The 72,089-nt window shown below is 43.5% G+C and overlaps 1 protein-coding gene across 2 annotated transcripts; it reads right to left on the minus strand.

The window, feature by feature from the left end:
- Positions 1–294: 294 nt before the first annotated feature.
- On the minus strand, positions 295–56,800 carry S1PR4 (sphingosine-1-phosphate receptor 4). Of its 2 annotated transcripts, XM_069739404.1 has the most exons (4): positions 56,731–56,800; positions 21,460–21,544; positions 4,588–4,797; positions 295–2,804 (listed from the first exon to the last, which is right to left on the minus strand). In XM_069739404.1, the coding sequence occupies exons 3-4, from the start codon at positions 4,779–4,781 to the stop codon at positions 1,886–1,888; spliced, it is 1,113 nt and encodes a 370-aa protein (XP_069595505.1). In that variant the 5' UTR covers positions 4,782–4,797; positions 21,460–21,544; positions 56,731–56,800; the 3' UTR covers positions 295–1,885. The 2 variants fall into 2 exon arrangements, with proteins under 2 accessions (XP_069595505.1, XP_069595512.1); XM_069739411.1 differs by lacking the exons at positions 21,460–21,544; positions 56,731–56,800 and having other exon boundaries at positions 4,588–5,300.
- Positions 56,801–72,089: the final 15,289 nt, after the last annotated feature.

Raw genomic sequence — 72,089 nt, forward strand, 5'->3', positions numbered from 1 at the left:
GGAGGAATCTAAGGCCTCAGTAGGAGAAAAGTTACTTTGTTAAGACTGCAAAGCTGTGAGATATGCTCTTCTGTGACCCCATCAATTTTTTTTTGTGGGGATGTAGGGGCCCAATTAGAACCCTTGATTTCTATGTACTCCCCTGGGTATTGTGTCTAGTTTCATATAGCTGTCCTTTAACACTTTCTGCTTTTTACTTGCAAACCTATTGTATATTTTGCCTAGAATCTTGGGTTAATTTTGTTCAACTGGGTCACACACTGTATAATTTTTTTTTTATTGATCAAACACAGAAACTTTAAAAGCAGATTTATTTAGTAGAATTTCATACCTTAAAACATATGCATAGATAAAAACACTTTTACATATAGATTACATATATATATACGTCTGAACAATACATACCAACTCTAAAGAAATAAATCACTACAAGGTGATCTTTCACTTAGGCTCTCTTCTTTTAAGCATGTCAATATGAGTAAACTCTATAATAAAGGTAATTTACACAAAGCAAATGTACAAATGGACTTCCCCACAAGATGGCCCTGTCAGCACTTATCTGCACTGTGTTGGGTGTGCAGGCCATCTGAAAGAAACCACTAGACTCATGATCCTCCATCCCACCAGTGCACCTAGCCTGACAACTGTAAGTCCAAATTCTTGATAACCATTCTCCATAGGTATGCTGAAACCTAAATACAAAAGGACAGAGTATCGCTTACGCACTTAGATGTGCCACTGTGGTGTAGGAAACTCTTGAATGCCTTTACTATGAGCTATTGTTTAGGATTGGTATCTGGAACTGAATCATTGGCAGTTAGGCATCTTCCTTTTAACATTCAGCTAGAAAACGTTTGCATTCCATGCTTTTTCCACACACAAAAATCTGACATCTGGAATGAAAGCATTTAAACACCCGAATGTCATATTGTAAGTTTCAGATTAATATTAGGAATAGTGATGACGAGTGAATATACTCGTTACTCGAGATTTCCCGAGCACGCTCGGGTGTCCTCCGAGTATTTTTTAGTGCTCGGAGATTTAGTTTTTCTTGCCACAGCTGAATGATTTACATCTATTAGCCAGCTTAAGTACATGTGGGGGTTGCCTGGTTGCTAGGGAATCCCCACATGTAATCAAGCTGGCTAGTAGCTGTAAATCATTCAGCTGAGGTGAGGAAAACTAAATCTCTGAGCACTAAAAAATACTCGGAGGTCACCCAAGCGTGCTCGAGAAATCTCGAGTAACGAGTATATTCGCTGATCACTAATTAGGAAGTGATATTGCAATTGTTTCTATAGGATGGTTTTGTTTCTGTGACTTAACATTATAGTTCACATATCTGCTACGCTAAAACTGGTTGTAGGGATGGGTAATTCTTCGGACTGCTCTTGGTGGTCCTCTTTTCTCTGTAACCCTAAGTTCTTGATCATGTTGTCTATCCACGTATATTGCACATTGGAACCTCCATAGGATATTGACCATATATACATACATGTCATGTGACATATCCTATAGAATCTGTATTCCCTTAGAAAAAAATAGGAATATGATCTACCAGAGTTGGTCGCTCATTGTATTTTATTTTCTGGCCCATGCAGCGCTGTCCAGTGGGCGCACAACTCATTCCCTCCAGAACGCTTATCAAGGCTGCAATGTAATACTGCGTATCAATGCCTATACTATGTTAATCTGGCAACATATTTTAGGTCACTTTAGCTAATGAAATTAAATATTGATGTAACAGAAGAAAATACAAAGAATACAGCTATCTTTCCTTTCCGTCTTAGCTGGTTTGCTAAAAATGTTGACCAATATAAGAGAAACGCAATTTGCATAGTAAATTCCATGGACCGTAATTCACCTAAATGAGCCCAAAGGCTTATTACTGACTGGGCACACTAGAAATGCTGGTTACAGGACTCCTAAAACTGGCTCGTGAAAGGCGCACACTGCTTTTCCTTCTGAGGGAACTTTCATTTGACGAGCCAGATGTAACATCTCCGCCTTGCTGGCGACATGCTGGAACATTGATTCCTGTCATAGCGCAAGCACAGCAAAGGAATGCCACCATTGCTTTACGTACTTCGGAGCTCCTGAGAGAGTAAATTAATGGGTTTAAAGCTGAGTTCAAAACAGCTAAGGCAAGCACCCATTCCAGACCTACTGGAGATTGACAAGAAGGAGGAGTGCATGAAGCGTCCACCAGGAGATAGACAAAAAGGGGAGTCCAGCAGATGACAAATGAGCCAAGGATGATGAGAACGGTTTGAAGTAAATGTATGGCACGTCGACTTTGGCTCGTGACTATAGTGCCTCTGGCATTGCAGCACACTAAGTAATAAATGGTGCAGTAAAAACCAATAATCCCAATCAGGCTAATGGACAGAAGTCCCAGGCTAAATAAAATGTATTGTCTTGAATAAAGGGGAAGAAGAGTGGAGCAGGATTCAATGTGGCATAGGCAGTTCCACCCAAACAAAGGCAAGGACCCAACAGTAGCAGCCAGCACCCAACATAAAATGATCAGCCCCTGTGCACGCACCACTTTTCTAGTGCGGCTCTCTGATACTAGAGCCACCATTGTACAATAGCGCTCCACTGCGGTTATGAATAGACTGAAAGTAGAGGCAGCGAGTGTGGTAAATAGAAGGCCCTCTCTTAGAAACCATTGATGTGGGGTCAATCGGAAAGTCATTTCACCTGAAAGCCATATATTTAGCAGGTATGAAATGCCAGCCAGGAGGTCACTAACTGCAATATTTGCCAAACAGCAGTGAACCCAACGTCTCAAGCGAAGGAACCTAAAAAGAACAAACAAAAAGCATAGTTAAGTTGAATACCAATATGTTTAGTGAAGGTGAAATGAGTGACTGGCCACAGCTTCCCCCAATGTTAGGAGATGGGCGGTGAGAGAAACAGACTGCATTTTAACAATGTGTTGCCTTCAAGGACAAACTCTTTAAAGGGAATCTGTCAATAGTAATGATGAGCGAGTGTGCTCGTTACTAGAGTTTTCCGAGCATGCTCAGGTGTTCTCTGAGTATCTTGGACGTGCTCGTAGATTATGTTTGTGTCCCTGCAGCTGCATGATTTGCGGCTGTTAGTTAACCTGAACACATGCAAGGATTGCCTGTTTGTTAGGGAATCCCCACATGTATTCAGGCTGTCTAGCAGTCGTAAATAATGCAGCTGCGGAGACACAAACATAATCTATGATCATGCCCAGATACTCGGAGAACACCCTAGCATGCTCGGAAAACTCTAGTAACGAGCATACTCGCTCATCACTAGTCATTTGCTATATAATCTGAGAGCAGCATGACGTAAAGTCGGAGACCCTTATTCCAGTGATGTGTCACTTACAAGGCTGCTTCCTGTAGTTTTAATAAAAATCACTTTTGTCTGCTGCAAATCTACCAGTCTTCTGAATACTGATTTCCGTATAAACGTACCGCCACCACTGATTGGCATCTTTCTGTGTGCACTGTGCATAGATAGAAAGCTGCCAATCAGTGGTGGGGCCAGGGGCGGACTAACATAGAACTGAAGACCTACATTTCACGAGACACCTAGTCCTCTAGTGATAATCTCATGTTGATAAAACACTGATTTTACTGAAACTACAAGCATCCCAGTAAGTGACACATTGCTGCAATCAGGGTCTCTTTTTCTCTGTCCTATCATGCTGTTCTTACATTGCATAGCATAAAGCTGTCAACAGATTTCTTCTAAAACAAAAAAGAGAGAAATAATAATAATGGTCTGCACTTCAGATAATAGGTAGTGATGAGTGAGTCTGCTCGTTACTCGAGTTTTCCGAGCATGTTCACGTGTTCTCTGAGTATCTTGGGCATGCTCGTAGATTACGTTTATGTCTCTGCAGCTGCATGATTTGCGACTGCTGGACAGCCTGAATATATGTGGGGATTGCCCGTTAGGAAATTCCCACATGTATTCAGGTTGTTTAGCAGCCGCAAATCAAGCAGCTGCGGTGACTCAAACATAATCTACGAGCATGCCCAAGATACTCAGAGACTATCCGAGCATGCTCAGAAACCCTGAGTAACGAGTACACTCACTCATCACTAGTATTAGACTTTCAAAGTGCGACCTGTATGCATCATTCTTGATTTCTTCTATCTCCCAGATCATATCCTCCAAATTACTACACATTGTCTAATAATTTCCATGTCTCTGCTATTAAAGGAACCTGTCAGAAACGTCATCATTCACATGACTGTGTGTCCCATTAATAAAATTAAAAAAAGATCCTTTTATGATCCCAAAGCACTTCTCCAGCAGCATGTTTTGAAGTTTTGTATGTGTCTGGAAGGGCACTGGGATGTGATGATGCACTTATAGTTACTGAGTCTCCCACTACATTGCTTGCCATAGATCAAAGCCAATGATCTGTCAGTCAACCAACGGAGGGTGGTACTAGGCAGGGAATACACTGTGAAGCTGAGGCGCTGTAAGTGCATCGTCACGCCCCAGTGTTTTGTAGGTGCAGAGGTTTTTGACATGTTCCTTTAGAATTTAGGTTCTAATAATAAGCCTTTTCCCTGCTGCTTCATTGTTTCTCACCTCAGCAGCGCCACCAGCACGGTCAAGTTCTCCAATATGATGAATACACTGATTACACTGCTGATTATCTTCAAATGTATGACATTTTCACTTGCTCGACCAATTAGACGCCCAGTCATGTTATAATGTAAGAAGATAATATTAACATTTTGTCTGTCCACCAACTCTAGACACTTGTTAGATGACAGGTTCATGATGGCATATAAATGTCTGAAAAATAAAATATTGATGGAATTAGGAAAGGCTTATTTCGACTGTCTCTGCTCCAAGCAGCAGATTGTTATTCGACTGTTGATTTACTTTCTGTCTTATGTACTTTTAACAGTGAGAATAAATAACGGAAGATAATTTTTAGAACAACTCTTCCCGCTCTCTCACTAGTGCTTGACAACCAATATAATGTCCGAAAGGCTGGGACGAGAGGTGGGCAAGGGTAGGTGCTTGAATATTTTGCCACCTCGCACCAAAGGAAGGGGGTGCCATGTTAATTAACCATTGAAAAGGAGAAGAAAAAAGAATTTCCTATGGAGATATCCAATGAGCACTTCATTCATCTGATTGATGGCAGTGCTCTTCAACCAGAGACCAGTGTGTGAGGCTGATATAATTCACTGCTTCTCAACCTCTTTTAGTCCAGGCACTGCCGCAGTGCATTCTCTGCATACATCACCTTCTCCTCAGAAGCTTTCCTGCTCTTCAGTTCTCCTTGTACAGCCACTACTGTTTTCTTCTTCTGCTCCTGGTGGCTTAAGTGCCTACAACACTGCGTCACCACCAGGGCCGGCGTCAGCACCCGGCGCACCCGGGCAAGTGCCGGGGCCCTGACAAGACAGGGGGGCCCACTCACGCAGTCATACATCCATCTGGCCGCTTTAACCCTTTCTACCCTTTCAATTTACCCTGCCTGGCACAAGCATCTTCTCAGTCAGTGCAGGGCCAGGCACATAGGGGTTAAGGACACAGCCAGCGTGACATTGTGGGCGGAGAGTTCTCCTGCTCTGCTCCCCTGGCTGTGTGCAGTGCTGAACTAATCAGGCACAGGCAGATTCCGGACTGGAGGAGCTGCTACCTGCACCTGAGTGAATGCCATGCTATATCGCTGTATATTCTGACAGTCTGGGTGACCTGGGGGGGCGGCCATGGGCTGGGCGGCTGCAGCTGACATATATATATATATATATATATATATATATATATATATATATACACTACAGCAGCCGCCCAGCCCAGGCCCCCAGCACAGCCTGTATAGATACAGTGTATATAATATATACAGGACAGGTGCTGGGGGCCTGGGCTGGGCGGCTGTTGAAGTATATACACCGCACAGTACCTCTCCCCTGTATATATACACTGCACAGTACCTCTCCCCTGTATATATACACCGCACAGTACCTCTCCCCTGTATATACACTGCACAGTACCTCTCCCTTGTATATATACACCGCACAGTACCACTCCTCCTGTCCTGTATATATACACCGCACAGTACCTCTCCCCTGTATATATACACCGCACAGTACCTCTCCCCTGTATATATACACCGCACAGTACCTCTCCCCTGTATATATACACCGCACAGTACCTCTCCCCTGTATATATACACCGCACAGTACCTCTCCCCTGTATATATACACCGCACAGTACCTCTCCCCTGTATATATACACTGCACAGTACCACTCCCCTCTATATATACTCCGCACAGTACCTCTCCCCTGTATATATACACCGCACAGTACCACTCCTCCTGTCCTGTATATATACACTGCAGAATTTACAATAGCTATCACTCATGTAAGAAGTGAATTATGGCATTGCACTATACCTATATTTCTCTGCTGTATCTGGGCATCATGAATCGTGGTATGTGTTAAAGAGGGGGGGGGGGTGCACTGAGACCCTTTCGCCCGGGGCCCTCAAAAACCTGGAGCCGGCCCTGGTCACCACCTTCTCTCTCCCACATACATTCTGCAATATCTGTTATCTCTGTTTTTCAATTGAAAAGCAAGTAGGGATAAAACGCTAGGTCGTAATGGAGAAGAGCAGAGGAATGAGGTAGCGCAGAAAGTACAGGGGAATGTCTACATTTTTATGTACAACTCAAATGTAGCAGAGTTAAATTTGTCAAACTCAGCCCTGCTGCACTGACAAACATTGCTCTGCTACATCTCCAAAGTCTTCCTTGACACATCTGAGATTTTAATCATTAAAGGGAACCTGTCACCCCCAAAATCGACGGTGCGCTAAGCCCACCGGCATCAGGGGCTTATCTACAGCATTCTGTAATGCTGTAGATAAGCCCCCGATGTATCCTGAAAGATGAGAAAAAGAGGTTAGATTATACTCACCTGGGCGGGCGTTCTGATCCGATGGGCGTCGCGAACTGGTCCGGGGCCTCCAATCTTCATAGAATGACGTCCTCTTCTTGTCTTCGCGCTGTGGCTCCGGCGCAGGCGTACTTTGTCTGCCTGTTGAGGGCAGAGCAAAGTACTGCAGTGCGCAGGCGAAGGGAAAGGTCAGAGATGCCCAGCACCTGCGCACTGCAGTACTTTGCTCTGCCCTCAACAGGGCAGACAAAGTGTGCCTGCACCGGAGCCGCAGCGTGAAGACAAGAAGAGGACGTCATCTGATGAAGATAGGAGGCGCCGGACCCGGACTGCGACACCTATCGGACCAGACTGGGATCGGGACCGCCCCTGGGTGAGTATAATTTAACCTCTTTTTCTCATCTTTTAGGATACATTGGGGGCTTATCTACAGCATTACAGAATGCTGTAGATAACCCCTGATGCTGGTGGGCTTAGCTCACCTTCGATTTTGGGGGTGACAGGTTTCCTTTAACCTCTTCAATCCCCAAGCCTGTTTTCACATTCATGACCAGGTAAAATTTTACAGGTCTGACCAGTGTCACTTTATGAGGCAATAACTCTGGAACACTTCAACTGATTCCATTGATTCTGAGATTGTTTTTTCGTGACATCTTGTACTTCATGACAGTGGAAAAATTTGTCCAATATCACTTGCGCTTATTTGTCAAAAAATCAGAAATTTGGCTAAATTATGAAAATTTTGCAGTCTTCAAAATTGAATTTTTATGCCCTTAAATCAGAGAGCTATGTCACACAAAATAGTTAATAAATAACATTTACCACATGTCTACTTTACATAAGCACAATTTAAAAACATTTTTTATAGGAAGTTAGAAGAGTAAAAGATGACCAGTGATTTCTCATTTTTGTAATAAAATTTACAAAACCATTTTTTAGGGACCACACACATATGAAGTGACTTTGAGGAGCCTATATGACAGAAAATACCCAAAGTGACACCATTCTAAAAACTGCACCCCTCAAGGTGCTCAAAACCACATTCAAGAAGTTTATTAACCCTACAAGTGCTTCAGAGGAACGGAAGAAATGTGGAAGGAAAAAATGTACATTTAAATTTTTTTCACAAAAATTTTAGTTTAGATCCCAATTTTTTATTTTAACAAGGGTATCAGAAGAAAATGGACCAAAACAATTGTTGTACAATATCTCCTGAGTACGCTGATACCCCATACATGGGGTAAAACTACGTTGGAGAGCCCCTAATGTGCCTAAACAGTCGAAACCCCCCACATATGGCCCCATTTTCAAAACTAGACTCCCCAATAAATTTATATAAATGTGTGGAGAACATCTTAAACCCCCAGATGATTCACAGAAATTTAGAATGTTGAGCTGTGAAATTAAAAACAAAAAATCACAATTTATCCACAAAGCTGTTCTTTTAGCCCCAATATTTTTTTTTACTTTCACAAGGGTAACATGAGAAAATGGACCCCAAAAATTGTTGTGCAATTTCTACTGAATATGCTGATACAGCATATTTGGGGAAAAACTACTGTTTGGGTAAATGGCAGGGCTCGGAAGGGAAGGAGTGACGTTTTGGAACGTAGACTTTGACGGAATGGTCTGAGGGCATCATGTCGCATTTGGAGAGCTCCTGATGTGCCTAAGCAGTAGAAACTCCCCACAAGTGACCCCATTTTGGAAACTAGACACTCCAAGGAATTTATCTAGATGTGTGGTAAGCACCTTGAACCCCCAGGTGCTTCACAGAAAATTATAACGTTGAGCTGTGAAAATAAAAAATCACATTTTTACCACAAAAATGTTCTTTTAGCCCCAAATGTTTTATTTTCACAAGGATAGTAGGAGAAAATGATCACAAATAATATTGTGCAATTGCTCCTGAATACGCTGATGCCCCATATGTGGGGGTATACTACTGATTGGACGCATGGCAGGGCTTGGAAAAGGGCATAGCAGGGCTGGAATTGAAAGCCATGTTGCATTTTGAGAGCCCAATGTGCTTAAACACTGGAAACCACCTAAAAGTAACCGGATTTTGGAAACAAGACCCCTCACGGAATTTATCTAGATGTGTGGTAAGCACCTTAAACCCTCAGGTGCTTCAAAGAAATTTAGAACATTGAGCGGTGAAAATAAAAATCTAATTTTTTCCACAAAAATGTTTTTAGCCCAATTTTTTTTATTTTCACAAGGGTAACAAAAGAACATGGACCCCAAAAATGGTTGTGCAATTTCTCCTTAGTACGTAGATACCCTATACGTGGGGGAAAACTACTGTTTTAGCACACGGTAGGTCTTGGAAGGGAAGGAGTGACATTTTGGATTGCAGGCTTTGATGGAATGGTCTGCCGACTTCATGTCACATTTTTAGAGCCCTGATGTGCCTAAACAGTGGAAACCCCATTTTGGAAATGAAACACCCCAAGGAACATATCTAGATGTGTGATGAGCACCTTTAACCCCCAGGTCCTTCACAGAAACAACGTTGAGCTGTGAAAATATAAAAATCCTTTTTTTTTCCACAAAACTGTTTTTTTTTTTAGCCCCAATTTTTTTTTATTTTCACAAGGGTAACAGGAGAAAATGGACCCCAAAAATATTGTGCAATTGATCCTGAGTATGCCTATACCCTATGTGTGGGTAAAAACTACTGTTTGGGAGCATGGCAAGGATCAGAAGGAAGGAGCATCATTTGACTTTTTGAATGTCAAATTGGATGGAAACAAGAGCGGACACCAAAGGAATTTATCTAGATGTGCGATGAGCACCTTGACCCCAATGGGGCTTCACAGAAATTTGTAACATTAAGCCGTGAAAATAAAAAAATCACGGTTTTTCCACAAAATGTTTTTTTAGCCTACATTTTTTTAGTTTCACAAGGGTATCAGGAGAAACTGTCCTCTAAAGTTTTTTTTGTGCAGTTTCTTCTGAGTACGCTGATACTCCATATGGGGGGACACTACTGTTTGGGTTCATGGTAGGGCTCGGAACGGAAGGAGTGAATTTTATAATGTAGTGGCATATGTAAGTTGTGTAGAGTGCATTAGGTTGGCATAAGTGAGTAGTGTAGAGTACATCAGGTTGGCACACATGAGTTGTGTAGTGTACATTAGGTTGGCATATGCAAGTTAAGCAGAATGCACCAGGTTGGCATACGTCCATTCTGTAGTGTGCATGAGATTGACATATGTGAGTTGTATAGTGTGCCTCAAGTTGGCATACATGAGTTGTGTAGCATGCATAAGTTTGGCATACAGGGGTTGGACCAAATAATGGAAACACCTAACGTTTTGGCATCATAATCTTCGAACATGTTATGGTAATGTTTTGTAGTTGATTATTTGTGTTATGTGATACAGTATGTGTATGTAAATTAACTGTTTGTTTTGCAGAATTGTAAGAACATTGATGTGAACCTGATACCAATGGCAGACCTCTTGGATTTTCAAAGACGCAAAATTGTTGGTGCTCGTATGGCAGGCGCTAGTGTAACAGAAAGTGCCCGAATGCTTGGCGTGTCAAGAGGTACTGGCTCCAAAGCAATGACTGCGTTTGAAAGAGAAGGAAAAACGTCCACAGCAAAGCACAGGTCCGGCAGAAAGTTGACTGAGAGAGTCTGTCGGACTCTAAAGCGAATTGTGAGAGAGGATCGCAAGAAAACGGCTCTGAAAATCACTGCTGAGCTCAATGAACACCTACAGAACCCAGTTTCCACGAAAACTGTTTGTCGGGAGCTGCACAAATCTGGATTCCATGGAAGAGCTGCAATTAGAAAACCGCTGCTCTCAATGACAAATGTTTCCAAGCGTTTAGAGTGGTGTAGAAACCTCCAGAATTGGTCCCTCGAGCAGTGGAAACATGTGATATTCTCAGACGAATCCTCGTTTACCCTATTTCTGACCTCCGGCCGAGTGTACGTTTGGAGACAGCCGAAAGAACCATTCCATCCAGACTGCTTTCTCCCAACCGTAAAACATGGCGGAGGTTCTGTGATGATCTAGGGTGCTATTTCGTGGAGATCCGCTGGGCCAATGCTATCCCTTCATGGAAGAATTAACAGCCAAGACTATTTAGGCATTTTGGGTGACCAAGTGCATCCAATGATTCAAGCACTGTTCCCGGAGGGGAACGCCATCTTTCAGGATGATAAGGCACCAATTCATACAGCTAGAATCGTTAAAGCATGGCACGAGAAACATTCTAATGAAGTTGAGCATCTCATCTGGCCCCCCCAATATCCCAGGACTTAAACATTATTGAGCATTTATGGTCGATTTAAGAGATTCAAGTTAGACGTCGATTTCCGCCACCATCGTCGCTCAAAGAACTGGAGGGTGTTTTAATTGCAGAATGGGCTAAAATTCCTTTGGAAACAATTCACACCTTGTATGAATCCATACCTTGGAGAATTGAGGCTGTAATCACCGCAAAAGGTGGACCTACACCATATTAAACTATCTTTTGTTGATGTTTCCAGGTGTTTCCATTATTTGGTCCAACCCTTGTCTGTGAATTGTGTAAGTCAGAAATGAATTTAGTAGATGATTGGTACAGTTTGAAGAATTCTTTTACACACAGGCCAGTTATGTCGGGGCAGGTGTTGCATTGATAAGTTGTGTCCTTGCGAATCCCCCTCCTGTAACACACTCAGCACCTCTTTTGTGACCTTCCTTTCTTTGGGGTTTGAGGGATCTCACTAGGGAAAATGTTGGCCTGGTACAATACCAGCACCTTCAGTTTCAGAAATACTGGGGCCCGCTCCACCTTGACTTTCAAAGCTCAGGGCCTTAATTACTACCTCCAGGAACTGAAGGTACATACTGGTCTGGCCTATACATCATGATAGCACGTAAGCATTGTACATTGTACATGACAGGGGGACATTCAGGGGGCCTAATCTGGGTGTCCTTCCCTTCATAAACTCTAAACCTGTGGCCAGGGGCGGCTCTAGGTTTTTGTGGGCTCTGGTTCAGGGCCGGCGTCAGCACCCGGCGCACCCGGGCAAGTGCCGGGGCCCTGACAAGACAGGGGGGCCCACTCACGCAGTCATACATCCATCTGGCCGCTTTAACCCTCTCTACCCTTTCAATTTGCCCTGCCTGGCACAAGCATCTTCTCAGTCAGTGCAGGGCCAGGCACATAGGGGTTAAGGACACAGCCAGCCTGACATTGTGGGCGGAGAGTTCTCCTGCTCTGCTCTCCTGGCTGTGTGCAGTGCTGAACTAATCAGGCACAGGCAGATTCCAGACTGGAGGAGCTGCTACAGACACCTGAGTGAGTGCCATGCTATATCGCTGTATATTCTGACAGTCTGGGTGACCTGGGGGGGCGGCCATGGGCTGGGCGGCTGCAGCTGACATATATATATATATATATATATATATATATATATATATACACTACAGCAGCCGCCCAGCCCAGGCCCCCAGCACAGCCTGTATAGATACAGTGTATATAATATATACAGGACAGGTGCTGGGGGCCTGGGCTGGGCGGCTGTTGAAGTATATACACCGCACAGTACCTCTCCCCTGTATATATACACTGGTACCTCTCCCCTGTATATATACACCGCACAGTACCTCTCCCCTGTATATACACTGCACAGTACCTCTCCCCTGTATATATACACCGCACAGTACCACTCCTCCTGTCCTGTATATATACACCGCACAGTACCTCTCCCCTGTATATATACACCGCACAGTATCTCTCCCCTGTATATATACACCGCACAGTACCTCTCCCCTGTATATATACACCGCACAGTACCTCTCCCCTGTATATATACACTGCACAGTACCTCTCCCCTGTATATATACACCGCACAGTACCTCTCCCCTGTATATATACACCGCACAGTACCTCTCCCCTGTATATATACACCGCACAGTACCTCTCCCCTGTATATATACACCGCACAGTACCTCTCCCCTGTATATATACACTGCACAGTACCACTCCCCTCTATATATACTCCGCACAGTACCTCTCCCCTGTATATATACACCGCACAGTACCACTCCTCCTGTCCTGTATATATACACCGCACAGTACCACTCCTCCTGTCCTGTATATATACACTGCAGAATTTACAATAGCTATCACTCATGTAAGAAGTGAATTATGGCATTGGACTATACCTATATTTCTCTGCTGTATCTGGGCATCATGAATCGTGGTATGTGTTAAAGGGGGGGGAGGGGGGCACTGAGACTCTTTCGCCCGGGGCCCTCAAAAACCTGGAGCCGGCCCTGCTCTGGTTGAAAGAGTTTCAGTGTACCCCTTTAACACATACCACAATTCAGAATGCACAGATATGGCAGAGAAATATAGGTATAGTACAATGCCAAAGATTCCACTGATTTCTTACATTACACGAATAGCTCAGAAACCAGACAGTATAGTCTTCCATACAGTATTATGGGCACCACACAGTGCTCCATACAGAATAATGAGCCCCATATATTGCTCCATACAGAATAATGGACCCCATATAATGCTCCATACAGTATAATGAGCCACATATATTGCTCCATACTGTATAATGGGCCCCATATAATGCTTCATAAAGAATAATGAGCTGCATATTATGCTCCACACATAATGGATCCCATATAATGTTCCATACAGTATATGATGGGTCCCATATCATACTCTAGTATATGATGGGCCCCATATAATGCTCCATACAGTATAGGATGGGCCCCATAGAGTATAATGAGCCCCATATATTGCTCCATACAGAATAATGGACCCCATATAATGCTCCATACAGTATAATGAGCCACATATGTTGCTCCATACTGTATAATGGGCCCCATATAATGCTTCATAAAGAATAATGAGCTGCATATATTGCTCCACACATAATGGATCCCATATAATGTTCCATACAGTATATAATGGCTCCCATATCATACTCTAGTATATGATGGGCCCCATATATTGCTCGATTTATAATGGACCCCAGATAATGCTACATGCAGTATAATGAGTCTCATATATTGCTCCATACTGTATAATGGGCCCCATATAATGCTCCCTACTGTATAATGGAACCTATATAATGCTTAATAAAGAATAACAAGCTGCATATATTGCCCCACACATAATGGATCCCATATAATGTTCCATACAGTATATGATGGGTCCCATATCATACTCTAGTATATGATGGGCCCCATATAATGCTCCATACAGTATAGGATGGGCCCCATAGAGTATAATGAGCCCCATATATTGCTCCATACAGTATGACTGTCATACAATGTTCCATACAGTGTATGATGGGCCCCATATATTGCTCCATACAGAATGGGCCCCATATAATGCTCCATATATAATGGGCCCCATATATGATGCTCCTGTGTATAATTGACCACATATATGATGCTCCAGTGTATAATGGGCCCCATATATGATGCTCCAGTGGATAATGGCCCCCATATGATGTTTCAGTGTATAATGGGCCCCATATATGATGTTTCAGTGTATGATGGGCCCCATATATGATGCTTCAGTGTATGGTGGGCCCCATGTATGATGCTCCAGTGTATGATGGTCCCCATATATTGCTCCAAACATTAAAAATCTCTCGTCGCCTGCAGCTGCTCTCTTCCGGATTCCTCAGCATTGCCGTCTTCCGGTCTCTGCACTGTGACTGCTCCGGCAGAGGGCGCGCAGACATGAAGTCATCACCAGGAGATGAAGAAGATGCCACAGTGGTGGAGCTGGAAGAGGTAAGTATCGCAAGTGCCAAGGCCCTGAGCAAGCGGGGGGCCCACTTGTGGGCACAGGCACCAGGCCCCCATAGCATGCCTGTGTCTCTGGCGGCGAGCGGGCCTACCCGCCTGCTCAGGTCCCCGACACTTGCCTGAGTGCGCCGGTTGCTGACGCCGGATCTGACTGTGGGTGTACTCTGAGGTACTCTCGCACACCTTGGAGAGTTTAATTCCGTACCTGGACCTCTTATTGGGCAGGTAGTGCCAGAATTTGAGGCTCCTCTTGAAATGTATTAGGGACTCTACCACGCAGATGACCTTTTGGGAAATGTACCCTTCAGCAAGCTTCTTGCTGAAGTGATCAATGGCCTGCAGAACTTTGAAAAGTCAGTCAAAGTTGGGGTAATTTCAGGGAGGACATAGTGCATTATCACTGTAATGCAAAAATTTGTGGATGGCCTCAAATCATTTATGGGTCATAGCCATGCGAAAGAGTGGAGGGTTGTATAAAACTTCAACACTCCATTATTGCTGAAGGTCTCTCTTCTTCACTAACCCCATGTGAAGGACAAGACCCCAAAACATCATAATTTCTAGCGCTTCTTCAGGGGTCACGTTAGAAAATGATGAAGGGTAGTTTTTGGCCAAAAATTGCTGGGCGTAAAAATTTGTCTTAGCCGCCATGAGGTTTACAAAATTCTCTGAGAAAAAGATTTAGCAAAAGTCTGATTCTGTGAGGCTGGTGGTGTCATATTGGATTCCTGATAGCGCCGTAAAGTCAAGAATCTGTGGCTCATAATCTTCAGGTGGAGAAGTCCATAAGGGGTCAGTAACAGTGGTTCCAAATTTATTTTCTGAGGCATCTGCGTGGAGGTTCAGTATCACTTGAGGAAGAGGAGGATGAAAAATAAAGGAAAATGGCATTCTCTCCCTCACCATAAGGGTATGTTTCCACCTGGCGTATTTGCTGCGGATAGCCGCAGCGTCCAATCCGCAGCATCCAGATGTTACAACATAGTGAAGGGGATTTTATGAAATCCCATCTCCACTATGTGTACAAAGACGCAGGTGGCAAACCTGCATATACGCACATGAGGCACGTCTTTATGGACCGCAGCATGTCTATTTATCTTGCAGAGACGCACAGTCTCCGCAAGATAAATAGCACCGTTCTATGTATAGGACGCGGTGATTCATTGAAGACATGCGGGATCACCTTGCGTATAAAAGCCGGCGGCGCTTTGGACGGGGCGGGTGTCCGCTGCGTCTAAAACGCTGCCATTCCGGACCGTGGAAACATAGCCCAAGAGTTGGAGGTAAGGAAAGCGCATGCCTCCTTCGCTGAATACCATGATTGCGATGAGTGGGAAATTTTTCATGTATGCAGTGTTTGTGTGTGTACCAAATTTTTATTCATGTGCATGTGTGTGTGTGAGTGTTTGGTGTAAAACATAACTATCAGATGCCAGTCTCCCAATGTACAGAACATCATAAGTGACAACCTGGTAAATTTAGTTTTATTTATACTGTGCTTTGTGCATTTGGAATAGTTTTTTCACTATCTTAGGTGTTTTTTTCTGTTTATGCAAACAGCTTCTTGTTAGATTTGTCTAGTTGCCCTTTGTCAGCACATCAGCTCCTGTGTCAGACACTAGACTAGAATACGGGTGAGTGCTATGTGAGAAAACATCGCATAGCACTCGGACCAGTGTTATTCTAGGGGGCAGCTCACCTCAGCATTTATTTTCTCTGGCGTATTAAGCGTGCGCATAAAATCGCAGCATGCTGAGATTATACCCATATATATCGTCTGAGACTCGCCAATGCAAGTCTATGGGTGCGAGAAAAAATTGCACAGCACTAGGACCATGCAAGTGCTGTCTGATTTTTATACACCGGTGTCCTTTAAAAAGCCGGCAATTTATGTGCCGCATACAGTAAAATCACACTGACAGGTTAGAATAGAATAGATAGAATAGATACAGTTAGGTCCATATATATTTGGACAGAGACAACATTTTTCGAATTTTGGTTATAGACATTACCACAATGAATTTTAAACAAAACAATTCAGATGCAGTTGAAGTTCAGACTTTCAGCTTTCATTTGAGGGTATCCACATTAAAATTGGATGAAGGGTTTAGGAGTTTCAGCTCCTTAACATGTGCCACCCTGTTTTTAAAGGGACCAAAAGTAATTGGACAATTGACTCCAAGGCTATTTCATGTACAGGTGTGGGCAATCCCCTCGTTATGTCATTTTCAATTAAGCAGATAAATGGCTTAGAGTTGATTTGAGGTGTGGTGCTTGCATTTGGAAGGTTTTGCTGTGAAGTAAACATGCGGTCAAAGGAGCTCTCCATGCAGGTGAAACAAGCCATCCTTAAGCTGCAAAAACAGAAAAACATCATCTGAGAAATTACTACAATATTAGGAGTGGCAAAATCTACAGTTTGGTACATCCTGAGAAAGAAAGAAAGCATTGGTGAACTCATCAATGCAAAAAGACCTGGGCGCCCACAGAAGACAACAGTGGTGGATGATTGCAGAATAATCTCCGTGGTGAAGAGAAACCCCTTCACATCAGCCAACCAAGTGAACAACACTCCCAGGAGGTCGGCGTATCAATATCCAAATCTACCATAAAGAGAAGACTGCATGAAAGTAAACACAGAGGGTTCACTGCACGGTGCAAGCCACTCATAAGCATCAAGAATAAAAGGGTTAGACTGGACTTTGATAAAAAAACATCTAAAAAAGCCAGCACAGTTCTGGAAGAACATTCTTTGTACAGATGAAACCAAGATCAACCTCTACCAGAATGATCGAAAGAGAAAAGTATGGTGAAGGCGTGGTACAGCTCATGAGCCAAAGCATACCACATCATCTGTAAAACACGGCGGAGGCAGTGTGATGGCTTGGGCATGCATGGCTGCCAGTGGCACTGGGTCACTGGTGTTTATTGATGATGTGACACAGGACAGAAGCAGCCGAATGAATTCTAAGGTATTCAGAGCCATACTGTGTCCTCAGATCCAGCCAAATGCAGCAAACTGATTGGTCGTCGTTTCATACTACAGATGGACAATGACCCAAAACATAAAGCCAAAGCAACCCAGGAGTTTATTAAAGCAAAGAAGTGGAATATTCTTGAATGGCCAAGTCAGTCACCTGATCTCAACCCAATTGAGCATGCATTTCACTTGTTAAAGACTAAACTTCAGACAGAAAGGCCCACAAACAAACAGCAACTGAAAACCAGCGCAGTGAAGGCCTGGCAGAGCATCAAAAAGGAGGAAACACAGCGTCTGGTGATGTCCATGAGTTCAAGACTTCAGGCAGTCATTGCCAACAAAGGGTTTTCAACCAAGTACTAAAAATGAACATTTTATTTAAAATTATTGAATCTGTCCAATTACTTTTGGTCCCTTTAAAAACAGGGTGGCACATGTTAAGGAGCTGAAACTCCTAAACCCTTCATCCAATTTTAATGTGGATACCCTCAAATGAAAGCTGAAAGTCTGAACTTCGACTGCATCTGAACTGTTTTGTTTAAAATTCATTGTGGTAATGTCTATAACCAAAATTCGAAAAATGTTGTCTCTGTCCAAATACATATGGACCTAACTGTATATACACATAGAATACATAGATATAGATGCCAGTGACATATATATGTATATATATATATATATTACATAAATAGATAGAATAAAAGCCGGCAATTCAGCAGCTGCGTAGTGAAAAGTCACAGCAAGAGCCAGCAGAATAGAAGAGATGGATTACAACTGTAATTGACATTATAGGTAGACCATAACTATGAGAGTCAAAATAACATAGTAACATAGTAACATAGTTAGTAAGGCCGAAAAAAGACATTTGTCCATCCAGTTCAGCCTATATTCCATCATAATAAATACCCAGATCTACGTCCTTCTACAGAACCTAATAATTGTATGATACAATATTGTTCTGCTCCAGGAAGACATCCAGGCCTCTCTTGAACCCCTCGACTGAGTTCGCCATCACCACCTCCTCAGGCAAGCAATTCCAGATTCTCACTGCCCTAACAGTAAAGAATCCTCTTCTATGTTGGTGGAAAAACCTTCTCTCCTCCAGACGCAAAGAATGCCCCCTTGTGCCCGTCACCTTCCTTGGTATAAACAGATCCTCAGCGAGATATTTGTATTGTCCCCTTATATACTTATACATGGTTATTAGATCGCCCCTCAGTCGTCTTTTTTCTAGACTAAATAATCCTAATTTCGCTAATCTATCTGGGTATTGTAGTTCTCCCATCCCCTTTATTAATTTTGTTGCCCTCCTTTGTACTCTCTCTAGTTCCATTATATCCTTCCTGAGCACCGGTGCCCAAAAATGGACACAGTACTCCATGTGCGGTCTAACTAGGGATTTGTACAGAGGCAGTATAATGCTCTCATCATGTGTATCCAGACCTCTTTTAATGCACCCCATGATCCTGTTTGCCTTGGCAGCTGCTGCCTGGCACTGGCTGCTCCAGGTAAGTTTATCATTAACTAGGATCCCCAAGTCCTTCTCCCTGTCAGATTTACCCAGTGGTTTCCCGTTCAGTGTGTAATGGTGATATTGATTCCCTCTTCCCATGTGTATAACCTTACATTTATCATTGTTAAACCTCATCTGCCACCTTTCAGCCCAAGTTTCCAACTTATCCAGATCCATCTGTAGCAGAATACTATCTTCTCTTGTATTAACTGCTTTACATAGTTTTGTATCATCTGCAAATATCGATATTTTACTGTGTAAACCTTCTACCAGATCATTAATGAATATGTTGAAGAGAACAGGTCCCAATACTGACCCCTGCGGTACCCCACTGGTCACAGCGACCCAGTTAGAGACTATACCATTTATAACCACCCTCTGCTTTCTATCACTAAGCCAGTTACTAACCCATTTACACACATTTTCCCCCAGACCAAGCATTCTCATTTTGTGTACCAACCTCTTGTGCGGCACGGTATCAAACGCTTTGGAAAAATCGAGATATACCACGTCCAATGACTCACCGTGGTCCAGTCTATAGCTTACCTCTTCATAAAAACTGATTAGATTGGTTTGACAGGAGCGATTTCTCATAAACCCATGCTGATATGGAGTTAAACAGTTATTCTCATTGAGATAATCCAGAATAACATCCCTCAGAAACCCTTCAAATATTTTACCAACAATAGAGGTTAGACTTACTGGCCTATAATTTCCAGGTTCACTTTTAGAGCCCTTTTTGAATATTGGCACCACATTTGCTATGCGCCAGTCCTGCGGAACAGACCCTGTCGCTATAGAGTCACTAAAAATAAGAAATAATGGTTTATCTATTACATTACTTAGTTCTCTTAGTACTCGTGGGTGTATGCCATCCGGACCCGGAGATTTATCTATTTTAATCTTATTTAGCCGGTTTCGCACCTCTTCTTGGGTTAGATTGGTGACCCTTAATATAGGGTTTTCATTGTTTCTAGGGATTTCACCTAGCATTTCATTTTCCACCGTGAATACCGTGGAGAAGAAGGTGTTTAATATGTTAGCTTTTTCCTCGTCATCTACAACCATTCTTTCCTCACTATTTTTTAAGGGGCCTACATTTTCAGTTTTTATTCTTTTACTATTGATATAGTTGAAGAACAGTTTGGGATTAGTTTTACTCTCCTTAGCAATGTGCTTCTCTGTTTCCTTTTTGGCAGCTTTAATTAGTTTTTTAGATAAAGTATTTTTCTCCCTATAGTTTTTTAGAGCTTCAATGGTGCCATCCTGCTTTAGTAGTGCAAATGCTTTCTTTTTACTGTTAATTGCCTGTCTTACTTCTTTGTTTAGCCACATTGGGTTTTTCCTATTTCTAGTCCTTTTATTCCCACAAGGTATAAACCGCTTACACTGCCTATTTAGGATGTTCTTAAACATTTCCCATTTATTATCTGTATTCTCATTTCTGAGGATATTGTCCCAGTCTACCAGATTAAGGGCATCTCTAAGCTGTTCAAACTTTGCCTTCCTAAAGTTCAATGTTTTTGTGACTCCCTGACAAGTCCCCCTAGTGAAAGACAGGTGAAACTGCACAATATTGTGGTCGCTATTTCCTAAATGCCCAACCACCTGCAGATTTGTTATTCTGTCAGGTCTATTAGATAGTATTAGGTCTAAAAGTGCTGCTCCTCTGGTTGGATTCTGCACCAATTGTGAAAGATAATTTTTCTTGGTTATTAGCAGAAACCTGTTGCCTTTATGGGTTTCACAGGTTTCTGTTTCCCAGTTAATATCCGGGTAGTTAAAGTCCCCCATAACCAGGACCTCATTATGGGTTGCAGCTTCATCTATCTGCTTTAGAAGTAGACTTTCCATGCTTTCTGTTATATTTGGGGGTTTGTAACAGACCCCAATGAGAATTTTGTTACCATTTTTCCCTCCATGAATTTCAACCCATATGGACTCGACATCCTCATTCCCTTCGCTAATATCCTCCCTTAAAGTGGACTTTAGACAAGACTTTACATAGAGACAAACCCCTCCTCCTCTCCGATTTTTACGATCCTTTCTAAACAGACTGTAACCCTGTAAGTTAACTGCCCAGTCATAGCTTTCATCTAACCATGTCTCGGTTATTCCCACTATGTCAAAGTTACCTGTAGATATTTCTGCTTCTAGTTCTTCCATCTTGTTTGTCAGGCTTCTGGCGTTTGCGAGCATGCAGTTTAGAGGATTTTGTTTTGTTCCAATCTCCTCACTGTGGATTGTTTTAGAAATGTTCTTACCTCCCTTCTGAGTATGTTTTCCTGGGTCGTCTTTGTTCGAGTCTAATGTTTTTCTTCCCGTCCCCTCTTCTTCTAGTTTAACGCCCTAATAAGAAAATAAGAAAACAAATCCAGAAAATCACCTTGTCTGATTAGGAAAGATTTATTTTGGAATCCGCAGATAAACTTGAATATTTTTCGTTCAGCGTGTGCAAGCATTCCTGATGCTGGTAACTCTAACGCAAAGTGAATTTTAAGCTCAGAAAATCTAGATGATAAATCTGCTGCATATTCACCTATACTTTTAAGATTCACTGACCAATGTTATTCAGTAGGAAAGTTTTTTTTTTACGTGGAACGAAATGTCCCTGTGAAAAAAATTGTAGCAAGCACTTTTCTCTTCCGTATATTGGATGAGACTCCCCTCTAAAAGTCGTTGCGTGCGCAGAAAAGAAGAATCAGATTCCATACAGATAAACCATTTTCCATTCAATTTTTATGGATACCTTACCAAAGTTAACATAGGAAACTGTATCTGATCATGTACATTTTAATATATTGATGTATAAACATGGATCCACATGGATGTTACATGGATGTAAAATATGAAAACACAGATGACATATGGATGGCACACGGATGATAATACAGATGAAAATTGTCCAAATTTTCTAGACGAAAATTGGACGATTTTAATATACTCCCCTGACCTTGGCCTGACATGAAAAGCCTGAACACCTAGCCCAAATCGTGTGTTTCTCACTAATGCACTATTCATCATGAGATACAGCTCTGGTGCAGCTTATGTATTTAGACAAGTGATGTTTATCTGACTGCAAAAAGAGAAATTGCGGATGCATTTTCATGTGTATTAACCTTTCACGTTTTTTAATAAATGATTCTTATAGCATGACATAAATGACATCAGAGAACTCATCACTACCAAAAATGAGTAGATCCTGATTCCTGTTTTCAGCGGAGAGGAACTCTAAATGCACAATTACTTCATTGTGTACATCAATTGAAGTTATGGACACCTGCAAATAATAGCTCAATTAATTAACTATCTTTAATTGAGAGAATTGGTTAGTCGTCACTATTCTTTTCAATGTAAATGAAGGTAAGGAGGGCGGTGTGCAGGTGTATGGACTCATTAACAGAGGTGCAACATTTAAAGGGATTATCCGGGCTTTTTTTTAATTGCATGTGTGTACCTACTGTCATGGACAAAAATTTTGAGAATGAGACAAATATTAATTTTTCCAAAGTCTACTGCTTCATTTTTTCTAATGGCAATTTGCATATACTCCTGAATGTCAGAGTGATCAGCTTAACAGCAATTACTGTACTTGCAAAGTCAATATTTGCCCAGAAAATGAACTTTAACCTCCAAAACACATTTCAACATCATTGCAGTCCTGCCTTAAAAGGAGCAGCTAGCATCGTTTTAGTGATTGATCCATTAACACAGGTGTGGGTGTTGATGAGGACAGGGCTGGCGATCAATCAGTCATGATTAAGTAAGAATGACATCACTGGACACTTTAAAAGGAGGCTGGTGCTTGGTATCATTGTTTCTCTTCAGTTAACCATGGTTATCTCTAAAGAAACACGTGCAGCCATCATTGCACTGCACAAAAATGGCCTAAGAGGGAAGAGTATTGCAGCTACAAAGATTGCACCTCAGTCAACAATCTATCGCATCATCAAGAACTTCAAGGAGAGAGCTTCCATTGTTGTCAAAAAGGCTCCAAGGCACCCAAGAAAGACCAGCAAGCGCCAGGACCGTATCTTAAAACTCTTTCAGCTGCGGGATCGGACTACCAGTAGTGCCGAGCTTGCTCAGGAATGGCAGCAAGCTGGTGTGAGTGCTTCTGCACGCACTGTGAGGCGGAGACTCTTTGAGCAAGGCCTGGTTTCAAGGAGGGCAGCAAAGAAGCCACTTCTCTCCAGAAAAAACATCAGGGGCCAACTCATATTCTGCAAAAGGTACAGGGAGTGGACTGCTGAGGACTGGGGCAAAGTCATTTTCTCTGATGAATCCCCTTTTCGATTGTTTGGGACATCTGGAAAACAGCTTATTCGGAGAAGAAGAGGTGAGCGCTACCACCAGTCTTGTCTCATGCCAACTGTAAAGCATCCTGAATCCATTCATGTGTGGGGTTGCTTCTCAGCCAAGGGAATCGGCTCACTCACAGTCTTGCCTAAAAACACAGCCATGAATAAAGAATGGTACCAGAATGTCCTCCAAGAGCAACTTCTCCCAACCGTCCAAGAGCAGTTTGGCGCCCAACAGTGCCTTTTCCAGCATGATGGAGCACTTTGCCATAAAGCAAAGGTGATAACTAAATGGCTCATGGAACAAAACATAGAGATTTTGGGTCCATGGCCTGGAAACTCCCCAGATCTTAATCCCATTGAGAACTTGTGGTCAATCATCAAGAGACGGGTGGACAAACAAAAACCAACATATTCTGGCAAAATGCAAGCATTGATTATGCAAGAATGGACTTCTATCAGTCAGGATTTGGTCCAGAAGTTGATTGAGAGCATGCCAGGGAGAATTGCAGACGTCTTGAAGAAGAAGGGTCAACACTGCAAATATTGACTTGCTGCATTAACTCATTCTAACTGTCAATATAACCTATTGGTACTCATAATATGATTGCAATTATATTTCTGTATGTGATATAAACATCAGACAAACACTAATAAAAACCAGAGGGCAGCAGATGATGTGAAAATATAATTTTGGTGTCATTCTCAAAAATTTTGGCCATGACTGTAGGCTGCAGAATGCTGACAGTTTGTAATACAGTGGCGGGTAAAAGTTTGATTACCCAAAAGTTAGGTAAAAATGACTGTTATTTTGAACAGTTACGCAAGTTGAAGATGAAATGATCTCTAAAACTCCCAGAGGTTAAAGATAACAGATTTCCTTTGTATGTTAGGCAAAAAAAATATATGTGTAGTCATTTTTTACATTTTAAAAGTTACAAAAAGGAAAATGGGTAGATGCAAAAGGAGATTTGTGTTCTCAGACCTTATCTAGCCTGTGAGGCCGCCGTCACACATGCGAGTTTTACGGACGTAAGAGCGCAGAATCTACGTCCGTAAAACTCGCAAAAAATACGGCACAATTATTCTCTATGCCCCTGCTCCTATTTGCCGTATTTTACTGATCAGTATTATACGGCTTTCTACGGCCGTACAAAATCGCAGCATGCTGCGTTTGTCACCGTACTGCGCAAGAAATACGCCAATGAAAGTCTATGGAAGCATGAAAAATACGGATTACACACGGACAAGCAGTGTGACTTGCGAGAAATACGCAGCGCTGAAAAGTCCCGAAAAAAGTGGTCCGTAGCTCCTCCGTAGGCAGGGTGTGTCAGCGTTTTTTGCGCATGGCATCCTCCGTATGTAATCCGTATGGCATCCGTACTGCGTGGTTTTCTCGCAGGCTAGCAAAACCAACATACCGCTATAGAAGTGATCCATGTGTCCCAAAAAGAAAAGAAAATATATATATACTGTCTATATATATATATATATATATATATATATATATATATATATATATATGTCAGTAGACACATATATTAGAGAGAAAAGCCGGTAATTCAGTGCGGTGTACAGTAAAATCACACTGACAGCTTACAGTAGAATAGGTAGAATAAATGTGTACACATAGAATAGGTATATATATATATATATGTCAGTGAGACACATATATGTATATATATTAATATTTATTCCAGCACTATACAGCTTGAAAGCCGGTAATTCAATTACCGGCTTTTTCTTTCTCCTTCCTAAAACCCGACATGATTTGAGACATGGTTTACATACAGTAAACCATGTCTTCTCTCCATTTTTTTTGCAGATTCCACACTACTAATGTCAGTAGTGTGTATCTGCAAAAATTGCAAAATTTGGCCGTTCTAGCTCTTAAAATAAGGGGTTAAATGGCGGAAAAAATTGGCGTGGGCTCCCGCGCAATTTTCTCCGCCAGAGTAGTAAAGCCAGTGACTGAGGGCAGATATTAATAGCCTGGAGAGGGTCCACGGTTATTGGCCCCCCCCTGGCTAAAAATATCTGCCCCCAGCCACCCCAGAAAAGGCATATCTGGAAGATGCGCCTATTCTGGCACTTGGCCACTCTCTTCCCATTCCCGTGTAGCGGTGGGATATGGGGTAATGAAGGGTTAATGCCACCTTGCTATTGTAAGGTGACATTAAGCCTAATTAATAATGGAAAGGCGTCAATTATGACACCTATCCATTATTAATCCAATTGTAGTGAAGGGTTAAATAAAACACAAACACATTATTTAAAATTATTTTAATGAAATAAAAACAATGGTTGTTGCAGTATTTTATTCAACGCCCAATCCAGTCACTGAAGACCCTCGTTCTGTGAGTAAAAAAACATAATAAACCAACAATATACTTACCCTCCGCAGATCTGTAACGTCCAACGATGTAAATCCTTCTGAAGGGGTTAAAACATTTTGCAGCAAGGAGCTGTGCTAATGCAGGCTGCTCCTCGCTGCAAAACCCCAGGGAATGAGGCTAAAAATAGATCAATGATCTATATTTAGCTTCATTTGCGGTGAGGCGCCCTCTGCTGGCCGTTCATAGATCGTGGGAAATTACCTAGAAAGCTCCCTGGCTGTTCATAGATCGTGGGAAATTACCTAGAAAGCTCCCTGGCTTTCTAGGTAATTTCCCACGATCTATGAACAGCCAGCAGAGGGCGCCTCACCGCAAATGAAGCTAAATATAGATCATTGATCTATTTTTAGCCTCATTCCCTGGGGTTTTGCAGCGAGGAGCAGCCTGCATTAGCACAGCTCCTTGCTGCAAAATGTTTTAACCCCTTCAGAAGGATTTACATCGTTGGACGTTACAGATCTGCGGAGGGTAAGTATATTGTTGGTTTATTATGTTTTTTTACTCACAGAACGAGGGTCTTCAGTGACTGGATTGGGCGTTGAATAAAATACTGCAACAACCATTGTTTTTATTTCATTAAAATAATTTTAAATAATGTGTTTGTGTTTTATTTAACCCTTCACTACAATTGGATTAATAATGGATAGGTGTCATAATTGACGCCTCTCCATTATTAATTAGGCTTAATGTCACCTTACAATAGCAAGGTGGCATTAACCCTTCATTACCCCATATCCCACCGCTACACGGGAATGGGAAGAGAGTGGCCAAGTGCCAGAATAGGCGCATCTTCCAGATATGCCTTTTCTGGGGTGGCTGGGGGCAGATATTTTTAGCCAGGGGGGGGCCAATAACCATGGACCCTCTCCAGGCTATTAATATCTGCCCTCAGTCACTGGCTTTACTACTCTGGCGGAGAAAATTGCGCGGGAGCCCACGCCAATTTTTTCCGCCATTTAACCCTTTATTTTAAGAGCTAGAACGGCCAAATTTTGCAGATACACACTACTGACATTAGTAGTGTGGAATCTGCAAAAAAAATGGAGAGAAGACATGGTTTACTGTATGTAAACCATGTCTCAAATCATGTCGGGTTTTAGGAAGGAGAAAGAAAAAGCCGGTAATTGAATTACCGGCTTTCAAGCTGTATAGCGCTGGAATAAATATTAATATATATACATATATGTGTCTCACTGACATATATATATATATATATATACCTATTCTATGTGTACACATTTATTCTACCTATTCTACTGTAAGCTGTCAGTGTGATTTTACTGTACACCGCACTGAATTACCGGCTTTTCTCTCTAATATATGTGTCTACTGACATATATATATATATATATATATATATATATATATAGACAGTATATATATATTTTCTTTTCTTTTTGGGACACATGGATCACTTCTATAGCGGTATGTTGGTTTTGCTAGCCTGCGAGAAAACCACGCAGTACGGATGCCATACGGATTACATACGGAGGATGCCATGCGCAAAAAACGCTGACACACCCTGCCTACGGAGGAGCTACGGACTACTTTTTTCGGGACTTTTCAGCGTATTACGGCCGTAATATACGGACCGTATTGTTTTACGCTGTGTGTGACGCCGGCCTTAGGGTTATAGCTTGTTCACTTTCATTGTTAGGAAAGGCCAGATGATGCAAATTTCCCAGCTTTATAAAAACCCAACCTCCTCTAACTTGTGTAAAAAAACAGCAGCTATGGGTTCTTATAAGGCTGCTGCCAAACTATCAGTATTTAGTCAGTATTTTACATCAGTATTTGTAAGCCAAAACCAGGAGTGGAACAAATAGAGGAAAAGTATAACAGAAACATACAGGTATTCCTCGACTTACGCCGTTGATCCGTTCTTACACAGCGTTGTAAACCGAATTTCGATGTAAGTCGGACCATACATTCATACAATACTGTACCATAAGGCCGGCGTCACACTGGCGAGTTTTACGGACATATGAGCGCAGAAAATACATCCGTAAAATATGCATAACACACGCCCAATGATTCTCTATGCCCCTGCTCCTATCAGCTGTATTTAACGGATCCGTATTATACGGTCTTCTACGGCCGTAGAAAATCGCAGCATGCTGCGTTTGTCACCGTATTGCGCAAAAAATACGCCAATGAAAGTCTATGGGGGCGAGAAAAATACGGATTACACATGGCCCAGCAGTGTGACTTGCGAGAAATACGCAGCGGTGTTAGAGAGAAAAGCCGGCAATTCAGTGCGGTGTACAGTAAAATCACACTGACAGCTTACAATAGAATAGGTAGAATAAATGTGTACACATAGAATAGGTATATATATATATATATATATATATATATATATGTCATTGAGACACATATGTATATATATTAATATTTCATACAGCGCTAGATAGCTTTAAAGCCGGTAATTCAATTGCCGGCTTTTGCGATCTCCTTCACAAACCCGACATGATATGAGACATGGTTTACATACAGTAAACCATCTCATATCACCATTTTTTTGCATATTCCACACTACTAATGTTAGTAGTGTGTATGTGCAAAATTTGGGCTCTCTAGCTATTAAATTAAAGGGTTAAATGGCGGAAAAAATTGGCGTGGGCTCCCGCGCAATTTTCTCCACCAGAGTAGTAAAGCCAGTGACTGAGGGCAGATATTAATAGCCTGGAGAGGGTCCATGGTTATTGCCCCCCCCCCGGCTAAAAACATCTGCCCCCAGCCACCCCAGAAAAGGCACATCTGGAAGATGCGCCTATCTAAACACGTTCAGTCACCACACAGTTCATGGAACATCACAAGCACCAACAGTCTGTATAGGTACCTGACTGGAGCTCCTGCTCCACCTGCTGACTCCTTGTCAGTCCACTCCTCCGGGAAAGCTGCCTCACAGGGATCACCAACTTGCCTGGGCGGCATATCTTAGTCAGTCCAGACCCACCGAAGGACGGTAGCTTCCCCCACATAGACCATCCAGAATCATAGTCTTTCTGTGCGCTATTCAGGGATCCGGTCCTACTCCCAGGACCTCCCAACACACCAGCATGAGCTCTTCAGGATACCTACTCCCAGGTCTCCCAACACAGGTTGCCCAGTGTGCTATTCAGGATTCCTACTCCCAGGAAATCCAACACACTGGCATCTCCTCCTCACATGAACCGCACATGTGACCTGTCCAGGTGCTATTCAGGACCTTGTCCAACACCCCAGGCATATGACCTGTCCAGGTACTATTCAGAACCTCTTCCAACACCCCAGGCATATAACCTGTCCAGGTGCTATTCAGGATGTCAGTCCAATACCCCAGGCATATGACCTGTCCGGGTGCTATTCAGGACCTCAGTCCAATACCCCAGGCATATAACCTGTCCAGGTGCTATTCAGGATGTCAGTCCAATACCCCAGGCATATAACCTGTCTAGGTGGTATTCAGGACGTCAGTCCAATACCCCAGGCATATGGCCTGTCCGGGTGCTATTCTGGACGTCAGTCCAATACCCCAGGCATACAACCTGTCCAGGTGCTATTCAGGACATCAGTCCAACACCCCAGGCTACTAGCAAGTCCAAAGCCCCACCATGTGCTCTTCAGGACTCCTACTCCCAGGAAATCCAACACAGGTTGCTCAGTGTGCTATTCAGGGATCCGGTCCTACTCCCAGGGCCTCCCAACACACAAGTATGTGACCTGTCCAGGTGCTATTTAGGACCTCTGTCCAACACCCAGGCCACCAGGTCCAAAGCCCCACCATGTGTTCTTCAGGATTCCTACTCCCAGGTGATGCAACACATAGGCTCTCCAGGACCTTCCACTGGAACCACACAGGAACCATACAGGAACCTACACAGGAACATGTGACCCACACCCTGGTCACATTATATACCCTTAACCACTCCCCTGGATGGGAGTGTGGATGTGTGGCTAGTTTGTCCCGCCCATCTCACACAACTAGCCTAGGAAGTCTCCCTTACAACTACACCATACATATACACACTCTTGAGGGACTACAGGTCCCAGAACAACAACATTGCATCAGACTTACCACGCAGACTCCCTCTGCGACACATATCGGCCACTGACAATCCTGTCAGTCACTGTTTCACCACGATTATCACAATAGATATGCCTCCATGCACATCCCAAGGAGCACTCACAGTGCCCCCTAGCTGTCACAGGGGTCACTGCATCACATAATATATCATGAAGGTCATCCTCAGAAAACCTATTATTGGTGGAAAATAAACTTGATGTACAATCCATGTCATGTACAGATATAGAAATAATAAATACGCATTAAAGCTCAAGCTCTAAATCTAATCCATCTTTACAATTGCCATTGTTGCAGCAAAATACAAGTCACGCTATACGGAAAAACATGTCTTTGAAGCTTCAGTCTACACATGGTACTGCAGTTCTCTATTTTGTGGTTTAGGCGTTGCACAGACCTACAGGAAGGGTGTGTGTGTGAAGTTTGACTGAGCATGGCAAAGATTACTTCCAAGCAGTAAAACGACTGATCACGCATTATTGGTATTTTTACTATTCCTTATGTACTTTTACTGTATATAGTGACATTCTTATTGTGCACCGTGCTTGATTACAAGTTCAGAGTTAAACTTGGTATATGATATTTCCCTATAATGTGCCATTATATTATAACAGGTGTGGGTCTGACCTACATGACCCTCCCACCACAAGAAAGAAGAGACTGTCGCTATAAGAGGGCTTGTTTTTTGCAGAATGAAGTGCAGTGTTTAAATGACACCATTCATGATGCCCTACAATCAGTGCTGCTATGAGGGCAGTAATGCCCTTACTGGCATAGGGGGCCCGATGAGCAGAGGGGGCACGCAGCAGGCCCCCTCTCTTCTACTCACCAGGCTCCAGGGGCAGGATGCTGCTGTTTAAGTAACTGTTTGCCCGTCCTCAGATGCACGATCAGTTGAAATCTGTTGCCATGCAGGAGATTCCTCACGCACAGCAACAGTTAACAGCCGCTAGCCAATCATAGGCCGGCAGCAGCGTGCACGTCGGTGACGTATGACGTCACTGTCATATACTGGAATGACGCTGCGCGCCTCAGCTGAATTGTAGGGGAGGACACCGCTGGACCTCGGCTAGGTAGGGAGAAACTTTTTTTGGGTAAAGCTGCTGTATGGGGCTCCAATATATCGCAATGGGGTGGATTATACTGCCATGGGGGTTCATTATACCACTATGGCGGGGTGCATTATACTATGGGGGTGCATTATGCCACTATGGGGGTGCATTATACTATATATGATAAGCGGGTGCATTATACTATGGGGCTGCATTATACTGCTATTGGGTGCATTGTGCTATATATCACAAGTGGGTGCATTATACTATGGTGTGCATTATACTGCTATGGGGTGCATTATACTATATATGACAAGGGGGTTCATTATACTGTGGGAGTGCATTATATTATGGGGTGCATTACACTACTATGGGGGTGCATTATACTACAAATGACAAGTGAATGCATTATACTATATATGACAAGGGGGTGCATTATACTGTGGGGGTGCATTATATTACTATTGGGTGCATTATACACTATGGGGTTCATTATACCACTATGGGGGTGCATTATACAACTATAGGGGCGCATTATACTACTACAGAGTGCATTATACTACTATAGGGTACATTATACCACTATGGGGGTGCATGATACCACTATGGGGTGCATCATACTACTATGGGGGTTCATTATACTACTATGGGGCTGCATTATACTACTATGGGGGTGCATTATACTATGTATGAGAAGGGGGTGCATTATACTATATATGACAAAGGGGTGCATTATACTATGGGGTGCATTATATCAGGGGTGTCAAACTACATTCCTCGAGGGCCTCAAACCATGCGTGTTTTCAAGATTTCATTAGCATTGCACAAGGTGCTGGAATCATTCTCTGCAGGTGATTAAATTATCACCTGTGCAATGCAAGGAGATCCTGAAAACATGACCTGGTTGCAGCCCTCGAGGAATGCAGTTTGACACCCCTGCATTATATTACTATGGGGGTGCATTATACTATATTTGACTATGGGGGTGTGCTATACCACTATGGGGGTGCATTATACTACTATAGGGTGCATTATGCCATTCTGGAGGTGCATTATACAACTTACTATTACTATGGGGAGCATTATACTACTATAGGGGTTCATTATACTACTATGGGGCTGCATTATAACACTATGGGGGTGCATTATTTTACTAGGGGGCTGCAGTTTCCTGCTATGGGGCTGCATTATACTACTATTGAGCGGTGCATTATACTATGGGGGTGCATTATACTATATATGACAAGGGGGTGCAGTATACTATTAGGTGCATTATACTATATATGACAAGAAGGTGCATTATACTATGGGGGTCCATTATACTATATATGAGAAGCGGATGCATTATAGTATGGGGGAGCATTATACTATAGGGGTGCATTATACTATATATGACAAGGGGGTGCATTATACTGTGGGTGCATTATATTACTGTGGGGGTGCATTACACTATATTTGACTATGGGGGCGCATTTTACTACTATGGGTGTTATGATCCGGTGACCTTTGAGCAGCATGAAAACTTTCACTGGAGTAGGGGGTAACTATAATGACCCCAAATCCTGATCTTAACACCGTAACTAGAAGTAGCCGTGGGGTGTACCTAACAAACCCTAGTCACCTCGTCACAGCCGGAGGACTAGATACCCCTATAGATGGAAATAGGAATACTACCTTGCCTCAGAGCACAACCCCAAAGGATAGGCAGCCCCCACAAATATTGGCTGGGAGTAGGAGAGGAAAGACAAACACAGGCAGAAAACAGGATTTAGCACAAGAGGTCGCTCTACCTAAAATAGGAAAGGATAGGACAGAGTTCTGTGCGGTCAGTATTAAAACCCTTCCAAAAATATCCACAGCAGATTATACAAAAAATTCCTCCATCTAACTAAAGACGTGGAACGTATATCTGCAACTCCAGAGGGTCCTACACTCAGAGCAAGAATACAATAAAAAAACAAGCACACAGCTTGTGTGCCATAGAAAAAGAAACAGACACTTATCTTTGCTGAATTGGCAACTAACCAGGAGAAGCCAGACATAGATCCAACACTTCCCAAGAAACATTGACAACTGGCAAGGACTAATGAGTCCTGCAAACCTAAATACCCCAGTCAGAGTTGCAATCAGCAGATACACCTGTCCAGGACTGCAAGCCAGGGACAACTGCATTACCACCTACAACCACCGGAGGGAGCCCAAAAGCAGAATTCACAACAGTACCCCCCCTTGAGGAGGGGTCACCGAACCCTCACCAGAGCCCCCAGGCCGATCAGGATGAGCCAGATGAAAGGCACAAACCAAATCAGCGGCATGGACATCAGAGGCAAAAACCCAAGAATTATCCTCTTGGCCATAACCCTTCCATTTGACAAGGTACTGAAGCTTCCGCCTCAAAGATCGGGAATCCAAAATCTTCTCAACAACATATTCCAACTCCCCATCAACCAACACAGGGGCCGGAGGATCAACAGAGGGAACAACGGGCTCCACATATTTCCGCAATAAAGATCTATGGAAGACATTATGGATCGCAAAAGAGGCCGGAAGCGCCAGTCGAAAAGACACCGGATTAATAATCTCAGAAATCCTATAAGGACCAATAAACCGAGACTTAAACTTAGGAGAAGAAACCTTCATAGGAACATGACGGGAAGACAACCAGGCCAGATCCCCAACCCGAAGCCGGGAACCAACACACCGACGACGGTTAGCAAAACGTTGAGCCTCCTCCTGAGACAACACCAAATTGTCCACCACATGAGCCCAAATGTTATGAACAGGTGATTCAGAACCACAATGGACCTAGTGGTTAAGAGCACACAAAGTGACCTGATAGTTACCAACATAGAACGAGCTCTGAGACATGGGAACTCTGCTGACCGCAATCCCTAATCCTATCATACCACACTAGAGGTAGCCGTGGATTGCTCCTAACACTCCCTATGCAACTCGGCACAGCCTGAGAAACTAGCTAGCCCTGAAGATAGAAAAATAAGCCTACCTTGCCTCAGATAAATTCCCCAAAGGAAAAGGCAGCCCCCCACATATAATGACTGTGAGTTAAGATGAAAATACAAACACAGAGATGAAATAGATTTTAGCAAAGTGAGGCCCGACTTACTGAATAGACCGAGGATAGGAAAGATAGCTTTGCGGTCAGCACAAATACCTACAAACAACCACGCAGAGGGGGCAAAAAGACCCTCCGCCCCGACTAACGGTACGGAGGTGCTTCCTCTGCGTCTCAGAGCTTCCAGCAAGCAAGAAAAACCAATATAGCAAGCTGGACAGAAAATATAGCAAACAAAAGTAACACAAGCAAAACTTAGCTTATGCAGGGCAGACAGGCCACAAGAACGATCCAGGAGAGAGCTAGACCAATACTGGAACATTGACTGGAGGCCAGGAACAAAGAACTAGGTGGAGTTAAATAGAGCAGCACCTAACGACTTAACCTCGTCACCTGAGGAAGGAATCTCAGAAGCCGCAGCCCCACTCACATCTACCAGAGGAAGCTCATAGACAGAACCAGCCGAAGTACCACTCATGACCACAGGAGGGAGCTTGACCACAGAATTCACAACAGTACCCCCCCCTTGAGGAGGGGTCACCGAACCCTCACCAGAGCCCCCAGGCCGACCAGGATGAGCCAAATGAAAGGCACGAACCAGATCGGCAGCATGAACATCAGAGGCAAAAACCCAGGAATTATCTTCCTGACCATAACCCTTCCACTTAACCAGGTACTGGAGTTTCCGTCTCGAAGTACGAGAATCCAAAATCTTCTCCACTATATACTCCAACTCCCCCTCAACCAAAACCGGGGCAGGAGGATCAACGGATGGAACCACAGGTGCCACGTATCTCCGCAACAATGACCTATGGAATACGTTATGGATGGAAAAAGAAGCTGGAAGGGTCAAACGAAAAGACACAGGATTAAGAACCTCAGAAATCCTATACGGACCAATGAAACGGGGCTTAAACTTAGGAGAGGAAACTTTCATAGGAATATAACGAGATGACAACCAAACCAAACCCCCAACACGAAGTCGGGGACCCACACAGCGCCTGCGGTTAGCGAAACGTTGAGCCTTCTCCTGAGACAATATCAAATTGTCCACTACATGAGTCCAAATCTGCTGCAACCTATCCACCACAGTATCCACACCAGGACAGTCAGAAGACTCAACCTGCCCTGAAGAGAAACGAGGATGGAAACTAGAATTGCAGAAAAACGGCGAAACCAAAGTAGCCGAGCTGGCCCGATTATTAAGGGCGAACTCAGCCAAAGGCAAAAAGGACACCCAATCATCCTGATCAGCAGAAACAAAACATCTCAGATATGTTTCCAAGGTCTGATTGGTTCGTTCAGTCTGGCCATTTGTCTGAGGACGGAAAGCCGAGGAAAAAGACAAATCAATGCCCATCCTAGCACAAAAGGCTCGCCAAAACCTCGAAACAAACTGGGAACCTCTGTCAGAAACGATGTTCTCCGGAATGCCATGTAAACGAACCACATGCTGGAAGAACAATGGCACCAAATCAAAGGAGGAAGGCAATTTAGACAAGGGTACCAAATGGACCATCTTAGAGAAGCGATCACAAACCACCCAAATGACCGACATTTTTTGAGAGACGGGGAGATCCGAAATAAAATCCATAGAGATATGTGTCCAGGGCCTCTTCGGGACTGGCAAGGGCAAAAGCAACCCACTGGCACGAGAACAGCAGGGCTTAGCCCGAGCACAAATCCCACAGGACTGCACAAACGAACGCACATCCCGTGACAGAGACGGCCACCAAAAGGATCTAGCCACCAAATCTCTGGTGCCAAAGATTCCAGGATGACCAGCCAACACCGAACAACGAACCTCAGAGATAACTCTACTTGTCCATTTATCAGGAACAAACAGTTTCTCCGCTGGGCAACGGTCAGGTCTATTAGCCTGAAATTTTTGCAGCACCCGCTGCAAATCAGGGGAGATGGCAGACAAAATTACCCCCTCTTTGAGAATACCCGCCGGCTCAGGCAAACCCGGAGAGTCGGGCACAAAACTCCTAGACAGGGCATCCGCCTTCACATTTTTAGAGCCCGGAAGGTACGAAACCACAAAGTCAAAACGGGAGAAAAACAGCGACCAACGAGCCTGTCTAGGATTCAACCGTTTGGCAGACTCGAGATAAGTCAACTTCTTGTGATCAGTCAAGACCACCACGCGATGCTTAGCTCCTTCAAGCCAATGACGCCACTCCTCGAATGCCCACTTCATGGCCAGCAACTCTCGATTGCCAACATCATAATTACGCTCAGCAGGCGAAAACTTCCTGGAAAAGAAGGCGCATGGTTTCATCACCGAGCCATCAGAACTTCTTTGCGACAAAACAGCCCCTGCTCCAATCTCAGAAGCATCAACCTCGACCTGGAACGGGAGCGAAACATCTGGTTGGCACAACACAGGGGCAGAAGAAAAACGACGCTTCAACTCTTGAAAAGCTTCCACAGCAGCAGAAGACCAATTGACCACATCAGCACCCTTCTTGGTTAAATCAGTCAACGGTTTAGCAATACTAGAAAAATTACTGATGAAGCGACGATAAAAATTAGCAAAGCCCAGGAACTTTTGCAGACTCTTCAGAGATGTCGGCTGAGTCCAATCATAAATGGCCTGAACTTTAACAGGGTCCATCTCGATAGTAGAAGGGGAAAAAATGAAACCCAAAAATGAAACCTTCTGAACACCAAAGAGACACTTTGACCCCTTCACAAACAAAGAATTCGCACGCAGGACCTGGAACACCATTCTGGCCTGCTTCACGTGAGACTCCCAATCATCCGAGAAGACCAAAATATCAGGAATTTATCCAGGTACTCTCGGAAGATGTCATGCATAAAGGACTGAAACACGGATGGAGCATTAGAAAGCCCGAATGGCATAACCAGGTACTCAAAATGGCCCTCGGGCGTATTAAATGCTGTTTTCCATTCATCAGAGGAAGCTCATAGACAGAACCAGCTGAAGTACCACTCATGACCACAGGAGGGAGCTTGACCACAGAATTCACAACACCCAAATCTGCTGCAACCTGTCAACCACAGAATCCACACCAGGACAGTCAGAAGGCTCAACCTGCCCAGAAGAAAAACGAGGATGAAAACCAAAATTACAAAAGAAAGGCGAAACCAAAGTAGCCGAACTAGCCCGATTATTAAGGGCAAACTCGGCCAATGGCAAGAAAGCCACCCAATCATCCTGATCAGCAGACACAAAGCATCTCAAATAAGTCTCCAAAGTCTGATTAGTTTGCTCGGTCTGACCATTTGTCTGAGGATGAAACGCAGAAGAAAAAGACAAATCAATGCCCAGCCTAGCACAAAAGGCCCGCCAAAACCTAGAAACAAACTGGGAACCTCTGTCGGACACAATATTCTCCGGAATACCATGCAAACGGACCACATGCTGAAAAAACAACGGAACCAAATCCGAAGAGGAAGGCAATTTAGGCAAAGGCACCAAATGAACCATCTTAGAAAACCGGTCACAAACAACCCAGATAACCGACATCCTCTGGGAAACCGGAAGATCGGAAATAAAATCCATAGAAATATGCGTCCAGGGCCTCTCAGGGACCGGCAATGGCAAAAGCAACCTACTAGCACGGGAACAACAAGGCTTGGCCCGCGCACAAGTCCCACAGGACTGTACAAAAGAACGCACATCACGCGACAAAGAAGGCCACCAAAAGGACCTACCAACCAAGTCTCTGGTACCAAAAATGCCAGGATGACCAAGATCTCCAGACCACCTTGCGGCCCCTGTAGTCTGACCTTCCCACGACCATTTCCTTCTTATTACTGAGATAGAACTTAAATAGAACTTATTGACGATGGTTGAGACCTCGTGTTTCTAATAAAACCATCCAGATTAGTCCTCCCTCCCTCCATCCCCCCCTACAGGAAGGCATTTTTTAACTAGACTACGCGCCTGAAGAAACAGAAAAGGATTGTTACCAAACGATGGGAAACGGAGTGAGGCCGATTCAAAAGAAGATATAGAAAAATTAAGGTCTAGCAGATCTATTGCCTGTCTGCATCCCTGAGTCGCCAATTGAGTATAGAATGACGGAGCCCTGCCCCCCAAAAATCCTGGGTTCTTAAGGAAAGGCTGAAAAGGGGAAATCCCAGCACTCAATCCGCAAAGTCTCCTACATCGTCTCCAAGTCAACACTGTCTGCCAAAGCGTTGGGTATTCTTGTATTTCCGCCGGGACCTCCTCCCCCCTCAAATGTAGCAATGCCGCCAGCGAGATATGTGGGCACATCTGTTGTTCTAAACTCACATTAGCAAAATGAGAGATACCCCTTATCCAATCAATGGCGAATCTAAAGTTAGCAGCTAGGTTGTACCTCCCTATGTCCGGAAAATTTACTCCTCCATCTTTTTTTGTCGCCTGCAATTTAGCAAGACCAATACGCGTCCTACCTCCCACGCCCCAAATAAATTTTCGAAACCCAGAGTTAAGTAAACTAAGATCCGTCCTGGACAGCAAAAGGGGCAGGGTCTGAAAGGCATATAGTAATTTAGGGAAGACTATCATTTTGATCAAGTGGCACCTGCCTGAGAATGATAATGTGAAGTGTTTCCATGAGTGAAGGAGATTAATTATTGAAGATATCAGTGGTTTATAATTAACTGTGTACAAATTAGACATATCTGCTGTCAGCCATATCCCCAAATATTTTATAGACCCCTGACTCCAGTGAAATGGGAACATTGGATCATGCAACCTACCAGTTCTAAAAATTGCCAGGGCCTCTGATATACTATAATTAACTTTAAAACCCGAGCACGAGCCAAAATCTCTTAAAATTCTCATAATAGCCGGAATTGCTCGGGCTGGATTGGCGATAAATAAAAGAATGTCGTCTGCAAATGCTGAGAGTTTAACAAAGTTTGTTCCCACCCTAACCCCCTCAAAAACCGCTTCATTCTGCAATGTTTTCAGGAGCGGGTCCAATGCCAAATTAAATAGCAGGGGGGGACAAGGGACATCCCTGACGAGTTCCCCGCTGAATTTCGAATGGTTTAGATAAGATGTTATTCACTGACAACCTAGACATCGGATTCTTGTAGATTGTTTTTATAGCCTCATAGAACCAGGGGCCAAAATTACGGAATGCTAACAAGTCATGCAGATAATCCCATGCCACCCTGTCAAAAGCCTTGTCAGCGTCTAAGCTGACCACGATTGATTTCGTATGTTTTTGTGCTCTGCAATAGGATATGGCTCCCAAGGCTGTTCTAATATTGTAAGTGATGGATTTCCCGTGAACAAATCCGGTTTGTTGTGGTGAGATTAAGTTAGGGATAATTCTTTGAAGTCTATCAGCCAAAATTTTTGTAAAAATCTTAAAGTCAGAGTTAAGTAAAGATATTGGCCTATACCCTTCCACCTGCATATGATCTTTGCCCGGCTTTGGAAGGACTATGACTACCGCTTCATTAAAACGATCTGGAAGATGCCCCCCCTTAACCACTTCATTGTACAAATCACAGAGGTGGGGTGCCAGACTAGGTCCTAAAATCTTATAATGTTCATTGCTAAACCCATCTGGGCCCGGGGCCTTGGAGATTTTGAGATTATTGATAACCTGTAAAATTTCAGAAGTGGATATAGGGGCATTAATAGTCTCTCTCTCTTCCTCAGTTAATGTTGGTGCTAAATGACTTTTGAGGAATTTCTCATTCTCTACTCCCCCCTTAGGTTCCGATTTGTATAATTCGCTGAAAAAAAGTCTAAATTCCTGTACTATTTCTGCGTCATTAGATACTTGGTGTCCGTTTCGGTGTTGTATTTTGTGTATCTTTGCTCTTTTCCTATAGGGCTTTGTAAGTGAGGCCAGAACCCTACCTGGCTTATTGCCCCACCTGTAAAATTTGTGTTTCTGGTAATCCAAGTTCAACATGGCCCTTTCATGTGCCAAAGCCTCCGCTCTCTCTCTAGCCTCTAAAAACTTTGTCTTTGTTAGAGGGTTATTATTTGACTTAAATGTCTTATAGGCCTGTGTCAACGAATTTTGTGTATCTATGGTTCTTTTCATTAGATCTTTCTTTTTATGACTGACATAAGAGATAATCTGACCTCTTATTACTGCTTTTGACGCCATCCAAAACAAGTGTGAGTCGTTCCAATGAACTTGATTGTCCTGTTTATATACTTCCCATGCCATTTGTAAATGTTTCTTAAAATCATCTGATTGATAGAGGTAGGATGGGAAACGCCACCCCCTCTCCTGATGTATTGGGGATACTGTTATGGACCTGGTGGTTAGGAGCACCGGGAACGACCTGATGGGTAAACTCACACAGGACAAGCTCTGGGAAGTGGGAACTCTGCTGACCGCAACCCCTAATCTTATCACACAACTAGAAATAGCCGTGGAGCGTACCTAACTCTACCTAAACGCCTCTTTCACAGCCTAAGAGCTAACTAGCCCTAGAGATAGAAAATAAAGCCTACCTTGCCTCAGAGAAATTCCCCAAAGGAAAAGGCAGCCCCCCACATATATTGACTGTGAGTAAAGATGAAAGTCACAAACACAGAAATGAAACAGGTTTCAGCAAAGGGAGGCCAGACTTACTAAACAGACTGAGGATAGGAAAGGTAACTTTGCGGTCAGCACAAAAAACTACAAAAAGACCACGCAGAGTGTGCAAAAAGACCTCCGCACCGACTCACGGTGCGGAGGTGCCACTCTGCATCCCAGAGCTTCCAGCTAGCAAGACAAAATCATAATAGCCAGCTGGACAAGGAAGCAATGAACAAATAATAACTAGCAGGGACTTAGCTTCTGCTGGAGTAGACAGGTCACCAGAAAGATCCAAGAGCGAACTGAACCAGTACAAGAACATTGACAGCTGGCATGGAGTAACGATCAGAGTGGAGTTAAATAGAGCAGCCAGCCTAAAACTAAACTAGGTCACCTTTGGAAGGAACCTCAGAACCAGCAGCTCCACTCACAGCCACCAGAGGGAGTCCATGGACAGAACTCGCCGAAGTACCATTCATGACCACAGGAGGGAGTTCGATAACAGAATTCACAACAGGATACCAATCTGGATTTAAATGTCACTGGAGCATGATCTGAGATATGGATGTTGAGTATGTCTGTCTGAATTAGCGTGGAGAGCAATGAGGAGTGTAGGAGCCAGCAGTCTATCCTAGCATGAGAGTCATGTACAGTTAGGTCCATATATATTTGGACAGAGGCAACATTTTTCTAATTTTGGTTATAGACATTACCACAATGAATTTGAAACAAAATAATTCAGATGCAGTTGAAGTTCAGACTTTCAGCTTTCATTTGAGGGTATCCACATTAAAATTGGATGAAGGGTTTAGGAGTTTCAGCTCCTTAACATGTGCAACCCTGTTTTTAAAGGGACCAAAAGTAATTGGACAGATTAAATAATTTTAAATATAATGTTCATTTTTAGTACTTGGTAGAAAACCCTTTGTTGGCAATGACTGCCTGAAGTCTTGAACTCATGGACATCAACAGACGCTGTGTTTCCTCCTTTTTGATGCTCTGCCAGGCCTTCACTGCGGTGGTTTTCAGTTGCTGTTTGTTTGTGGGCCTTTCTGTCTGAAGTTTAGCCTTTAACAAGTGAAATGCATGCCCAATTGTGTTGAGATCAGGTGACTGACTTGGACATTCTGGAATATTCCACTTCTTTGCTTTAATAAACTCCTGGGTTGCTTTGGCTTTATGTTTTGGGTCATTGTCCATCTGTAGTATGAAACGACGACCAATCAGTTTTGCTGCATTTGGCTGGATCTGAGCACACATTATGTCTCTCAATACCTCAGAATTCATTCGGCTGCTTCTGTCCTGTGTCACATCATCAATAAACACTAGTGACCCAGTGCCACTGGCAGCCATGCATGCCCAAGCCATCACACTGCCTCCACATTGTTTTACAGATGATGTGGTATGCTTTGGGTCATGAGCTGTACCACGCCTTCGCCATACTTTTCTCTTTCCATCATTCTGGTAGAGGTTGATCTTGGTTTCATCTGTCCAAAGAATGTTCTTCCAAAACTGTGTTGGCTTTTTTAGATGTTTTTTAGCAAAACCAGACTAGCCTTTTTATTCTTGATGCTTATGAGTGGCTTGCACCGTGCAGTGAACCCTCTGTATTTACTTTCTTGCAGTCTTCTCTTTATGGTAGATTTGGATATTGATACACCGACCTCCTGGAGAGTGTTGTTCACTTGGTTGGCTGTAGTGAAGGGGTTTCTCTTCACCATGGAGATTATTCTGTGATCATCCACCACTGTTGTCTTTCGTGGGCGCCTAGGTCTTTCTTCATTGATGAGTTCACCAGTGCTTTCTTTCTTTCTCAGGATGTACCAAAGTGTAGATTTTGCCACTCCTAATATTGTAGCAATTTCTCGGATGGGTTTTTTCTGTTTTCGCAGCTTAAGGATGGCTTGTTTCACCTGCATGGAGAGCTCCTTTGACCGCATGTTTACTTCACAGCAAAACCTTCCAAATGCAAGCACCACACCTCAAATCAACTCCAGGTCTTTTATCTGCTTAATTGAGAATGACATAACGAAAGGATTGCCCACACCTGTCCATGAAATAGCCTTGGAGTCAATTGTCCAATTACTTTTGGTCTCTTTAAAAACAGGGTGGCACATGTTAAGGAGCTGAAACTCCTAAACCCTTCATCCAATTTTAATGTGGATACCCTCAAATGAAAGCTGAAAGTCTGAACTTCAACTGCATCTGAATTGTTTTGTTTAAAATTCATTGTGGTAATGTCTATAACCAAAATTAGAAAAATGTTGTCTCTGTCCAAATATATATGGACCTAACTGTACGTGAGAGTAATGGGAGTAATCTCTTTCAAGAGGGTGTTGTAGTCTCCAAATATCCACTAGGTCCAGATGTTTCGAAAGTGAATGAATGCTGTTTCCTTGTGCTAATCTATGAGTGGCTGTCGAACCAGATCTATCCATGGAGGCATCAGCCACCTCGTTAAAGTCGCCTCCCATAATCACATGGATGCGCACACAGTAATCCCTCCCAAAACCCCCCCAACCCAAGTAACTTTTGTAACTATCATCAGAAATCTTAACTGTAAAATGAACATCTTACAGAATAAAAACGTGCCACTCAATGGGCAAAGGATCAACATTATATACTCAACATCGCCGACGATGAAAGAATCCTGGTGGAACTCATAGTTCAAGTAGGGCTAGAGTTGGCAGGTGGATGGATCTCCCCACGGAGAAACTCTAAAGCCTTATTTGGGTCATTGAAGACCCAGCTTTTCCCCGCCGAGATGAATCGCAGCATTGAAGGGTACTGCAAGCTGAAACGAATGTTATTTCGTAGCTGAGTAATCTTGGAACAAGAGTAACTTATGATTGTCATATAACAGGGATCTTTGTTTCCTGTAAGCTGATAGGATACGGGTTTTATCTTGAAAATCAAGGACTTTGAAAATGATTGGTCTTGGTCTGCCTCATCTCTAAGAGATCCCAGCCTGTGGGCTCTCTCTACGGCCATTGCACCTGATGGTAGTGAGATGCCAAGAGATTTCGGGAGCCATTCTGAAGTTAGTTTAATCAATTCTGATGAGGGGACAGATTCAGGTATGCCTATGAGCCTCAGATTGTTGCGGCGGGATCTGTTCTCGAGATCATCCACCTTATCCAGGAGGTCTGAAATGTCTTTTTCTTTATTAGTCAGATTGTCCTTGAGAGCCTTAGTGGAGTCTTCCAAGTCTGAGATTCTCTGTTCTGCTTCTGCTATACGCCTTCCCTGGGCATTGACTTGTGACAGAATTGAATCTAAGGAGGACTGGAAGGCCGCCAGGCGGTTGTCAATTACGGGCGTTAACCGATCCAAGATGGCATCTGCTATAGATTGTGTGTTCTCATTATTGATCTCCGAAGCCTGTGGTGTTGGAGATGTGCCTGCCTGAATGCGCGTGGAGCTTCTGCCAGCTTTGACATTTTTGCCCATATATTTATCCATAATGAGATGAGATGAGAGTCTGTTATATTATATAAGGGAGTCAGCGATGTCGCGATAAACGTCACTCACATGTAGCAGCTAAATTAGAAGATGTGTCAGTCAGTGCTGCCTTCTTTCCCCTCTCCCCATTCAGCTTCTTGTAAGAGCTATGTGTGGTCCCCTTATGCCAGACAGTGGCAATCCTGCAGCCTGTATATAGACACAGTCAGCGGTGTGATGTTTTGAGAGGGGCTGCGCTGTCAGGATGGCTTAGGAGGGGTGTGCTGGCGTCTAGCCCTCCGAGCTGCAGCTCTGTATACTGTCCCAGAGCCCGACACGTGGGCCTGCAAAATGGCGCCAGTCTGACTGCGCCTCCTGCCTTCCCCTCTTCTGCACCGCTCTTACCGCTGACCCGGCCGGGGGAGTCCCTCGGTCTCGTCGAAGCTGCTCACCGGTGTGTCGCACCTGGCCGGTAAGCTGAGTGGGAGCTTGGCGGGTGTATCGCCGTCGCGGATTCCCGCTGTGGAGGCTCCACTATGCGCCGCTTTAACTTCGGCGCTGCTTGCGCCCTGTGTCTCCGGGGCAGCCGGAAAGCTGGGTCAATGCCACCGACCCTTGTCCGGACCTTATCCTGGCGCTGGTCTTGATTAAAGTTGGGGTTTTCACCTCATAAGGGGCCCGCGATCCAGGAGCTCAACTAAAAGGCGGCCATCTCGAGGCTCCGCCTCCCGGAAGTCCCTGGTTTCGCCTTTCTTTTGTAATTTTGGTTTTCATCCTCGTTTTTCTTCTGGGCAGGTTGAGCCTTCTGACTGTCCTGGTGTGGATTCTGTGGTTGACAGGCTGCAGCAGATTTGGGCTCATGTGGTGGACAATTTGGTGCTGTCTCAGGAGGAGGCTCAACGTTTTGCTAACCGTCATCGGTGTGTTGGTTCCCGGCTTCGGGTTGGGGATCTGGTCTGGTTGTCTTCCCGTCATGTTCCTATGAAGGTTTCTTCTCCTAAGTTTAAGCCTCGGTTTATTGGTCCTTATAGGATTTCTGAGATTATTAATCCGGTGTCTTTTCGACTGGCGCTTCCGGCCTCTTTTGCGATCCATAATGTCTTCCATAGATCTTTATTGCGGAAATATGTGGAGCCCATTGTTCCCTCTGTTGATCCTCCGGCCCCTGTGTTGGTTGATGGGGAGTTGGAATATGTTGTAGAGAAGATTTTGGATTCCCGTTTTTCGAGGCGGAAGCTTCAGTACCTTGTCAAATGGAAGGGTTATGGCCAGGAGGATAATTCTTGGGTTTTTGCCTCTGATGTCCATGCCGCTGATTTGGTTCATGCCTTTCATCTGGCTCATCCTGATCGGCCTGGGGGCTTTGGTGAGGGTTCGGTGACCCCTCCTCAAGGGGGGGTACTGTTGTGAATTCTGCTTTTGGGCTCCCTCCGGTGGTTTTAGGTGGTAATGCAGTTGTCCCTGGCCTGCAGTCCTGGACAGGTGTAGAGTGGCCTCATGTGCTAAATCCTGTTTTCTGCCTGTGTTTGTCTTTCCTCTCCTACTCACAGCCAATATTTGTGGGGGGCTGCCTATCCTTTGGGGTTCTGCTCTGAGGCAAGGTAGAATTCCTATTTCCATCTTTAGGGGTATTTAGTCCTCTGGCTGTGACGAGGTGTCTAGGGCTTGTTAGGTACACTCCACGGCTACTTCTAGTTGCGGTGTTAAGATCAGGATTTGCGGTCAGTATAGTTACCACCTACTCCAGTGAAAGTTTTCATGCTGCTCAAGGCAAGGACTAATGAGTCCTGCAAACCTAAATACCCCAGTCAGAATTGCAATCAGCAGATACACCTGTCCAGGACTGCAGGCCAGGGACAACTGCATTACCACCTACAACCACCGGAGCAGAATTCACAACAGAGAGAGCGACTGGAGAAGGTGAGAGGGAATGGGGTCAGTAGTGCATGTAGTCAGACGAGAAGAAGAGAGGAGCCTTTAGACTTCTTCTTCTGTGATGGGATCAAATGTGGAGAGTGAGCCAGGGGAAATGCAGGGAGGGAATGGAGTCACTGCACTTGGTAGCTGGGAGCAGATTTCCTGATGGATACTATCTCTTTTCTCTGTAAAGTGGGAGGCCAGGTCATCAGCACAAATGTCTGTGATAGGGGCTCATGCTTTTGGCCTGAGGAGGGAGTGAAAGGTGTCAAAAAGTTTCTTGGGGTTGTTGGATAGTGAGGAGATCAGGGTGGTGAAGTTGATCTGTTTAGCGAGGTGAAGGGCAGAATTATAGGTTCTTAGCATAAATTTGAAGTGTTTGAAGTGTTCTGGTGTGCGAGTTTTACTCCATAAGCGTTCAGCACTTCTAGAGCATCGCTGGAGAAGCCGAGTTTGCGATGTGAGCCAGGGCTGTTTTACTCTGTGTTTGGAGGTTCTGAGGTTGAGGGGCGCTACTTGGTCCAGGGTGCTTCTAAGAGTGTCATTGTAGTTATGTACAGCCAGATCAAGACAGGAAAAAGAGGAGATTGGGGACAGTGATGAGTGTAGGAGTCTGAAAGTGTATGAGGGTTAATGGCTTGTAGATTTCTGAATGTGTGGTAGGTAGGAGTGTGCTGGGGTGGGCGAAGAATTTTGAGTGTAAAAGAGAGAATGTTGTGGTCAGAGAGGGGAAGCGGTGAGTTAGCTAGGTAGGAGATTGAGCAGAGCCGGGTGAAGACCAGGTCAAGGGTGTTACCGTCTTTGTGCGTTTCAGAGGTTGAGAGCCGTGAGAGGCCGAGAGAACTGGTTAGCGATAGAAGCTGGCATGCTGATGTGGAAGTGGGACTGTTTATGGGGATGTTGAAGTCTCCCAGGATAAGGGTTGGGAGTTCTGAGGACATAAAGTGCTGCAGCCAGGCAGAGAAATTGTCCAGGAAGTGGGTGGACGAGCCTGGGGGCCGGTATATGACCACTACTCTGAAGGAGAGGGGACAAAAGAGCCTGAAGGTGTGGACCTCAAAAGAAGGGAATGAGAGTGATAGAACTGGGGGGATGACCTGGAAAGTGCATTGTGGGGACAGGAGTATGCCGACTCCACCACCATGTCTGTTTGTGGGTCTCGGGGAATGGGAGAACTGTAGGCCACCATGGAAAATGGCAGCAGGGGAGACAGTGTCAGAATCCTGAATCCAGGCTTCATTGAGGGCCAACAGATTCAGAGAGTTGTTCAGAAAGTATTTGTGCAGAATAGGAATTTTGTTACATACAGACCGTGGATTCCACAGGGCACAATTAAAAGAAGGATATGAAGGAGTGCAAGTAATATTAATAAGATTACTGTGGTTATGATACAAGTTAGGATAGGATGAACATAAAGCACCAACCCATTTCCTCAAATAAAGGATGGGTCACACTCCAAATAAACTATAAACATATTGACCAAAGAGTCATTAAACTCAGTCACAAAGTGTATTCAATCTTAAAACCAATCTTTATTAACACATAGACAATAAAAAACATTAAAATAGTGCCTCAAAATCAGAATACATATACACTCAAGGTAAGCGACGGGAACTACAAATGCATTCAATCCAATAACTATAAAGATTAAATAGTCCTAAAGGGATGTTTCCTTATAATTTATATAACAGTCATCAGGTGATCCTTAACCATATTGTTAACACGTCTCTCCATGGGAAATACCCAATTATTCAAAGTGATAATCCACCGAGATTGATGAATCACAGATGGTCCACACAGAGGAGGATGTGTTCAGGACCCAGGGCTAATCCCTTACCACATTAATTTAAATCCAGGAGGGATTACAAAATATTACACATATCCCATACTACTAAGATCCAGGGCAAAACAGCCCCTGTCATCAGACGAGACGCCTCTGTGCACCTCAGTTTGAACACACCAGCCATACAGGTGACCCCCTTATACTGTCAATGTAAAAATATGCAAAGAAATGTGGCAATTTGCCCGATACATATTACCTTAGTGGACTCACTGTTCCCCTGCCTCGTGGCACGCTATCCCTTGACAACCCCAGAGACGTGTTAACAATATGGTTAAGGATCACCTGATGACTGTTATATAAATTATAAGGAAACATCCCTTTAGGACTATTTAATCTTTATAGTTATTGGATTGAATGCATTTGTAGTTCCCGTCGCTTACCTTGAGTGTATATGTATTCTGATTTTGAGGCACTATTTTAATGTTTTTTATTGTCTATGTGTTAATAAAGATTGGTTTTAAGATTGAATACACTTTGTGACTGAGTTTAATGACTCTTTGGTCAATATGTTTATAAGGTAGGATAGGGGTTGAGGTTGCGGGATGGTGGACCAGAGTTGGGGGAGATCTCCTCTGAAACCAGTAGGAGTAGGAAGATAAAGAGCAAGTAGGTACTGTAATTGTACGAAGTTTTTTTGTGCAGTGAGTTTGGGCAAGATGGACTGAGGTTTTTCAGGAAGATGAGAAGTGCATGGGAGCTGTACATGGGAGAGGGAAGGAGAGAGGAGCTGATGTATATGAGTTGTGATGGAGGGGGGATTGGGCGGTGAACGTGGATGATGAGGGAACATAGGGGGATAGGAATAAAGCACAAGGATAAAAGGGAGAGCAGAGTGTGAGTTACCTGACTAACTGCCATGGAATAACTGCCTTTTGATCGATGCTTATCTTCGGGATGCTTTGTTTCGAGGATGCTCGCGTGCACCCCCACATGTGTGCACCCCTAAGGATGTTTCCAAATTTATTATCCAGAATGCTGGGTCAGAAGAGATGGATTGTGGGAACTGGTTGGGGATAATTTGGCAGCTGGGGCCAGCACACCAGGGGGTGTTTAGATGATCAAAGACATTGGGGCTGGCAACATCTATATGCTATAACACCTTCCACCAAATAATATCTAGAGCGACCACAGTCATGGATATACATCAAACAGTGAGTAAAACGTACAATGCAACAAATGAATTATACCAATCATTAAGTGGGCACATTAAAATATGTTGCTAGATGGTAAAGTGGCAGATGACAGACAGCAGACAGCAAGCAGAGGTGGGATATTGTACCATTAGAGTCTATTGCAGCAGATGCGACAGCAAGCAGAGGTGGGAGGTTGTACCATTAGAGTCTTTTGCAGCAGATGCGACAGCAAGCAGAGGTGGGAGGTTGCACCATTAGAGTCTATTGCAGCAGATGCGACAGCAAGAAGAGGTTGTACCATTAGAGTTTATTGAAGCAGATGCGACAGCAAGCAGAGGTGGGAGGTTGTACCATTAGAGTCTATTGCAGCAGATGCTGATGACATTGTGCTTTTCTGCCCAGCCTCTGCTCCCTCCTATGTAGTAGCCTACTAATTTCTGCCTGTCTTTTGTCCTCACTGGCTGCCTGATTACTGCCTGGGCTACTGTTGAACTGTATGACCGGAGGGCACAGGCACTGAACTCAGAGCTCTTAGCAGACTCAAACAGCATTCTCCTGTAAGCAGTATGCTCCAGTTAGCTGGCAGGTCATACTAACATAGTAACATAGTTAGCAAGGCCGAAAAAAGACATTGTCCATCCAGTTCAGCCTATATTCCCTCAAAATAAATCCCTAGATCTATGTCCTTCTAAAGAACTTAATAACTAAGATACAATATTGTTACGCTCCAAGAAGAAATCCAGGCCTCTCTTGAACCCCTCGACTGAGTTCCCCATCACCACCTTCTTAGGCAAGGAATTCCAGATTCTCATTGCCCTAACAGTAAAGAATCCTCTTCTATGTTGGTGGAAAAACCTTCTCTCCTCCAGATGCAGAGAATGCCCTCTTGTAACTGTAACCCTCCTTGGTATAAACAGATCCTCGGAGAGATATTTGTATTGTCCCCTTATATACTTATACATGGTTATTAAATCGCCCCTCATTCGTCTTTTTTCTAGACTAAATATTTCTAATTTTGCTAATCGCTCTGGGTATTGTAGTTCCCCCATCCCTTTTATTAATTTTGTTGCCCTCCTTTGTACTCGCTCTAGTTCCATTATATCATTCCTGAGCACAGGTGCCCAAAACTGTAAACAGTACTCCATGTGCGGTCTAACTAGAGATTTGTACAGAGGCAGTATAATGCTCTCATCATGTGTATCCAGACCTCTTTTAATGCACCCCATGATCCTGTTGGCCTTGGCAGCCGTTGCCTGGCACTGGCTGCTCCAGGTAAGTTTATCATTAAATAGGATCCCCAAGTCCTTCTCCATGTTAGATTTACCCAGTGGTTTCCCGTTCAGTGTGTAATGGTGATATTGATTCCTTCTTCCCATGTGCATAACATTACATTTATCATTGTTAAACCACATCTGCCACCTCTCGGCCCAAGTTTCCAACTTATCCAGATTAGTGATGTGTCGTTCATGAACGATCGGAGTCAAAGAGCCGGTTCCCTGCTATGAACGATGGGAGCCAGCACCCTAGTGAGAGCCACTAAAATCCCTGTGTTTGGCAGACGTAACTCTGCCCACCTGGACAAAACTCCACCCACTCATCAATTTAATTGGCTGCTAGCAAGTGGGCTGAGTTTCTGCCATATGTGGGCGGGGTTTCAGACACCCAACATCTGCATAAATATGTGTTCACATATTGTGAACACATATTTACTAGGGATCCATTTAGGATCCAAATAGAGCCAGCTCTTTTTGGTGAGTGGAGCCATGATAGCCAAATCACCAAAAAGAGCAGGACTGCCCATCACTAATCCAGATCCATCTGTAGCAGAATACTATCTTCTCTTGTATTGACTGCATTACATAGTTTTGCATCATCTGCAAATATCGATATTTTACTGTGTAAACCTTCCACCAGATCGTTAATAAATATGTTGAAGAGAACAGGTCCCAATACCGACCCCTGCGGTACCCCACTGGTCACAGCGATCCAGTTAGAGACTATACCATTTATAACCACCCTCTGCTTTCTATCACTAAGCCAGTTACTTACCCATTTACACACATTTTCCCCCAGACCCAGCATTCTCATTTTGTGTAAAAACCTCTTGTGTGGCATGGTATCAAACGCTTTGGAAGAATCAAGATATACCACGTCCAATGACTCACCTTGGTCCAGTCTATAGCTTACCTCTTCATAAAAACTGATTAGATTGGTTTGACAGGAGCGATTCCTCATAAACCCATGCTGATATGGAGTTAGACAGTTATTCTCATTGAGATAATCCAGAATAACATCCCTCAGAAACCCTTCAAATATTTTACCAACAATAGAGGTTAGACTTACTGGCCTATAATTTCCAGGTTCCACCTTTGCTATGCGCCAGTCCTGTGGAACAGACCCCTTCGTTATAGAGCCCCTAAATATAAGAAATAATGGTTTGTCTATTACATTACTTAATTCTGTTAGTACTCGTGGATGTATGACATTCGGACCCGGAGATTTATACATTTTAATCTTATTTGGCCGGTTTTGCACCTCTTCTTGGGTTAGATTGAGGACCCTTAACACCTTTCTGCCATCGGATGGAATAGTACGTCTGATGGCAGAACCCCCGCTTTGATGCGGGCTTCGGCAGTGAGCCCTCATCAAAGCCAGGACATGTCAGCTGTTTTGAACAGCTGACATGTGCCCGCAATAGGCGCAGGCGCAATCTCGATCTGCCCATGCCTATTAACTAGTTAAATGCCGCTGTCAAACTCTGACAGTGGCATTTAACAAGCGCTGCCGGCCATCCGGCCGGAAATGCGCACACTGGTGACCCCCGTCACATGATCGGGGGTCATTGGTGCGTCGTCATGACAATCAGAGGTCTCCTGAAGACCTCTATGGTTGTTGATGCCAGATTGCTATGAGCTCGACGGCACTCATAGCAATGCTGTAATTCTACTACATAGAGGCGTATCTGAGCATCACCTCTATGTAGCAGAGGCAATCGAGTTGTGGCAGCTTCTAGCCTCCCATGAAGGCTATTGAAGCATGCCAAAATTAAAAAAAATGTTTTTAAAAATATTAAATAATAAAAAAATCTAAAAGTTTACATCAAATCTACACATATTTGGGATCGCCATGTTCAGAATCACCCAATCTATCAATAAAAAATTTTAAAAAGTATTTACCTGGTAAAAACACCAGAATTACGATTTTTGGTCGCCGCGACATTGCATTTTATAACGGGCGATCAAAAGAACGTATCTGCACCAAATGGTATAATTAAAAACGTCAGCTCGGCGCGCAAAAAATAAGCCCTCACCCAGACCACGAAAAATGGAGATGCTGCCGGTGTTAATTTCCCATTTATTATCTGTATTCTTATTTCTGAGGACATTGTCCCAGTCAACCAGATTAAGGGCATCTCTAAGCTGGTCAAAATTTGCCTTCCTAAAGTTCAGTGTTTTTGTGACTCCCTGACAAGTCCCCTTAGCGAAAGACAAGTGAAACTGTACAATATTGTTGTCGCTATTTCCTAGATGCCCGACCACCTGCAGATTTGTAATTCTGTCAGGTCTATTAGATAGTATTAAAGGGACACTGTCACCTGAATTTGGAGGGAACAATCTTTAGCCATGGAGGCGGGGTTTTGGGGTTTTTGATTCACCCTTTCCTTACCCGCTGGCTGCATGCTGGCTGCAATATTGGATTGAAGTTCATTCTCTGTCCTCCGTAGTACACGCCTGCACAAGGTAATCTTGCCTTGTGCAGGCATGTACTATGGAGGACAGAGAATGAACTTCAATCCAATATTGCAGCCAGCATTCAGCCAGCGGGTAAGGAAAGGGTGAATCAAAAACCCCAAAACCCCGCCTCCATGGATGAAGATTGTTCCCTCCAAATACAGGTGACAGTGTCCCTTTCAGTCTAAAAGTGCTGCTCCTCTGGTTGGATTCTGCACCAATTGTGAAAGATAATTTTTCTTGGTTATTAGCAGAAACCTGTTGCCTTTATGGATTTCACAGGTTTCTGTTTCCCAGTTAATATCCGGGTAAAGTCCCCCATAACAAGGACCTCATTATGGGTTGCAGCTTCATCTAGCTGCCTTAGTATTAGACTTTCCATGATTTCTGTTATATTTGGGAGTTTGTAACAGACCCCAATGAGAATTTTGTTACTATTTTTCCCTCCATGTATGTCAACCCACGACATCCTCATTCCCTTCGCTAATATCCTCCCTCCATCTGCTCCAATCTTCCACAGGTTGGATAATCTGAGAGAACAGTGCTGCTGTTATTAAAACTACTCTCTTGCAGCCCGTTGTCTTTGCGTAGTGACAGGAATGATTCTGCTCCGCCCTTCCCCAGGTTTCAGAACTGGTGCTGCGTCACGGATGTGTCAGAGGCTGCAGACCATTGAAGTGCATCTGTCTGCAGAAGGTCTCAGTTGTTAGCTTTGCAGACTAGTGGCCACCTTTCCGGGTGCTAATGACCACACCTGGACCTGGGTGTTTATATCTCCCTACTTCCTGTTGGGAGGCGCGGGTGTTATTTCCATTCCTCCCTTGTGAAGGCTTGGAGCTACAGCAGTCGGCTAACTTCCTTTCTGGTGTTGGGAGGACGTCTGGTGTTTCCTCTCTGAGCCTGTGTAGGATGGGGTTCCAGGGAGGTAGCCATGGCCGACAGCAATCCCTGTATCACTCTCTGGACCCCCTCCTGCATAAGTTCAAATTTCTCTGCTGCGTTACCTCTGTGCTGACTCTCTGTGCCATCTGGACTTGCCCGGTACGGGGATGTGTTCCTCACAGATTGTTCAGAAATAAAGGAGACACACTCCAGCTTAACTTCAATATGAACTTGTTTACTCAGCACAACTTGCTCAAATACAGGCACTTCGGGTATCACAGTCAGTACCTTCTTCTTTGTCCCTGCTCTGTCCTCTCCTTCTCCATATTCAGACCCGGGTCGTACCGTATCTTACAGTCCGGCAGAATCTACGGAATTCTTGCCTCACATGGGGAAGTCCTTCACCGCTTCGCCCCGGTTCTAAGAACTGCCGCCCAGGCAAAGACCTGCCACATCTTGCTTGTGCTGCCTGGCTCAACAAACTTCTTTCTTTCTCTATGGGGACAGATTCCTTTAGCTGTGTCTGCAGCACTGCCGCACTTTTTACTCCTAGAGGAACCTTCCTGTGCAAGCTGTTCTATGCTGGGCACCTCTCTTGTAACGTTGTGGGGCACAGTGACTCCTGGCCAGGCACCCCAGTGAGCTGCATGGGCGTCCAGGCCCTGACTGACTAAAACCAGGAAGCCTAACTATTCTTATGCCACTGTGCCCTTCCTACTCTAGCTATGTGCTACAGTACCCCCCTCTAATGGCCAACTATGGACACTACACCCCTATCACTATACTGGGCCCGGGGACAAATTTTCCCTAACACAAAGTGTGTCAAACATATATATATATATATTTACAGAGCAATATACAGACAGTATAGCAATGCTCTTGTACACGGTGGTAATACACTTTAGGTGTAGCAGTACCACCGTGTACGAACACATTAATAACATTTACATTGTTTACACTTAAAAGGGGTTGGGGAGGAGAAGGGAAGAAAAACATATTTACATTCCCTACATCTGCTCAAAGATAAGTGTTCCCCCCTGTTTGTCTTTCCCAGTTGTCTGTAGTGTAGTGGGGATTGACTAGCACTCATCCTGTCCTTCCTTATGCAGGGCTTACCGCTAGGGTCTGGCAGGGCTAAGGTATCCTGCTCTGCGATAGGTACGAAACCTATTTAGGGTCTTAGGGCAGACAGGGTGATGGTAGTTTTGCCTAGGGGTCTCCACTCCCTGCTTCCCTAGCATTGGGCTCCCCTTCCCCTTATCCCTTTGTGTTGTACTTAGTCTGTCTTACACCTTGCATAACAGCACTGCAACTGAAGAGTGTAATTGCTGTTTCGATTGGTCCCTCACCACCCCAGTTCAACAGAGGGTGGTTATAAATGGTATAGTCTCTTAACTGGGTCGCTGTGACCAGTGGGGTACCGCAGGGGTCAGTATTGGGACCTGTTCTCTTCAACATATTCATTAATGATCTGGTAGAAGGTTTACACAGTAAAATATCGATATTTGCAGATGATACAAAACTATGTAAAGCAGTTAATACAAGAGAAGATAGTATTCTGCTACAGATGGATCTGGATAAGTTGGAAACTTGGGCTGAAAGGTGGCAGATGAGGTTTAACAATGATAAATATAAGGTTATACACATGGGAAGAAGGAATCAATATCACCATTACACACTGAATGGGAAACCACTGGGTAAATCTGACAGGGAGAAGGACTTGGGGATCCTAGTTAATGATAAACTTACCTGGAGCAGCCAGTGCCAGGCAGCAGCTGCCAAGGCAAACAGGATCATGGGGTGCATTAAAAGAGGTCTGGATACACATGATGAGAGCATTATACTGCCTCTGTACAAATCCCTAGTTAGACCGCACATGGAGTACTGTGTCCAGTTTTGGGCACCGGTGCTCAGGAAGGATATAATGGAACTAGAGAGAGTACAAAGGAGGGCAACAAAATTAATAAAGGGGATGGGAGAACTACAATACCCAGATAGATTAGCGAAATTAGGATTATTTAGTCTAGAAAAAAGACGACTGAGGGGCGATCTAATAACCATGTATAAGTATATAAGGGGACAATACAAATATCTCGCTGAGGATCTGTTTATACCAAGGAAGGTGACGGGCACAAGGGGGCATTCTTTGCGTCTGGAGGAGAGAAGGTTTTTCCACCAACATAGAAGAGGATTCTTTACTGTTAGGGCAGTGAGAATCTGGAATTGCTTGCCTGAGGAGGTGGTGATGGCGAACTCAGTCGAGGGGTTCAAGAGAGGCCTGGATGTCTTCCTGGAGCAGAACAATATTGTATCATACAATTATTAGGTTCTGTAGAAGGACGTAGATCTGGGGATTTATTATGATGGAATATAGGCTGAACTGGATGGACAAATGTCTTTTTTCGGCCTTACTAACTATGTTACTATGTTACAGGTGATGTAAATATCCACAAGTCCTTAGAAAATACCAACAGTGTTCTGTTATAAACAGCAGCTCTCTGCACAGGCTATCCTAAAATTCTCACCTATTGGAGGACTTGAGGACTAGAGTTGAGAAATACTGGTCTAAACAATTTAAGAGACCAAGCAAGAGCACTGTAAAAGAGAGAAAAACTTCCCCAAGAAAAAAATAATTCAATTTAAACATACGTGCATCTATTTCCCTTGTTCAGTATCTACAATTTTCTGAAAACAAAAAATATGGAAACAATCATCACATCGGAAAAAAATTCTTTGTACATATTCCTTAAGCCACATGCATCAACAGCCTTGTTATAGCAACTATAGACTGAACTCTTAGAAAGCACAAACTTTCACCAGTTTGTGTTATAATATACAAATGTTCTTCACTCTCTCTTAATATAAAGTACATTTAATTTATGTCCACTTTGTTATTTCTAGAAACACAGTTGTATCTATTTTTTAATCTATCCATCTGGTTATCTATCTATCTATCTATCTATCTATCTATCTATCTATCTATCTATCTATCTATCTATCTATCTATCTAATCTACCTGCGTAATAACTTCACATCCATCTGATCTTATAGTTAGTTATATTATCCTTTCCTTTATTTTTTTTTCTATTCTGCCCCATCTCTTTGTATATTTAGTGTTTAGCCATGAAAGGATTAGCTACATGATCTTTCCCATAAGAATCCATTGAATCCCTGCTCACCTGGCATCAGATGGTCACTTTGTGCATGCATGCAGGTGATCTCTGATCTCTGAAGAAGTGACAGCTAATTGACATCTTGAAGTTCTGGCAGGAAATAATGTAACCTCTACCACAGGTTTCAGGATGGACCCCACCCAGGGGAGAGGCAGGGGTACTGGTAACTGCAAAAACTGTCAATACTAATGTTTTGCTTTGTATATTAAATTGTATCATTTTGCTAAGATTTACATTTTGTTCTCATTGTAATAGTTTTTGTGTATATAAAATGTAAATATTTATGTTGTTTATTATAAAGAAGTAATATATTTTATTTCAAAATACATTTGGGCTAGATATATAATGTTATAAATAGAGATGAGCGAATCTGTTCGGGTCCCTCATTATTCGGCAAGCGATAGCGCTTACCGAATAAGCTGCAGAGAGAACCTGGATACCTGGATCGCACCGGCTGTCCGGCGCCGTAGCTGCATGTGTCCCGGCTGTTTCACTGTGACAACACATGCATGGAGAGCCTGTTTCTTGGGGTCTCCATGCATGTGTTGTGACTATCACACAATCTAATATATAATTGCCTAGAATACTACTTCCTGCAATTTGTGCCAACTTCCGTGGCTTTGTCCGGAGCTAATGTCCGGAGCTAATGTCCGGAGCTAATGTCCGGAGCTAATGTCCGGAGATAAGTGACGTCAACAGTGTCCAGTGTCTGATTGGTTGCCGCCTGCTGCGAGCGACCAATCAGAAACGTGCCGTACTGTGACACACTCCGCCCGCCATTTTGGTGTGATTTTTGAATTTTTACCTCACAGCAAGTTTCTACTGCGTGGAGGCGGGCCCAGTGATGTTGCTCTTCAAGCTCCTGCCGAATTTCGTCAAAAAAATGATAATACCAGTTACCAAAACTATATATATTTAGTTGTGAAGTGGTTCAGTGACATTTTCACACCAATTTTGAACTTTTGTTTGGTGTTTTCTCCATATACTGCCTATTATTTTTGTTCTTTCTTACTATTATTTATTAATTGTATTATTCTTACATTTGAATAAATAAAGTATATAAGGATTCTAGACTCCCGATTCTTTAGAATCGGGCTGCCATCTAGTTAATTAATAACCAGCAAACTGCTGCTGGCTGATATTAATAAACTAGGAAGGGATCATGGATTTTGACCCCTGTCCCAGACTAAAAACATCAGCTTTCAGCTGCCACAGAAATGGCACATCCATAACAGGCACCAAATCTGGCACTTGGCCTCCCACTTGCCCAATTGGCCAGTGACTTTTCTAGCTCTGCTACAGCTAGATGGCAGGCTGCATTGTTGCATGATGCGACTACACAGCCTGCCATCCAGCAGAGATACTGAGTTGCGCGTGCTAAAAAAGAGCGGAGTCCATATCCAATGAACTCCTTTGACCTCAGGGTCGCAGTGCCGTCAGAAAGGTCATTAGAGTTCAGAGCCAATTAACTCAGTTCAACTCAATGACATCAGCGCAAAATCAGACAAATTGATTTTCTGAATTGGTTTTCTCATTTTGACTTTCATAGTTGTGGTCTACCTATGATGTTAATCACGGGCCTCTCTCATCTTTTTAAGTGGGAGAACTTGCACAATTGGTGGCTGACTAAACACTTTTTTCCATACTGTATATATGTATATATATATATATGCTTTCCAAAAAAGAAAAAAAGAAAAAAAAAAGAGCATGAACCGCACATCCCAAAATCATACGTTGATCTAAAGCCGCTAGGCAAAAATTAATATAACTGAATATGAGGTTTTCAGTTTAACATTCTGATCAGACATATATGTATATATATATAGATGATTAATGAATATTTCCCTTGAAAACTATGTGTAAGTGATAGAGTAATTCTCTATGTATAAGCTCATGATAAAATCGCATTGCATTCGGATGCTAGGTGCTGAAAATCACATTGTACTCACAAGAAAATAGCATGACGCTTGCATGATACAAGTCTCACTTTTCTGGACTGATATCAGACCGTTTTTTTACGGTGATGGGTATGAGCCCTAATATTGATATTTGAGGCAGTAAGTTCAAGTCAGGTAACTCTACAAACTACATAACCATAAGTACAATTAGTTGAAAGGGTTCAGAGGTACAACCAAAATAATTAGGGTAATGGTAAGAGTATCAACAAAGATGACCTTTATTTACATGGCAATGCTTATGTTTTTACCAGCAAAGTTACTGGTCAGATGTAGTTCATAATAAACATGTAAATGCTATAGAATAGTCCTTAGCATACTTATACAAATTCAAAGTGCATTAGATTTAATGATTTGAAAAAAAAAATCACATTAATTCATTAAATTCAACCAGTTAAGTAGCTAAAAATGTATTCTGACTGTACAGTAATCCATTACCTCAAGTGGGCAACCATGGCAGACTTTCTGTAAACCGCTGGATTTAGCAGGTCTCAGAGGCTTCCAGGTCTTCACCTCTTACCTCTGTACAGGGATTTGACCACTGCTACAGTGTCCTCTTGGTTCCATCCATGAAGTAGCTGCTGGTCAGAGGCAAACATTGATGCAAGAAACACGAGCTGGCTGTCTTAAAGGGAACCTGTCACCCCCAAAATCGAGGGTGAGCTAAGCCCACCGGCATCAGGGGCTTATCTACAGCATTCTGCAATGCTGTAGATAAGCCCTCAATGTATCCTAAAAGATGAGAAAAAGAGGTTATATTATACTCACCTGGGCGGGTGGTCCGATCCGGTGGGCGTCACGGTCCGGTCCGGCGCCTCTCATCTTCATAGGATGACGTCCTCTTCTGGTCTTCACACTGCGGCTCCGGCGCAGGCATGCTTTGTCTGCCCTGTTGAGGGCAGAGCAAAGTACTGCAGTGCGCAGGCAGCGGGAAAGGTCAGAGAGGCCCGGCGCCTGTGCACTGCAGTACTTTGCGCTGCCCTCAACAGGGCAAAGTATGCCTGCGCCAGAGCCGCAGCATGAAGACAAGAAGAGGACATCATCTGATGAAGATGGGAGGTGCCGGACCGGACCACGACACCCATCGGACCGGACGAGGACCGCCCCTGGGTGAGTATAATATAACCTCTTATTCTCATCTTTCAGGATACATCGGGCGCTTATCTACAGCATTACAGAATGCTGTAGATAAGCCCCTGATGCTGGTGGGCTTAGCTCACCTTCGATTTTGGGGGTGACAGGATCCCTTTAACGCCAGAGAGATGGGGACAATAACAAAGCAGGGTTCAAGCCCTTAAGATCAGGTAATTCAAATGCAATAACTGACAGCAAATGATTTGGTGATTTAAAGGGAACTTGTCACCAGAAAAAATGATATTAACCTGCAGACATGGGGTTAATCTGCAGGTCAATAATGTTATTTACCTGCCCGGTGCCAGCACTTACCCGAACGCTTTGGGAATAAAATTAACTTTATTCTTCCCAGCAGCGTCCCGGTTTCAGTCACGGAGGCTGCGCTGGTACTTGTTCAGTCATCACTCTGACTATAGAGAGCAGCAGCTGTAACCACACCCCTGCACTGACTGACAACTGGCTCTGCATTAGGGCCGGCTGTCAGTCAGGAATGGTGAAAGCTACCACTCTATATACACAAAGCTGTCACTGAAACTGAATGCTGCTCGTGGAAATAAAGTTGATTTTCTCTCCGCAGTGTTCAGGTAAGTGCTCGGACCAACAGGTTCAGAACGCCGTTAATCTGCAGATTACCCCCATATCTGCAGGTTAATAGCGCATTTTCTGGTGACAAGTTCCCTTTAAAGGGAATCTGTCACCTCAAATTGGCGGGCTATGTAAATGCCCTGTGTCCGGTCCGTAAGTCCTTCCTGACGAAGCTCCACTTGTGGGAGCGATACGCATAGGTCATCTCTTCCACCCTTCTTGGACTTGGATCTTGATCCTTTGCCCTCTTCATATGCTACATTTTGGGTAATATAACCCTTGGTTGTTCTTGGCTCATATGGGGTTTATTGCTTCCCTATATAGACACACTGGGGATTCTCCATGAGCTATCTCATGGGGTTTATTTGATTTATCCCTTATTATATGCAGTCCGGTGCTTCGGACCGTGGGGGACGTTTTTACTCCGCATTGGTGTCTATTTAGGGCTGTTTGTATCGCCTCATGAGCCAATAGGTTAAGGCTTTGCATATGTTACTGTTATATTGGGAATATATTACACGTCCTGAGGGGTGTTTGTGTGTATTCTGGTTTTAATTATGTTTTAATTGTAGTGATGTGTTCATGTTCATAATAAATATTGTTGTACACAACTTTATTCATACTTGTGTGGTGTGCATGTATTGCAGCAGTGCTTTTTCTCCTTTTTTTTTGAATACTGTGCTCCTAGCACACTATCTGAGCAACATGACTGGGAAAAAGCGAGGCCATGGTGGAAGGGGAATTAGGCTTTGTGTTCAAGGTGCACGTGGGGTAGGTGGTGATGTTTGTGAAAGCACTAGTGAACTAACATAGTTACGTCCTATGCAAAGACAACTAAGAACTTCTGTTAATGGATGGGCTACTCCACTAACTTTCTTTGGCAGATGCACAGCGGTATGCCTTGTTGATGAGACCCAGAAAGAGCATGTTCTCGAGTGGATGGCAAGCGGAGCTTCAAGTGGCATATCCTCTACTTCCTCCACCTCAACATCACACCCAGTACAGTCCACAGAGGTGGCACCAAAATTCTCCTTGCTTCCCCCCACATCACAACTCTGAAGAGAGGTTCACAAATTCTATGCCACGGTCATCAGAAGTGTACAAAAAAAGCTTCACAGAGACAAGAGGAGGAAATCTGCACTGATGCTCAAAATATTTTAGGCTTGGATACGGGGCAGGATGAAGTAGGGTCTGAGCAGCACCCTGACCCACATCATCAAATGTTAACCCCTGGGGGAGGTGATCCTGATGAGAAACAGATATCTGAGGCTCATGCAGACTGTACTGTGCTGTCAAGGCAGGAAGAGGAGCAGGGTGACTCCAAGGGTGAGAAATGTGATAACAAAGAGGATGATGATGATGAGGTGTTAGATCCCAGTTGACATGAACATGGATGAACACAGCTGACTAGGTCATCCGAGGAGGAAGACAAAGAGGTTACATGCACCGTATGTTGCAGACACGTAGTGATGCAGTCACAATGAGCAATGCATCCTCGGCCACAACTGTGGCTGTGACCAGCAGCGTCCGCAGGTCTGCAGCTTGCAGGGGTGGCAAGGGTTGCCTAGCCTGGGCCTTTTTTGACACTGCAAATGTTGAGCCAACCCACATAATCTGCCAACTTTGAAAAAAAAAACTGAGTAGAGGGAAAAAGTGCAATAATTTGACTACTAAATGTATGAACCTTCACATGCGCGATCAACATGAATTTCTCTGGGAATCCCACTGCACAAAAATGCAGATCAACGGACCTCAACAACCATCAGCTGCCCCATCGATCGCATCTGCTGCTTCTTCCTCCTCGTCTGTAACCATGCCAACCATTGAGACACAGGTCTGACTGAGAGCCAGCCCTCAGCTGTAACGGATGTGGACATGCCTGCTGTTTTAGATCCATCTCAAAGAATGAGCACATCACAACTTTTGCAATCCACCATAACATCTCTGCCAGCACCTCTCTCACGGTCCAGCAGTTTGGTCGGTTCACTGTACCTCTCTCAGCACTGCAGCCAGCCTATGGTTCCGCAGTTGTGGTCACATAAATGATTGTTTCCTCCTACGCATGACAAAGCTAAGAGGTTGAACTCCACTATCTCCAATTTGTTGGCCACGGAAATGCTGCCTTTCCGCCAGGTAGATACAGACGGTTTCCGAATGATGATGGCTGTTGCAGTCCCCCAGTATCAATTGCCCGGTTGCCATTACTTTTCTAAGAAAGTGTAAGGGTTACAAATGTTCCTTGGAGCCTGTTTTGCCCTTGTCCAAGATGGAGTCTGGTACTTCACCCTGCCATTTAACTACCTGTCTGTCCTGCTATTTTACTCCAGGTCAGGAGTTCCAACTTGCATGGTTATTTTGCTGTTGGCTCCTGAACTTCTGCCTGTTTTCTTCTGAACTCTCTGCTGCTGCTCGTTACTCAGTGCTCTACCTCTCCACGTTCAGCTGCCTTCAGTCCTCTGTGCGGCTCCTTGATCCTGACGTGTCTCTTCTCGGACTGTGTCAGTTGGGCTGCGGAGTTGGACTTGAACGGGACTTTTCAGTCTAAAGGTAGAGACTTTCTCCCGTTAACGCTCCACCAGTGTATTACTGGGCTTCCACACAGGGGTGAACCTAGCTTCTCTGCTGCCTGAGGCGAACTGCAAAATGGCGCTCCCCCACTGTGTCATAAAATCAGTACAAATAAATCTGGTTTACTCTCTACTAGCCTAACCTGACGCACATGTAAAATACATAAACTTTTAAATAGGACTATATTTAGGAAATAGGAAAGATTTTTTTAAGCCTACACCACGACAAGGTAGACTCTTTTAGGCCAGCTCTACTCTACTCTATCGTATTAAACATTTGTTAAAATATCCAATACAATTTAGGTATATTTTTATTTTTCAAATTTTATAATGATCAATAATATTACATATAGGGGACAAATTCCCTTCTCACCACGACCACACCATATATTACCACCACAGTGACCTATAATACTACATACAAAGGAACAAATACCACCACACCATGTCCAGACAACATATTAACACCACATAGAGACCTATAAAACCACATACAAGGAACAAATATCATCTGTGTATAGGTAATGCAGTGAACACCGGTGACATTATACACCGGACCACTGTATACAGTATGCAGTGTATAGTGTGTGTGTACATGTAATACACTAACTCACCAGTGACGTCTCTAGGTGAAGTCCTTCATCTTCGCTTTTAATCTTCATCCAGCACAGACCGCCATCATGTCTTCCAGCCAGGGCTCATCTCTGCAGGAAATAACAAAGTTCTCTAGAGCACCACTTCCAGAACACATTACTTAATTTTATCTCAAATTCTAAACTACACCAGGTGAAGAAAAAAAACAACAGTGTTACTCTGCACATTAACAGGACCGCCCCCTCCCATTTAAAACAGTATCCTCAAAAAATTAAAATAAATACATCACTGCAGTAATAATATCCCTTAATTAGCATATAAATCAGCAATAGAGCATTCCACAAAATAGATTATCTGTGTAGAAAGGTGGATATTAAAACTTTTCCTTTATTAGGTAAAATGGTAAAAAGTCAAATTAGTCAAACAAAAACAAAGGGGTACCACAGTGAAGGAAGTGCCGTACAACCAATGAACAGAAAAAGGGGGATGTTAAAAAGGTACCGTACTAGTGGCCTCTCAGATCCTCAATATTAATCTGACCTGATAGCAAAATGACTATAGTTGCCCATAGGATATGTCATCCACTTGCCCAAGTAAGTCACACTAACATCTATGGGTATAACATCCTTTTTTATAAGCACCACTTATTTTTACCATATAAATGAGATCATGTATATACTATTCATCCTATGGGCAACTATAGTCATTTTGCTATCAGGTTAGCTTAATTTTGAGGATCTGAGAGGCCAGTAGTAGCTTTTTAACACCCCCACCCCCTTTTTCTGTTCGTTGGGAAAGGAAGGACAGAGAATGAAAGAAAGGAGAGAGAAAGAAAGAACAGAGAGAGGAAGAAAGAGGGGAAAGAAAGAAAGAACAGAGAGAGAAAGAAAGAACAGAGAGAAAGAAAGAGGGGAAAGAACAGACCAGAGAGAGAAATAGGAGGGGGAAGAAAGAACAGAGAGAGAAAGAAAGAGGGGAAAGAAAGAAAGAACAGAGAAAGAAAGAAAGAAACAGAGAGCGAGAAAGAGGGGAAAGGAAGAAACAACAGAGAGAGATAGAAAGAACAGAGTGAGAAAAAAGAAAGAATGGAGAGAGAGAGAACAGAGAGAGAAAGAAAGAAAGAACAGAGTGAGAAAAAAGAAAGAATGGAGAGAGAGAAGAGAGAGAAAGAAAGAAAGAACAGAGAGAGAAAGAAAGGAAGAAAGAAAGAAAGAACAGAGATAACGAAAGAACAGAGAAAGAAAGAAAACAGAGAGCGAGAAAGAAAGAGGGGAAAGAAAAACAACAGAGAGAGATATAAAGAACAGAGAGAGAAACAAGAAAGAAAGGAGAGAGAGAACAGAGAGAGAAAAAGAAAGAATAGAGTGAGAAAGAAAGAATGAAAGAAAGAACAGATTTAGAAAGAAAGAACAGAGAAAGAAAGAACAGAGAGAAAGAAAGAAAGATTACAGAGGGAAAGAAAGAACAGAGAGTGAGAGAAAGATACAGAGAGCAAAAGAAAGAAAGATTCTATAAAGATACTACAGCAGCCCGGCTCCCATTGTAATGCCCACCTGAGCCTCCTGATGCAGGACATATGATCCGCTCACATGGCCGGCATCCCCGATTCCAAGGCGATCCCGCTGTCCGCGCTGTTGGAGAAGGACACGGTGATGGATCTGAAGCATTCCCTGAAGTGCCTCCATGGTTCCGTCACAATCTCCTCCCGAAATTGCCTCATTTCCCGTCAGCTTCCAGCACGTCACTTCCGGTGAGACATCACGTGCGAGTTTTAAAGTGCTCCTCGGGGCTCTGCCGTGTACTCCTGTGTCCGGGGAAAAAGTACGAGGGGCAAGTGAGCATTTCTGCTACACAGGCGAACAGCTAATTGCAGTCTCCCATGGAGACTATTGAAGCAAGTAAAAATTGAAAATGTTTTTGTTTTTTTTTAAGTTTGAAACTAAAAGTTTAACCCCTATCTGACCTCGGACGGGATAGTACATCCGAGGTCAGATCCCCTGCTTTGATGCAGGGCTCCGCGGTGAGCCCGCACCAAAGCCGGGACATGTCAGCTGTTTTGAACAGCTGACATGTGCCCGTAGTAGGCGCGGGCAGAATCGCGATCTGCCCGCACCTATTAACTAGTTAAATGCCGCTGTCAAACGCAGACAGCGGCATTTAACCACCGCATCCGGCCGGGCGGCCGGAAATGACGTCATCGCCGACCCCCGTCACATGATCGGGGGTCGGCGATGCGTCTCCATTGTAACCATAGAGGTCCTTGAGACCTCTATGGTTACTGATGACCGGTGGCTGTGAGCGCCACCCTGGGGTCGGCGCTCACAGCACACCTCCATTTCTGCTACATAGCAGCGATCAGCAGATCGCTGCTATGTAGCAGAGGCGATCGAGTTGTGCCTGCTTCTAGCCTCCCATGGAGGCTATTGAAGCATGGCAAAAGTAAAAAAAAAAAGTTGAAAAAAATGTTAAAAAAATAAAAAAAATATAAAATTTTAAATTACCCCCCTTTCGCCCCAATCAAAATAAATCAATAAAAAAATATAAAATCTACGCATATTTGGTATCGCCGCACTCAGAATCGCCCGATCTATCAAGTAAAAAAAAGCATTAACCTGATCGCTAAACAGCGTAGCGGGAAAAAAATTCAAAACGCAAGAATTAAGTTTTTTTGGTCGCCGCGACATTGCATTAAAATGCAATAACGGGCGATCAAAAGAACGTATCTGCACCGAAATGCTATCATTAAAAACGTCATCTCGGCACGCAAAAAATAAGCCCTCAACCGACCCCAGATCACGAAAAATGGAGACGCTACGGTTATCGGAAAATGGCGCAAATTTTTTTTTTTTAGCAAAGTTTGGAATTTTTTTTCACCACTTAGGTAAAAAATAACCTAGTCATGTTAGGTGTCTATGAACTCGTACTGACCTGGAGAATCATAATGGCAGGTCTGTTTTAGCATTTAGTGAACCTAGCAAAAAAGCCAAACAAAAAACAAGTGTGGGATTGCACTTTTTTTGCAATTTCACCGCACTTGGAATTTTTTTCCCGTTTTCTAGTACACAACATGCTAAAACCAATGATGTCGTTCAAAAGTACAATTCGTCCCGCAAAAAATAAGCCCTCACATGGCCAAATTGACGGAAAAATAAAAAAGTTATCGCTCTGGGAAGGAGGGGAGTGAAAAACGAACACGGAAAAACGAAAAATCCCAAGGTCATGAAGGGGTTAAATGACCCCCCATTCGCCCCATTTAAAATAAAAAAATAAATACAAATACACCGATTTGGTGTCTCTGCGTTCAGAATCGCCCAATCTATCAATTAACCCGATTGGTAAACAGCGTAATGAGAAAAAGAATCAAAAATGCCAGAAATACACTTTTTTGGTGGCCACAGCATTGCATTAAAAGGCAATCACAGGCGATCAAAACATTGTGTCTACCCCCACATGGTGTCAAATAATAATAATAACCTTTATATAGCGCTAACATATTCCGCAGCGCTTTACAGTTTGCACACATTATCGTCACTGTCCCCGTTGGGGCTCACAATCTAAATTCTGTATCAGTATGTCTTTGGAATGTGGGAGGAAACCCACGCAAATACAGAGAGAACATACAAACTCTTTGCAGATGTTGTCCTTGGTGGGGTTTGAACCCAGGACTCCAGCGCTGCAAGGCTGCTGTGCTATCCACTGAGCCACCGTGCTACCCGAGAAAACATCAGCTCGACGCACAAAAAATAAACCCTCAGCCAGCCCAAGATCACGAAAAATGGAGACGCTACAGGTCTCGGAAAATTGCACTTTTTTGTTTTCACCACTTGAATAAAAAATAACTTACATTTGTTAACTTGTAATGACCTGGAGAATCATTATGGCAGGTCAGTTTCAGCATTTAGTGAACAAGGTAATAAAAACCAATTGTAGAATTACACTTGTTTTTGCAATTTCACTGCACCTTAAATTTGTTTCCCGTTTTCTAGTACACTATTTGGTAAAACCAATCAGGTCAATCAAAAGTACAACTCGTCCTGCAAAAAACAAGCCCTCACATGGCCATATTGACAGAAAAATAAAAAAGTTATTGCTCTGGGAAGAAGAAGAGAAAAAAAACAGAGACACAAAAACAGAAATACCCCTGGTCCTTAAGGGGTTAAAGATGGTTGGGATTGGAACTACACCACCTCTATTTCCCTTAAACTTGTTTCTTCTGTTTCCACGACCTTTTTTCAACTTGACTCCTTGTATTCTTCACCGTCTTTTCTACGCATTGTAACCTAGCTTTTCCACCACTCTTCATTCTAGTTATCATCTCTATATAATAATGCAATTTTCATTCTATGTACAATGTAAAGTAAATGTTATAAATACATACAAATAGGACTTTTTGTAATAGTAGAATAGTTGAAAGAAGCATCTAAAGAGATAGCTAATGGCCGAAGAAATCTTCTGCAAACAGCCAAATGAATTACGTAGGTGCATGATATCTGCAGATCACATACATATCCCAAGACCTCCTTCTCTACTCCCCTCTCATCTCTTCTTCCCATAACCGCATCCAAGACTTCTCCCGTGCTTCCCCCATACTCTGGAACTCTCTACCCCAACACATCAGACTTGCGCCTACCATAGAAACCTTCAAAAAGAACCTGAAGACTCATCTCTTCCGACAAGCCTACAGCCTGCAGTGATCCTCAACCTACTGAACAGCCGCACAGCCAGCTCTTCCCTCTCCTAGTGTATCCTCACCCACCCCCTGCAGACTGTGAGCCCTCGCGGGCAGGGTCCTCCCTCCTTATGTACTCGTGTGCCTTGTTATCTGCTCATGTTTAATGTAATTGTCTATATTTGCCCCGTATTCACATGTAAAGCGCCATGGAATAAATGGCGCTATAAAAATGTATAATAATAATAAACAGGTATGTCAGAAGATATCACCTTCGCCTGCAGCAGCTCTTTAATTTTTTTTTTTTTTACTTTTAACCCCTTCAGGACCAGAGGTATTTTCGTTTTTTGCTCCCCTTCTTCCCAAAGCCATAAATTTTTTTATTTTTAGGTCAAAATGGCCATGTGAGGGCTTGCGTTTTTGCGGGACGGGTTTTACTTTTGAACAACATCATGGGTTTTACCATATCGTGTACTGGAAAACGGGGAAAAAATTCCAAGTGCAGGCAAATTGCAATGCAGTGCAATTCCACAGTTGTTTTTTTTTTACCATGTTAGCTAAATGCTAAAACTGACCTGCCCTTATAATTCTCCAGGTCATTAAGAGTTCATAGACACCAAACATGTCTAGGTTCTTTTTTATTTAAGTGGTGAAAAAAATCAAAGCTTTGTTTAAAAAAAAAACAAAAAAAAGCCATTTTCCAAGACCTGTAGCTTCTCCATTTTTTGTGATTTGGGGCTGGGTGAAGAGGTTTTTTTTTGCGTGCCGAGCTGCCATTTTTATTGATACCATTTTGGTGTAGATACGATCTTTTGATCGTCTGTTATTGCATTTTATTGCAGTGTAGCAGCCACCAAGAAAACGTAATTCTGACGTTTTTAATTTTTTTCTCATTACACCGTTTAGCGATCGGGTTAATTATTTTTTTATATTCATAGATCGGGTGATTCTGAATGCAGCAGTACTAAATATGTGTATGTTGAATTTTTTAAATTTTATTTTGAACGGGGCAAAAAGGGGTGATTTGAACTTTTATTTATTTTTAAATATTTTGTACTTTTTTTTTTACTTTTTGCATGCTTCAATAGTCTCCATGGGAGACTAGAAACTGCAGTTGTTTGATCGGCTCTGCTATACACACACAGGAGATGATCAGATCACCTGTAGGTAGCAGAAATGCTCACTTGCTATGAGCACCAACCACCGGGTGGCGCTCATAGCAATCTGGCTATGACAACCATAGAGGTCTGCTGGAGACCTCTGGTTGTCATGCCAACCCATCGGTGACGTGCAATCATGTGACGAGGGTCAACGATGGGCGGAATTTCCAGTGTGCTTACCCGAAGCGCGAGTTAAATGCCTCTGTCAGAGAGTGACAGCGGCATTTAACAGGTCAATAGCAGCGGGTGGATCGCGATTCCACCCGTGGCTTTTAGAGGCATATGTCAGCTGTTCAAAACAGCTGTGATATTCCCAGGAAAGATGTGGCCTCAGCGCCGGAGCCCACATCAAAGGGAGGGATTTCGATGTGGGAGCACTATTATGCCCAACGTCAGAATGGGGTTAAAGTGAACCTGTCAGCAGGATTGTGCACATTATTCTACAGACAGTGTCAGGTCGGCGCCATTATACTGATTAAAATGATACCTTGGTTGATGATATCCGTCTTGTGGTTGTTGTTTAATCTTTATTTTCAGTTTTGAGTTAATGATATGCTCGTGCCCCGGGGCGGCCTGTGGGGGGTCTTCATGTGGTGCTCTGATTAGCTATTCATAATGCAGACTGCTGACAGGTCATTATCCCTCAGTGACCTGCCCCCTAGGTTATATAATGAATATTATAATAGAAAAAAAATCCTCTTCTGCAGGAAGGTGCTGGCGGTGGCACCTGCACTACAGCCTGATCGTATGTGTAATGTGTATATTCATTAAAAAAAAATCCTTTTGAAACATTGGTCTATCTTACTGACTGACCCTACCCTGAATAAACATCTATCTTTAGACCCATTGATGACAGCACGTAGAGGTAGGAATCTAAAGGACATACAGTTAGGGCCAGAAATATTTGGACAGTGACACAAGTTTTGTTATTTTAGCTGTTTACAAAAACATGTTCAGAAATACAATTATATATATAATATGGGCTGAAAGTGCACACTCCCAGCTGCAATATGATAGTTTCCACATCCAAATCGGAGAAAGGGTTTAGGAATTATAGCTCTGTAATGCATAGCGTCCTCTTTTTCAAGGGACCAAAAGTAATTGGACAATGGACTCTAAGGGCTGCAATTAACTCTGAAGGCGTCTCCCTCGTTAACCTGTAATCAATGAAGTAGATAAAAGGTCAGGGGTGGATTCCAGGTGTGTGGTTTTGCATTTGGAAGCTGTTGCTGTGAGCAGACAACATGCGGTCAAAGGAACTCTCAATTGAGGTGAAGCAGAACATCCTGAGGCTTAAAAAAAATAAAAAATCCAGCAGAGAGATAGCAGACATGCTTGGAGTAGCAAAATCAACAGTTGGGTACATTCTGAGAAAAAAGGAATTGACTGGTGAGCTTGGGAACTCAAAAAGGCCTGGGCATCCACAGATGACAACAGTGGTGGATGATCGCCGCATACTTAATTTGGTGAAGAAGAACCCGTTCACAACATCAACTGAAGTCCAGAACACTCTCAGTGAAGTAGGTGTATCTGTCTCTAAGTCAACAGTAAAGAGAAGACTCCATGACAGTAAATACAAAGGGTTCACATCTAGATGCAAACCATTCATCAATACCAAAAATAGACAGGCCAGAGTTAAATTTGCAGAAAAACACCTCAAGAAGCCAGCTCAGTTCTGGAAAAGGATTCTATGGACAGATGAGACAAAGATCAACCTGTACCAGAATGATGGGAAGAAAAAAGTTTGGAGAAGAAAGGGAACGGCACATGATCCAAGGCACACCACATCCTCTGTAAAACATGGTGGAGGCAACGTGATGGCATGGGCATGCATGGCTTTCAATGGCACTGGGTCACTTGTGTTTATTGATGACATAAGAGCAGACAAGAGTAGCCGGATGAATTCTGAAGTGTACCGGGATATACTTTCAGCCCAGATTCAGCCAAATGCTGCAAAGTTGATTGGACGGCGCTTCATAGTACAGATGGACAATGACCCCAAGCATACATCCAAAGCTACCCAGGAGTTCATGAGTGCCAAAAAGTGGAACATTCTGCAATGGCCAAGTCAATCTCCAGATCTAAACCCAATTGAGCATGCATTTCACTTGCTCAAATCCAGACTTAAGACGGAAAGACCCACAAACAAGCAAGACCTGAAGGCTGCGGCTGTAAAGGCCTGGCAAAGCATTAAGAAGGAGGAAACCCAGCGTTTGGTGATGTCCATGGGTTCCATACTTAAGGCAGTGATTGCCTCCAAAGGATTTGCAACAAAATATTGAAAATAAAAATATTTTGTTTGGGTTATGTTTATTTGTCCAATTACTTTTGACCTCCTAAAATGTGGAGTGTTTGTAAAGAAATGTGTACAATTCCTACATTTTCTATCAGATATTTTTGTTCAACGCTTCAAATTAAACGTTACAATCTGCACTTGAATTCTGTTGTAGAGGTTTCATTTCAAATCCAATGTGGTGGCATGCAGAGCCCAACTCGCGAAAATTGTGTCACTGTCCAAATATTTCTGGCCCTAACTGTATTAGTGGCTAGCCATTATGTCTCTAAGCCATCCTTTTGTTTAACAGCAGAGGGAATACCAAAGGATTTTTTCCATGTAGGAAATGTCTAGCTTGTAAAAATCATGTGAGATCCACGACCTTCATCCGAAGGCCTTAGGGTATTTGACATCAGGGAATACATT

Source organism: Ranitomeya imitator, chromosome 1, assembly GCF_032444005.1.
Source record: "Ranitomeya imitator isolate aRanImi1 chromosome 1, aRanImi1.pri, whole genome shotgun sequence".
In the NCBI taxonomy this organism is placed as follows: Eukaryota; Metazoa; Chordata; class Amphibia; order Anura; family Dendrobatidae; genus Ranitomeya; species Ranitomeya imitator.

Excerpts from the sequence above, each read along its gene's own strand:
- S1PR4 (XM_069739404.1), bottom strand. The coding sequence starts at position 4,781 with ATGAACCTGTCATCTAACAAGTGTCTAGAGTTGGTGGACAGACAAAAT. Across the intron at positions 2,805-4,587 it reads GTGCTGGTGGCGCTGCTGAG|GTTCCTTCGCTTGAGACGTT; the intron begins GTGAGAAACAAT and ends TGTTCTTTTTAG.